The sequence below is a fragment of the Sceloporus occidentalis genome, unplaced genomic scaffold, assembly GCF_023333645.1.
Source record: "Sceloporus occidentalis isolate IW3139 unplaced genomic scaffold, rSceOcc1.0.p SCAF_132, whole genome shotgun sequence".
In the NCBI taxonomy this organism is placed as follows: Eukaryota; Metazoa; Chordata; class Lepidosauria; order Squamata; family Phrynosomatidae; genus Sceloporus; species Sceloporus occidentalis.
The window spans coordinates 2,480,759-2,552,847 of NW_028317112.1; positions in this window are offsets into that span (position 1 = coordinate 2,480,759).

A 72,089-nucleotide genomic window follows, 5' to 3' on the forward strand; every position below is an offset into this window, starting at 1 on the left:
GAGTGCTCAATTTGAATAGTTTCACCTTGTTAATTGATGCTTTTAGTTGAATCGGCATCATAAACACAGCTTCAGAACATTACGACAGCGTGTAGTCTGAGCATGGCCAACCATATTAACCCCCAACCAGTCCGACGGGTTTGCTTCTTCTAAAATGTTTGTCTGATTACAAAATCCAGCTTCTTCTGCTTTCGCACGGTCTCGAACTGGTTTGATTCAGTCGTAAACACTTGGAAGGCGAATAGAATTATTCAGAACGTGTGAGAAAATGCGACGGCTAAAAATACACTAAAAAACAAACACTGGAATACTACTATTACATTTATTACATGGGCATATAAAGTGAGGGTAACCCGCGGAACTTTACTATATCTTTACTACGTACATTCTCCGTTTTCTATCTGACGGCTCCAGCTCTCTCCGCCAAGGTACTTAGGGGTTACTACACCAAAGGAATACATGTCGTTGTGCGGCAACGCATGCGTTTTTCAAAAGCAGATGATGTCCCATCTTCTTGTTCAGGGGCGTCCAACCTGCGGCCCTCCAGCTGCTGCAGGACTACATCTCCCATACTCCTCAGCCAGCCCCTCAGCTGAAAGAGCATTATGGGAGATGTAGTCCTGCAGCAGCTGGAGGGCCGCAAGTTGGACACCCCTGTTTTTGTTGATCTAAGAAGTCATTTGCATAAACAATCTTTTTTCGTGATCAACTAGAGGATGGAATATACACAGAAATGGTTGTTGTTGATGTCTGTTATTCAATGCATTATAGCAATGGAACATTATGATAAAATTGTGTGGGTCTCTGTTGGACTTCTTCAGATGAAGACCACATAAATCCACAGAGGCTCTTAACATCTGCTTAAGCTTTGCCAGCAGCTCGGAGAATGCATTTGTGTTCAAGCAGCGAACTTAAATCTTCACCACACTTAGCGGCAGCCCAAAATCTGGTGACCTAGTACCTTTTGTTGGAGAAAATCCACCCCGTGTAGACCTGTAGGTCATACTCAAGTGCTTGCTCAATGTGTGTCCCATCACTGCAAGCAGGTCAAAATATTTTGAGGCTACTTACTGATGGCTACTTCTAGCAGGATAATACGCTGTGCTGCGAAGCTCACATCATCTCAGACTGGTTGATTAACATCTTGATAGCTAAGAAAATAGTTTTATTTGCTAATGACCTCTGCGTCTACAAATAGTTGCAAGTATTGAGTACCGAGCGTCTTAGCCCTTTTGGACAAACACATTTGTGTTAGTTTGTTCGTTGTATCAAATACCAGCCCCGTCCCTACTTTCCACAAAGTCTGATAGGGTTTAGTCTGAAATAACGAAATACATGGACGTAAAAAGCTTCTTAGAACTTTTTTTTTATATTTTATTGTGTTTAAATAATTTAAAAGGAAGTATAAAACGTCTGATCTGTTTTACCTTGGCTTAACGTGCTAATGTGGGATATTATAGTGCTATATAAATCAATACATAATAATTATAATGATAGTTTTTGGTTCATGCGTTTTCTTGGTGGATCTGTAGCTTTGACATAATATTGTTTTTTTCTCCCTAAAACAGCCTCAGGATTGAGATGGAGAGCTGAATACTCAACATTCCTGACCTTGCACTCGGAATCCTCACTCACAGCTTAGATTGTGAGCTTGCTTGGACATGAAGGCTTTTCTTACTTTGTTTATCTTGCGGTGAATGTTAAGGCTGTGGTCAGGTTGCTGAGAATCCACCTAATCTCCATGTAATAAACATTAAGTACCTTCCCGATCGTACCTTCTAGATTGTAAGCTCCTTTGAGCAGGGCCCTCCATACCTCTTGTCTCTCTCGAATTGTTATGTTATCTACTACTGTAATGTCCTGTTTTCCCATTGTACAGCGCCGCCGAATATGATGGCGCTGTGTGAAACAATAAATAAGAATAACTGGTCAAATCTCACATATGGTGTTGTGTATAGTACAGGAACAAAGATATTATAGAAAGAACACAAAGAATGGTGCATTCCAGGATAAAACAGTAAGCGAACTAAAATATCTTGAAACGCAAGACAAGTGGGATATCCTAGAAACCTCCATGTATGTGACATATCCAGTAACGAAGCAGGGTATGGCAAATGAAGGCAAGAGTTTGGCCATACTAGAGCGTCAGAAGCCTGGAAAGTATGTTTTTGATTGAGTAGACAGTGGATAAGTAGAGCCTCCTTCCAGCAGAAGTAGTAGAGGGTAATACAGATGGGTGATGTAAGCATGGCCAGAATTGGCATAAAGCCACCTTAACATGAGACAAGGACAAGGACCAGAAGAATGTTAGCGTTTCTGCAACAGGTGAAAAAATGGGATGAAGAGAAGGGCTTAATGGTCCTTATCTTCCAAATGGAGTCATACAGGTGTTCTGCACAACCAGGTGTGTAAACGTTTATTTGAATGTCCCCTCCTCCTCTAGCCATTGTTTTAAGCACAGAATGAATCCCTCTGGGTAGTTAAAGGATTATTTGCTGGATGTGTATTCAATGTCCTCTTCGTTGTATCATTCCGGGGGCTCCAAAAGCTACTGGGTGTCTTGTAAGTTACTTTGTGTATCCTGATAAATGTAACAGTGCAATGCAAGGACATGCAATTAAAACATTGAATGTCAAACAGAAGGTCAGATGCATTTCCCCAAACTTACTAAATAAATGACTCTAAATTCCTCCAAAATCTTGCTTCCCCCCCACACACACCTTTTGCTTTAGTCTGAAAATAGACCTCAGGGCTGTATTCACTAAACTGGGAGTTTTCAGGACAGGGGACGTTTCAGCTCCCTTGTATCGCTATTATGATGAGCGGACGGGTATGAGATTCTCCTGCAAGAACCTCCTTTTATAAAGTAAAAATAAAGCATTTCTGGAAAAAAATAACTATTTGCTGTGGAGGGCCAGGTCGGCCCCTGCTGCCGGAGAAGCTCACTGGGGTATAGTACATAGTGAGATCAGGGAGTTGGAAGTATCCAACTCTCATTATTTAGTGAATATATCATTTCGTCGAAAACCTATATATATATATACCTGGGAACTTTCAAAATCAGCTGACCCTGGGACTCTTGAAATATTAACCCTTTAATAGCCCATCTTGAAGATTCAATGTACTGGCTCACCAAATGTATTGCCGAAACAGCTCTAATACCGATCCTCATGGAAACCTTGACTCGTCATTGTTTAAAGATACACTTAATTGAGTCACCTGCGTTCAAGCAGGGATATCAACCATAACATTCTAGGAGCAAAAGCACAGATTGGGAGTCTTATATCTGATCACAGCGGTGTAGAATAGGAAGGAGTCAGCTTCACACTGTGTGACCCTGAGATTGGGGCAAAAACCCTGAGGCTCGGGGCCAAACCGTGAGAGTTCCCAGGTATCCCGATACAGCCGCACCTGCCGGCCAGAGGTCGCAGGACAGCAGAACTGCACCGGCCGCTATCCAAACAGCCCAGCCTGCGTTATCTATTTTAAAAGTAGATGGGAAACTTAAAAGCCCGAGTAGACAAACCAGATGTTATCTGTCTTAAAGGTTTCTTTTCGCTGTTCAACATTCAGCCTCATTCAGCATTCAACCTGTTCAGTTTTTGGGTGGGGATTACCTGCGAGAAACTGTTCTAACCAGATAAAAGACACCGATTGACACATTTTTGTAGCGGAGATAGGAAAAAGTTATCGTATACTTGCTTTGATTGCATCATCTTGACTTTATTGATCATCCTGGTTTGTACTGATTTTTTTTTTACATTAAGTAACTTTCCTCTGATTAAAAGAGTTTAAAAAATGTTATCAAAATTTACAGCGAATCATTTTTACGAGTAGCTTACAGTATATATATATTACCTTTATATATATATATATTGTAATGCTGTTTAATTAAAGAAACACAATAATTGCATGGATTTCATGAGTTTCTTGTTTTTCTTGTTTTAAGATGTTGACAATAACATTAAGAATGCAAGTATGTGAGCTCTTGGCCCCACTAATAAGGCTGGATATAGGTATGCCTGTGTTAGGGTGACCGCATCGGCCATGTTTTCCAGGACACATATAATTTTTACATATTGCTGACCAGTCTCGGGTTAAAATGCTGCCTGGAGTATGTGGGGTGTATATGGAAGGGAACCAATTAGTTATACATCCCCCATACTGCAGGGCAGCATTTATTTGGGCTGGTCGGCAATATGTAAAAATTATATGTGTCCTGGAAAACATGGCTGATGTGGTTACCCTAACCTGTGTACAGGACTGTATTTAAATAATTAAAATGAATAATATTATACAGGAGATAATTGCATTAAATATATGTCTCATTGTCTACTTCTGAATTCTAAACTTTTAGAGAGAATTTTTAGTTAACGGGCAGGGGCAATTTAATACGGTCACCATTAACCATTCTTCCGCGTCACACTTCCGTTGAAAATGGAGTGCAGGGATATGACATCATACCCCGACAGCCGTAAAAGGTTTAGCGGTGCGGAGGGTTCTGGGTTTGGCAGAGCCAAAGGTAAATAGACCAATGGCAAGAGATGCAATATGAGTACAAATATATAAATTAAAATTACTTTTTTTAAAGAAAAATATATGACTTTTTAAGGCCTTTTGTTTATATTTTAGTTTTTCAGGTAAATTATTTTTTTAAGTATCCTGAGCAACAGAATGGAGGTAAGGTTTGGGAAAGTCATGGCTGTATAATCAGTGCTTTATCCATGAAAGAGAATATATGGGTTTTTTTTTGTAAAAAGCCAATTATATATGTTTTAAGTCCAACAACACTATTTGGTAAAGAAGGTATAGGACTGTTACTTAACTCTGATCTTATAGAGTGGATCATAAGGTCTGTGAGTAAAACAGAGAAGTTTACATCCGTAGGACCATTATTTAAAAAAATACTATTGCGCCCTCTGCTGGAGACAACATGCAATGATTTTTACTTCTTAGTAAATTACAAAAAAAAATTCATAATTGCCAAAATTCAATAACAAGTTAAGCAGGGAACTTAATTAAAAGGAAAAAAAAAAGTGCAATTATAAAAAATACTTTTTCTGCCGGTGTCATACTAATGATTTTGTTTATAATTAGGCAAATCGCACATCTAGCAAAACCCAGCCTTTGTTTTCCTGTTTATTCTGAAACAGCCAGTGGGCATGTAAATATACGCAGTGACATAAAGTGGGTAGCACATGTCATGTGTGTCATGATATCCCACATGTAAAGTGCCTTGTTAACCCTTCCACTTCCCAGAATACAGGCATTTTGTATGGCAGCAAAACATAAGGAAAGTCCAGATACATCTATACACAGCGATTTAACTCTTCTCAGTGATAGATAGATAGATAGATAGATAGATAGATAGATAGATGATATGCATAGGGTTGGCATTTCCCCTAGTCCCTATGCCTACATCAAGCCACTTTATGTCACATTGCTTACACATAGTGCGAGTCTGCCCTCTCACCACTAGGTGGCGTTCATCCCAAGGATCAATTTGGTTTGGCGTGTAGTATCCAATAATTTGGTACATTACTTTTATTGATATAACGCCAACAGATTATGTAGCGCTGTTACAATCATTGGAATAATGTAATAGTATGAACGAATGTACACATATCTTGAGGTTTATTGCTGATTAGTTTGTATTCGCTTTTAAATCTTTAGAAGAACAGGATGGTGAAGTCAAGCACAGCCTGGAGATGTTGTTATTGGTCATGGCTGATGACAAGTGAATAAATAACTGATCCGTGCTAGTGATATAAGACTGATGGATTTAAGATGGAAAATCATAATGTGAGCTACATACGATGTAGTGTTTAGAATAATGATATGCCTGTTATTGATCTATACAGTAAATATACTTTCCAAGCTGTGCTCTGGTAGTCTGGTGCATATATGCCTAATTATTATAAATTGCTTTAGATACTGCAAATTAAAGGCAGGGTCACATCACAGGTGTGAAGGCCAACAAGACAAGAAATGTAAAAGGCTATAGTATGCGTGTCACAAAAAGAAACATTGTGTCACGGTCTGCCCAGGCTGCGGAGCTGCATATCTGTCTTGCTTCAGTTTCCCTGTTTTGCTTCGATCCATTCCTGGATTTCCTTTTGCTCTGTTCTGCTCTTCCATTCCTTGCTTCTGCTTCAGCTCTTTGCTTCAGCTCTGTTTCCTTCATAAGGTGCGCCCCACCTGTGTGTTCTGTTTGTCTCAGTCTGCAGTCTAAAGGTATGTCTCAGTGCTATGTGTTTGGTTTACATGTTTGGTTTACATGTTTGGTTTACATGTTTGGTTTACATGTTTGGTTGGTTTGTTTCGTACCACTGTCAGCAGGGATTAGCGTTAGGACCCACCGTCATTGGAGTACTTTGGCGTAGTGGTGGGCTAAGCATACTATGGCCATAAGATGTGACGGAATCTCCAATTGTTATCAAACAGTCTTAGGCTAGTTTCTGTATTCATGTTTGTCTGTCTCTTATGTACCTTTGCCCTTCTTCCTTGTATCATCTGAGGATTCTGGTTCCTCTCTCTTCTCCCTTGGTCCTAGTCAATATGGCCTATCCTTGCTTAAAGGAGAAACGTCAGAGGATTCCGGCTCCTCACTCCTTCCCCTGTGTTCCTTGCCTTGTTCCCTGTCCTTTGTTGTGCCCTGTATCATGTATATCTTGTCTAATAATGTTTATTCTTTGTCTGGTTCACTGTTGTGCCCTGTAACATGTATGTCTTGTCTGGTTATGTTTTGTGCCTGGTCTCCCTGTCCCTTGCTTGTTATGTTTCTGCTTACCCTTTGCTTAGCTTCCATACTCCCAGCCTGCAGCATCCTGCACGTGATTCCAGTGATATGTTTCATGCCTGCTCCAGGGTGCCTGCAGGATACCACTTCACTTTGTTCTGGACTACATCCGCTGCCATATCAGGGCGCTGGTGTTTGGCTGCACTACCCTAGGTGCTCAACTCCTGGGTGAGTGTGGTCGCCCTGCAACCAGGCCCTGTCCAAACTCCACTACTGCACTGTGACTCCTGCATGCAATCATCGGGCGCGCTGGGTCCTTTCAGTCATCTGTTTGGACCCAGTCCGTGACACATTGTGACCCAATTTCAGGCTTCCTGACGCGCGATTCATTACATCAGAGGTGTTCGGGTCAACTACATGTCCCCTCAACCTGGTCAGAATGTGACGCCTTGCCAAACTCTGCATGGCCAGCTATAGGACTTCAGAAAGACACCCATCCTGAAGCAGAAGGACTGATACACGGTATGCATGACTTATAAATGCCAACAAATAGAGACCCCTGACTTATCACTTATCACACTTTCATATACTCATGCTGACACATACACAAACTACTACACACAGTCACACTCTGCCGCCGCTCGCGCAGGTCTCCTTCTCTGTTGACTCTCTTACGGGACTTCCTAATGGCGCCCTATGAATCCATTCTGGTCAAACATCCCTAAAGCCCCCCTTGGTTAACAGCCCTCAAACGCTGTCAGATAGGGCCACTGTATTCAATCTAGGGAGTTAGAAAACCAAGCTCAGTTCCATAACACAGGTACTATATCTCCCACTAATTATCACGGTCCTTTTGGCTTTCAGGAGACTTCCCAAAGAACCCAACTGACTCCCAAGTGTCGAGGAGCCTTACTCAATTCAGTTGTGGAGTCCATCACACATTAGAGGCTGGGTTCATCTTGGAGATAAAATATGGTACATATGCAAATTATCTAATTTAGATAATTTAGTTAATTAAAATTCTGTTTTGTATATTTTTTCATGGCTTTGCTGTAAATCTAATTTTTTTTTTTTTTTTTTTTTTTTAAAAAAAAGCTTTTTTGATGAATTTATATATTAACATAATACCAAAAATTCCATTCCATTTTGCAAACGGTCAGCGGCTCGCTACCTCTTTAATAGATTAAATGTTCTCTCTGAGGAATACATAGCTTAATCTTCAAAGGAATTTTCAAAATACGCAAACAACATGAACGAAAAAATATTTCTTAAAGGCTACAAATACCTCGGAGGTAACCTTTCTAAAAAAGTTTGTTTAAATATCTTTGTCCTACAGCCATCCTACAGCCATAAATGGCACAATAACGTGTATATAAACATAACATTTTTCTTCTAAATACCTAAATGCTGACATAAATAGCATACATTTTTTTTGTTAAAAACCTACCTCCTAGTGATTTTTCCTACCATATCCCAAATATTGGAAGGTATGCTTATAGAAAAGGCAGGGACGATGTTTGAAACTGTCCTTCAAATGAACTGGCTGATTGCCCTAACGGTTATGCGTTCTCATTGTGCGCATGCATGCTCCCAGCACATTATGCTGAATAGGGCTTTTCCAACATAACTATTTTAGTATTTGTATGTTTAGAGCCCCAAATTCAACACTAAAAAGTCACCAAGGCAGTACCCTGAAGAATTAATGCATATTAATTAAAGTACATTAATTAAACCCGAAAAAGAAAAAAAGGAGAAGCTGCATCTCCAGCGCTGCAGAAGAATACCGTGCAATGTTTGGCCCTCTGATTGGCTACTTGAACTATAGCTCTCCCACTGACCGTGGTTGAGCCATGTAAATAAAAACAACTTTTTATTAACTCTCCAATAGCCGTTCATCAATTTGAGTATATAATGTATTTTTTTATGCTTTATTTCATTTGTATAAGGCAATAAAAGTAACAGCGAATCTGGATTTTGTTGAATGACAGCAGCAAAGAGCTCTTGAATACTGAAAACAATCACTTAAAAAGCGATGCTTCCTTTTCTGTATCATTAAGTCCATCCTAATCGAATTACCATGGTGATGCATTAGTTATAATGTATACGTAAGGGTATAGAGTTTTTTTTTTTTCCATTGTATTGATTTTCTTTATGAAGCTGATTTCGTTTCTACGTAGAATGAACACAGTTATAAAAATATTTCATAGGGATACCGCCATTACCGTGTCATAACAAAATTAATTATATAGCTTTTCTTTCTTACAGTGACTGGCGGGTTGTCAAAATTATCAGGATAATAGAAGTCTGAGTTAACATAGAATAATTTTTTATTTTATTTTAAACATGATCTTTTAAAATAGCGATTTGCCAAGTCGTAGTTTGTAAGCTTTTTGGTTCTGTAAATCCAAAGAGTTATGTGATGCACTACTTGTTATGTCCTGTTTACCCGTTATATAGAGCTTCAGAATATAACACTATATAATCTGATAAATAATAGTAATAACAATAATAACAATAATAGTAGTAGTTATATTAATAATAAATAACAATAGTAGTAATAATATTAATAATACATAATAATAACAATAATAGTAGTAATAATATTAAATAATAATAATAATAATAGTTTCTTTAATTACTTTTTTTATTGAGGGTGTTTTGTGCATTCAGCATTTTAAAACTATCTTTATTTAATCAAGATTCTCCTTTAAATTTTTTTGTGCACCCACACAAATTCTATATTGTTTTTTTTAAGGACAGATAGCGCATTCTTTTGATATCATTTTTAGATGAATAGTCCAACATTTAGTATGAATATATAATACATTAAAATAATAAAAAGAATGAAAAACACAATATTTTACCATGAAAATGATCCTCAAACTAGTTCTGTTATCCAAAATACCACAAATTATTTTAATGTAAGTGTCTTGAATTTGAAAAAAAAAAAACATGCATAGGTTATTTTCTTTTTAATGTTTTTTTGGACGTTACGGAACATCCCTGTTCCTTTTTCCAAACCTTGAAAACTTTCAATTTTATTTTGTGACTGCTATGTCTCTTTTGAGACTGTTTAGCAGCCCGCCAGCTTAAAATACTCCCCCACTTGCCAACAGCCCCGTCCAGTGTTCCACATTGGCTGCACATGCGCAGCGCCTGTTATACAGTGAAACCTGGCTGGCACATGTGGTCAGACCTTATATTAGGCGTGACATAATGCGATGACCACGCTTATTATGAACAGGGTGTGACATCATCAGGGAATTTGAAACACGGTCTGTTTGTTTTTTTACATTAATTATGTTTATTGGTGGAAAAAATAGTTGGGTGCAAGAAAAGAGGGGCCCGTTTCTTAATCCGGCCTTGAAAATATTGGTTACTGTAATCTGTTGGTTACAGATTGGTTTATTTTGTGGACTCAACTGTAAAGTTTAAAGTTTGGGAAAAGTGACAGATCCGTTTCAAGGGGGAGAAAAGAGACTCTCACAGAGAATAAGCAGACTCTCAGGATATATATATATATATATATATATATATATATATATATATATATATTGCATTCCCTGGCAGAAATAGTGATTTATTTTTTTTGCAATCTGGCCAGTAATGAAGATATTTTTCTTATGCAAAGTACAACTCAATAAACACAGAGAGAAAAAATAAATTATACTACTGCGCCAGTAGTCACAAAGAAAAGACCCTTATTACTTCTTGGTTAATTATTGGTTAATAACAAAGTGTTATTGAACTTGACTTACGCAAGCACTGAGTCACGCAAAAGATTAATACCGCAGGCATGTGTCAGAGATGTATTATCTGTAGAAAATTTGATCTTTTACGGTTATAGATTCGTTATTTTTCACCGGCCATGACAACGGTAAACAGGTTCATATATAGAATGAAGAAATGGAAGGGAAAACACATTTCTCGCAGCAGTATACTTTAATGATATGTCGTCCTAAGAGCGGAATCGCTGCCGCTTATAGCAGTTTCCGTATTATCAGGTGTCTGTCCCTTTAATAGCGGAGGCTCATGAAAAACACGCACTCCAAAGATGAATTGTTGTTCTGGGTTTCGTGACAAAAGGAAACAGCTTGATGTGGCAGGGGAGAATTGTGGGGGTCTAATTAGCTGGTACTAGGTAATCAGCAGCCGGTTATTTAATAAAGGATCGCTAATCAAAAGGGAGCTCATTGGCTTTCAATATAGAGGGTTTTTAATGCTAAACTGTAAAGATTTTGGGGTTTGCAGGCGTATTTGATATATTGTATGGAATGTTTGTGCTGGTTGCATTAAATCCCACCTTTTGTGTTTCCTCTTTTCACCTGTGGTTTTGCCTTGATGAACATCCTTTGGCTCTACAGTCCTTACTGTGGGTTTCGATAAAAAAACGTTTACTGAGACAGAATGGTGTCCTGTAAATACACGACGGAACTGAAAATTCTGTCCTCTTTCCAAAGAATGAAAACATTTGGTGTTGTTTCAGAAAGGTCACTCTGATTATTGCCAAGAAGTGGGACCAGCAAGGAACTGGGGATGAAAATTGGCCGTGGCCAGTGGCTTATATCGCGTGTATGAAGACAGCAGGCGCTTGGGCTCTTTCAGAACTCGGTTGTATGTGTCCAGATATCATAGCAAAAGATAATGGCATGCCAAGGGCACCGACCAAATGGGCATTTGCCTGAGTTAGACCACAAGAAAAGAAGACGTGCCCAATTAGGTCCCCTACAAATGGTTAAATGTATTCTGTGGTGTATTTTAACACACATACATAATAGCAATGTGCTAGGTCCTGGACTTCTTACCTAACAATAAGTCCTAGGTGGTCCTGACATCATCGTTTCCTAATGGGTAGGACTAACCTGACGAGCAGGGAAGAGTGACGAGATCGGCCAAATAGTTCTCATCTTTCTTCAAATTCAGTGCTTCTAAGTTGGACTTTCCTTCTAATGAGGATAGAAAGCGGCAGCCCTAAGTAGAAAAGGGGCAAATCCAGACTAGAGTGTGTGAACCCCCTCTAGAACGCAATGAGCATATGGATGCCAAATGTTTTGGTTGCTGGGGGACTGGGCAATGTCAAAGCCGTATAATAAATATATTTTGTTTCTGCCGTTCTTTACCCTCATTACAACTTAACATAACCTACCTTGCCTACTGCCCCTTGGGAATGCCATCAACCCCACAGCCTTTGAGACAAATACTGAGAGTTCCCCCGCTACAATTCAGGCACCGCAGATAAGCGCATGTCCTCAGAATACAGACTTCAATAAAAGAAAGATTCTGTTTGCAAGTCTCAGCAGAATTCTGAGATGTTGCCGTCACTGCGTTAACGCACTTTTATGGCTCAGAAGAGGCCTACCCTATATCATATATTACTGAATAATGCATTAAGATGTCATTGTCTATTCTCTCGCTAAGCTATACCAGACATTTGTGCTCTCATACAGTTTGTCACAACACATAGAATGCGTCACGCGCTTCATACTTTTGCTGGGATGCTTCGGTACTTTAAAAAAAACCAATGTTAATGGACAGCGGGCATAAAACCCTCATGTTCCAACTCATTCTTGCTTAACCTTTATAAATAATGAATTTCTTTTGTTTATGTTTGTGTTCTCCACTCATGTTTTGTTAATTTACAGTAGGAAATGTTTCTGTTTAATAGCTACTGTAACCCGTTCTCTACCAAAAAGCCACACGTTTATGGTTTTGCAGTTATATTATTTTTTAAATAATATATTTATCTAATATTTTGCTGGTTTTTATTCCTAATTTGCAAGACCATTAATTACAATAAGCAATAACTTATCTTATCCTGAATAATTCGATTAGCCTCTTTTATGACATCATTACAATCAACTGGCTTGGGTTCATAAATGTACCTTATTTGTATTTTCCAAGCTTCATAAACACATAAAAAGGGAAAAATACAGCTTTACTGACTCAAAAAAAAGTACCCAAGTTTTAATAGGCTCATTATCTCTCTGTAGCAGTGCAATGTTCTGAATATCTTACTGAGCTTGATAAGTGCAGCTAATGTGTTTTGGCAATGCTACATTATATCGTATCCCTAACATCAGAGGGAACTTGTGTTTGTCCTCTCGAAACACAGTTACTTTAGAATTTTCTCCTGGTTCATTTTAAAGCCACAAAAAAACTAAAACCCAACACTTTTCACAAAGTTTTTCAAGGAGGTGTTTAATGAGATCATTTAGAGATTTATCCCAACCATATATGAACTAATTAGCTTAAACTAGAGAAAAACATTTAAATTATACAGAGAGAAGCGTTTCTGCGCCTGTCTTTCTTCCCGGACCAATCTGTGAGGATCCTCATTGGTGCATTATCTCAAAAGGGTGGAGCCACGGGGCCACGCCTTATTGCAGAAGCGCTCCGGGAGGCCAGATTAACTGAGCGGATAGCAGGAGAAGCTGAGCAAGAAAGAAGAATGGATACAGAAGACAGAAGAAGCGAAAGAACAAGGAGAAGTAACATAAGAAGTGGAGATGCAGAAAAGGAGACGAGGAAGCAGAAGGTAGGGATATATTGAGACTATGAAGGTGAACGAGGGTGAGTTTGTTTTTTTTTTTTGTATCAGAATGGAAAAACAAAAGTTGTTGTCCAAAAGCAAATTAACCAAAAACAAAACAAAAAATTAGTCCAGATCAATTTCCTTCCGTGTGAAAAAGTCTATTGGTATGAACTGATTGTTTTCCCCCTTTGTTGTAAGCTTATAAATCAGGAATAATCAATGTATCCAGGTTCCTTTCTGGCAACCCCTCTTGGTCCTGTGTTGCATTAGACTTGGTAAAGAGCTAAAGTTACAATATTTGGGGGCGCCATAATTTGCGTGGAAGTGGATTAAAACATTTTAAGTGATTTTAATCATAGCAAGGGTGGGAGAAAAGAAGTGGAGGCTAATACATTGAGAGAATTTAAACATGCATGGGACAGTAAATTAACTCTCTTGAATCTAAGACAAGACCGACAAGTGATGAAATCTAAGTCTTTAAATTGGGAAAAATGGGTAGACCAGATCAGCTCTTATCTGCTGTCAAACTCTGTGTTTCTATGAGCAACAAACAGAAACTTATTGTTCTCAAAAGTTCCTCCATTATTCCAAATCTAGTACTTTACATACGTTTTCTCTAATTTGATACTGGTAAACAATGTATGTAATCATTTCTTATACCGTAACTTGGTGAAGCCTTTTCCATCTCCCTGAGCCCTAGCTTAATAGGCAAGGTCTTGATATCCATGTGTTCACTAGCACAATATAAATAGCTATCTCACAGCTTGTTCTAGATTTAATATTGCATCCCCTCCATTAATTCTTTCAGTGTCACAGCGTTCTGTTACACAAACCCTTGGGCTAACGTCTTTCGGTGTTCTTTGCATAATGATATTCTGCAGTTTATATTTGTTACTGAATCAAAATGGGTTGAACTTGAAATACACTACAGATGGCGTTCAAAAAATATACCAAGTGTCAGAATATGTGCTGTGCGGTTACCCATTTGCAACATGGATCTAATTAACAGAACAGGACGTGAAACAAATTACAAGATGAAATTGTTCTTTTTTTTCCTTATCTGTCTGTTCGTTACATTTATCGATATGAAGTGAAGGTGTGTAAATTCGAGTGAAGGTGATATTACCATGTAAGCTTTTTAAGTAGATCCTTAGGTTGATGAATGCGGCCCCCATGAGAGATGGAAGAGTAAGTAAGTAAGTGCAAGTAAGACAGAAGTTTATGATAAATGTAAAAATAATCTATATCCCCGTCAATTTTTTTTAGACTAATTAAGTTAACCATGATTGTTATAGGATTATACTGTAAGACATATTGGAAGGTTTCAAGACCTTCTATCACATTCTATTAATGTGAGTGTGTTACTAATTAAAGGATATTTTACATATTTTAATATCGCATTATATGTATTTGTCTTTTCCTTTTTTATATATATATATTATATATGGCTGAAGCCCTGAACTCATCATATCTGGTTGTTACATTTGTTATTCAGTTTATTCAGGTGTCAGGGTACCAGTGAATCAGGACGGAGGCAAAAAGGTACTGGTCAAAATGTTTATTAAAATAAAATAATAACAAGAATCCAAAACATAAGACAAGCGGGTGGTCGTAGAACAAGCCAAGGTCAGGAGCCAGAACGGGTAGTCACACGAGCCAAGGTCAGGAGTCCAGAAATCCACGTAGTCCAAAAGCAGGCAGGAGTCAGCACCAGAATGGGAGTCGGGCAGGCCGGGTCATACACAAGAATCAAACACTGGAAACACGCACTCACAGGTCCGGAACCACGAAAGGACAACCAGCAACTGAACTAGCTGGTTAAAATAGTCACAGCCTGCAGGAAGAGGAGGGGTTAACTTGGACACAAAAGTTGTAAGAGGAAGGTGGTGCAGCCTAACAAACAGAGAGCCATGAGGAGGAAAGGCAGTACAGGTAGGCCGAAACCCTGACACTAGGATGTATGTAAGCACTACTTTGATTGGCTCACTGTGAGCTCCATCGGCCTATCACAGCAGTCTGCCTCTCCAAGGACACACAGAGAGAGGTTGTATGTACGCACTGCTTTGATTGGCTCACTGTGAGCTTCATCAGCCTATCACAGCAGCCTGGCTCTCCCAGCACATAGTGAGATAGAGAGATGAACAGATGGGTTGTATGTAAGCACTGCTTTGATTGGCTCTCTGTGAGCTCTATTAGCCTATCACAGCAGCCTGCCTCTCACAGTAGATACATGTAGCTTTTTATTTTATTCTTGACAATAGTTTTTCCCTTTTCATTAGAAAAAATTATACTTTTGACTTGAATTATCGGCAAATAACCCATATTACTAAGAGAATTTATAATTATATGGTGAAATTAATGAAAAAAATCTTTCTACCTATCCTGGGGCATCCTCTGAAGCCAGGCGTATTTTTATAAATCACCATAATCTCCTTTCACTTGAACTTGACACATGAATTTCCATTGTTATTTAAGCCTGCCTTGCATTTTACTAATAAATTGGATGTATGGGACACCAAATCGGCTCCCGCTTCTATATTTTGCAATATAAAAGTAGTTTTTAGGGGAATAAAATTATTTAAATTGACTTTTCATGAACAGTATTTTACAGATGGTACGGGCATCACTTAAAGTTAGTAGAATTCAATCAGGGCATTAAATACATGGCATTGAAACCTGAATACCTGAATGGGATACTTTTCTCATATGAAAACATAGAAGAGATAGATTGAGCGACTGACACATACCAAAGAAAATTTACATTTTTTGTAGCTGCGGGATGATAATTTCCTATTTTACACAGTAAAAAAATATTACGCTTTCGGATTCAGGGTATTTTTGTCCTTCTTCATAAAGAAATATGGAAATGTGAGGAATGAATTCGAGGGACCTATTTTTATATCTGTATACATAACTTTATATACATCTTTATATGTTCATAACTCATAACCGTTTAGGCGAATGAATGAAAAGGAAATATCTCTACCTATCCTGCAGCATTCTCTGAAGCCATCTGAATTTTATAAATCATCATCATTTCCTTCCACTTGACTTTAAAAAGACACAGGAATTTCCATTGTTATTGTAGTCTGTCTTGGATTTTACTAATAAAACTGGAGATACGGTGCACCAAATCGGCTCCCGCTTCTAGGTATTGCAATATAAAAGTTCATCTGAGGTCAATGAAAAGTTTTCCATAAACAGTTCTTTACAGCATCCTTTAAAGTTAGATTTTTTTTTTAGTCAGGACATTAAGTGGATTTCAAATCTTGATACTTTTGTTGCATGAAAACTTAGAAGACATGGATTAAGTGGCAGGAATTTTTTCAAAGTAAATGGGTCTTTCTCATGTTTTTTTTTTTGAAATTTTTTTTTTCTAAACTATGGTAACTATGGGGGGTCACAGACCCAAAAACATAAAAAAAAATAAAAAATACTGCAGTCGCACATATCAATAAAAGGTTTTGAGAAAAAAATTCTAGAATTTGACCGTCACACCAAAAAAGCTAATCTATGAACTGCACATTACGAAAAGAAATATAGCTCGTAATCTCTTTTATTCATGTTAGGCTACAATTACGATTGCAGGCTTTGTCGCTATTATGTGCTTGCGTTACCTTTATAAATCTATAAGTCTGCGCTACAGAATCTGCTGGCGCTATATAAATAAATGTAATATTATGTGAACCAAATACAGTCTGTTCAAGAAAATTATACTTACGTTTAAATTGTACATACTGTACGTTATGAATCACGACAGAATGCCTCTCAAAACCTTCCGAGGGTAATCTGATTAAACGTAGATAGATAGTTTGTTTCTAGGAGGCTGTTCTCTGTCTCTCGTGTTCTCACATCAGTAATTGTTAATGATATAGTCATAAGATGTATCATTATACAGTCTTTGCTTCGTAATTATTTTTGTCAGTGTTTGTGACTCAACAAAGATAATTCATGCGCGGCGCGTACCCATTTTCAACCGATTTGTCTGTTTTCTATCAGTCGTATCTAGAGATTTGTTGGCGCTTGAGACAAGATCCGAGGTTGTACCCCCAGGCTCACGTCATATCTGCCTCCATTGCCGTCAGACATCTCTAGTGCGCTGCCCAACAGGCATGCATCGGCCCCTCATGCTCCATGAAAGTTGGGGCCCTGTTTTTTATTATTTTTATCCATATATAATAATAAATCAGTTGCAAACCCCAATAATAATGGCCATTTGCAGGTTTTGTAGTGTTCAATAAGCTGAAATGATTGTGAAAAAATATACGTCTTATTTACTGTATAATGATATCTTTTGGGGTTTGAAATTCCTTATTTCCCTGCACTACATTGGCAACATTGGTTTCTGTGGCAACAGATCATTATGTAAATCAACATGTTATGGATGTTATGTAATCCCCTCCCGATTTTATGTAATCCCCCCCTGACTTCCAGCCGTCTGTCTCCAAGAATGATGAACGTTGCAAGTTGCATGTATGGTGAGCAGTCTTATATACCGGCACCTGTAATATTTCAATATTTCTTGAGGGCTCTAAATATTTAATGATGGTATTTTTGTGATAATATGACACTCTTTTAGTGTTATGTCTTTTTGTGATTGTAAACATTTTTCTAAATTACTATATTTTGCTTGATTGTAAGATGACCGCCCCCCAACTTTGGATTTTGATGAAAGAAAATAATTAAAAGGCCTGAATATAAGATGACCCTATTGGAAAAAATTTAAAACCTCTCTTTTTGCTTTTATTGCTCTCACATTCTAATTTACGCTCTCAAGCTCTCTGTCATTGTCTCTCTACTTTCTCTGACCGCTTTCATGTCTACTTTTCTGCAGCTCTGCTTCTTCTCTTGCCTCTTCTTGTCCTTCTGTCTTCTTTCTTCGTCTGCTTCTCCTTGGTATCCAAGAGGCCAGAATATTGCAGACTCACCCATTACTCCAGAAGACACAGATGTTTCTCCGCCATTTTGCGGAAGTGCTCCAGGAAGCGGGCAAAGAAAGAAGACAGAAGAACAAGCAGAGGCAAGAGAAAAAGCAGAGCTGCGGGAAAGGAGACGGTCACGGAAGAGTCTGTAGGAGAAGGGAGACATTGAGAGACAGTGTGAGAGAGTATGAATGAAGGTGTGAGATCATGAAAGAGCACGAGAGAGTGAGAGAGCTTGAGTGAGGATGAGTGACAATCCTGTGCCGCGGTGCCTCAGATCTGAAGTCTGATTAAAAGGCAACCTCGATCATCAGGCAAGGACTTTTATTAGATGATTTTTCCTGGAGCAAATACGGTATAATTACATCTGTACTTCAAACTGAACTCTGGTATTTTATGTGCATATGTAGTCGACATACATTTTATATAGACCGCTATATTTTCAGTGTTTCAATTACCATGTTAATTTTACCTATGATATATGTGTCATTACATTATTACTATGTGACTCTTATGTTACCCATCTCAATAATGAGTATGCCGAGAGTGCCCATGACTAACATGTTTTATGATTTTAAGACGTCTATATAACATGCTCGAGTCCTTTAAATCTTATAAACTTCTGGATTATTAATCCAATGTTGGCTGTCTAAAACAGTAATACTCTCCATGAGATTCATTATTGTGTGTCAAGAACGACACAGATGAGTGTAGAAAAATAATTGTGTTATGTGAACAAGCGATCAATTTACAGTACAACTAAAGGGGGAGATTTAAAAATTTATACCTCCTAAAAATCACTATGCATTATCACATGCAAAGATGTGGGGTCAATGAGAGGGAAGAGGCAAATGGGCCAGGAGTGGAGTAGGACTGGTCCACCTTCTAGTCTGCCCATAAGAGAGTGGTCCCTGAGCAGGCCACGGATGAGCCTGCGACAATCTTGGAGTGAGACCTGCTATCTCCTCAACGCCAGGAGGTTCCCGGCAAACCATAAAGCGTCCTTTTAATTGAAGCAGCTGCGAAGAGTTAGTTTGTTGCTGCAAACATCTTCAAGACTTAGTACATAAGTTGAGTATGACGTTTGCTACTTGTGATTGTGAAGTGCATTCAATGAAGTAAGCAATCATATTCACTTCAATGCATAATAAGCTGAGTGTTCTCTTTAAATTAACATTCCCCCGCATTGCAAAATGTATGGAGGGATTCCGTACAATCCTCCATATACTATTTTTTTTTTTTAACGACAGTCTTACCAGTGCTGTCAAATCCAGATGTTTGCAGGGAGACCAAGTGTGAGTTAATAAAAGATGTGAATAATTTATATATCTCCAAATAGAGATTTCTACATTGAAGGACTGTTATACGGTGGAATAACAGCTCCGTATATACCCTACGGAATGCTGTTTATGATAGAGTATCTACATTATTAAATTATATTATTTATACTGTAAATAATCTGCAGAAATGACAAGATTGTGGATCAAAGAAAAAAAGCCTTCTGTTTTTTTCCCAATTCATAGCAATATATTTAATTCAGGGTAAAATGTAGTTTTTTTTATATATATACTGTATAGTTTTTCAAGCAAATTTTACTACCCACAAGGCTGCATTTTAGCTGGGAAGGCGGACAGTTTCCTGTAATATGGTCTTTTGACACATGCTCAGACGATCATCTGGTAACTATTTCATAATTTAAATAATACTCTCCTGAACCATTGTATGTCGAGGAAAACAAAGATGCGAAGTAAAAGCCAGATGGTTTAAGTGAAGTAATCAAGCTTCCGTCTTTCAAGGTTATGTTCCTGAAATGCTTTTGTTTGGGTTTTTTTAACTGGCATTTGGCAAAACTAGAAAACTGTTTATGGGAGTTCATTCCATCTCAGCCAGAATCCGAGAGTAAGTGATTACACTGCGGAGTCAAACTGTTACCGATAGAGAGCTGTTCGGTTGGGTAAAGCCTGTAAAGGAAAGGGAAAAAAGTCGGATTAGCTTTAAACAACCTGCACGGATACCTCTGTGAAATATTATTATGAAGTGCCTCCATATATATAAACATTTAGCAGGGATCAGACTTTTTCATACAGGCTAGCCTGCTGATCTCAAAATAGATCAGCAGGCACCTCCATTTTTTGGTCCAAACAGAACAGGTTACCATGGTACAACAAATAAATATATATATATATATATATATATATATATATACACATATAAACAGAGAGTATCACCATCAACTAGATCACAGGATGATAGGACTTGACGTCTTCTCAAAGACAAGTGTGCATATGAGGGAAAAAGAACATAGCGTAGCACTGATGATATAAAATATAACCAAATGTATTTAATATACTCTCACAAATGAAGTGTGCCCTGAGAACCAGCTCAAGTTCAAGACACGATCAGCCCTGCGGGTTACCAGTATGCTGCCACTCAAAAAGTGAAGACAGACGTTTCAGTTCCTCAAGATCTTCTCCTCAATGAGAAATAGGAGCCAAAAAGAACGCAGTGGCCTCCAAAGAACAGAATCGTGAACCAGTCGCCGGAACCGAGCGTCAATCGATTAAAATAACTTATAAAAACAGAGCTCTATGTGTTCTGTCCAATACACCGACTTCCTCTGGGGTTCCATGAATGACAAAACAAATAACATCACTATATATGTATTAATTACCTTTCTCCCATAGTCCAATCTCATCCCACTACTCTTGACAGAAACAGATGCCGCTAATTAAGTTCAGTTATGTTCTGTCTTAATGCCAGTCCCAGCAAAGTCTCATCTCACGAGTCTTCATCGGATTAGTTGCACAGAAACAAAAGATAGATTGTGGGCACTCAGGAACCAGACTTCAAAGACTTCACAAGTACACATCCATGCTCACACATACAAGTACACATCCATGGTCACACACACAAGTATACATCCATGCTCACACACACAAGTATACATCCATGGTCACATATACAAGTACACATCCATGCTCACACACACAAGTATACATCCATGGTCACATATACAAGTACACATCCATGCTCATACACCGCGGGGTGACGTGACCGCACTGATCCAGGTCGGAATGGCCCTTTCTAAACAATTTTAAATGGTACGAGGAGACAGGAAGAAGGGGACCTACAGGTGACCCCTGTAGTTACACCAGTGTATGGACTGTAACCCGGGCTGGTGCGAGGCCCCCACCTGGTTGAGGCCCCTGGCTTTATAAACTTAACTGTGATCATCAAATATAACATTTTCCTTGGCGTTTAAGGTACAGACACCTTCACCCTGACATACAGTTACATTTCAAGAAAAGGTGATGTAAGTTGAAATGATATAGGATATGTCTGATTTTTACATAGACATTAATTACATAAAAGTGTTATGTTCCTGGCGTGTTGCTTGTATCAATGTCAATGTCAATGAAAAGGTGATATGATGTATTTCTGGGTCTACCATGATGTAACTTGAGATCTTCTATTCAGGTATAAGTTGATATAAAATAAAGACCATATTTATACTGGAAAAATCTAAGCTGACACATTTACATGGTGGAATAGTTACATTATATCAGCGAAAAGGGCACTTGGCTGAATCATCAATGCTCCTGCTTGACTTATTTCATCTTTATTCCTATAATTTAATTTATGTCACATTGGGTGACAGTGTTTATCTTAAGTGATAGCTTCATGTGACAGTGAATTACAAAGAAAAGAATATTGTGGTGTGTAAGCGTGTGTAAGCGTGTGTTGGGGTTCTGTTTTAGAATGATATACTGTAATGTTGTATGGATTTTTTTTATGATTTCTTTTTTATATTATTTTATTGTAACAATAATATGTATTTGCTCGATTATAAGACGACCCCCCAAAATCAAAATATTAATTTAGGAAAAAAACAAAAAGCCTGAATATAAGACTACCCTATAGGAAAAACGTTTTACTAGTAAATATTAATTAATGTATTAATACTATTTTTTCATATTTAATAAAAGCTATGATTGAGAAAAATATAAATTTTTTATTTCCTTTTATTTGCCAACCTGCCCCCCCCAGTTATGCACATCTGCCCCCAGGCTTGCCACTCTGCCCCCAGAAATGCCTTATACCCCCCTATTTGCCACTCTGCCCCTTGATGTGCCTTTTAACCCTCTATATGCCACTCTGCCTCCAGAAATGTCTTCTACCCTCCTATATGCCACTGTGCCCCATGATATGCCTTTTAACCCCCTATATGCCCCTCTGCCCCATGATATGCCTTATACCCCTATATGCCACCCTGGCATATAGGGGGTTAAAAGGCATATCATGGGGCTGAGTGGCATATAGGGGGTTAAAATGCATATCATGGGGCTGAGTGGCATATAGAGGGTTAAAATGCATTTCTGGAGGTATATATATATATATAACTGCTAACAGCAATCACACTCCTATCAAGCCAAGGCAGCCAGTACATGCTGGAACCTGGGGATGATAGTAGTGTGATTACAGCCTCCCTATGCCATGCTACCACCACCACCACCACCACCCCCCTTACACATCCATGCTATATCACACACACTCATTCACAAACATTTAAATACTCATTCATTCCATTAATCACACATACTTCACACATTAATCACAAAAACCCTCCCCCACCCCCTTACCTGAACTGCAGATCTCCCACTCGCAGACTTCTGCAGGGGCCCGGCTGTGCGAGCAACTTCTCTGGCCCCGCCCCCAGAGGAAGGAGGGGGAGGCAGAGTTATGTGAGTACGTTGCTAGCTTCCTGTTCTCCTGCTGCTAGAACAGGCGCTGCTCGCGACCAAAGCACTAGTGATGGGAAGTTCGGATCATTAAAGTGAATCGGATCATTTCGATTCGTTCACTGAAATGATCCGATTCATGATCCGGATCTTCGGATCACTCAGTGTGCCTGCACGGAGTTACTGTTTTCCAGTAACTCCGTGCAGGCACACTAACGATTGGCCCCGCCCCTTTCATTATGAATCCTCCCCCCTGCCTCCAGTGATGTCAATAAAGGCAGAGAGTCGTTCAAAGATTCGGATCTTACAGGGATCCGAATCTTACAGTGATCCGGATCACTGTAAGATCCGGATCATTGTAAGATCCGGATGATTGTAAGATCCGGATCTTTGAACGACTCTCTGCCTTCATTGGGATTCGAATCAGTCAGAGAATATCACCATACTGTTATAAATAATACATTAATAATCACTGCCCCCAGGATTTACATTCCCCTTTACCTGCAACTGCACCTTAAGCTAACTTTATTAAATTAATTAAATTAACCCTCACCATTAAATTAACCCTAAACACCCCATCAACCATGACTGCCCCTAAAATTAACCCTTAACACCCCATCAACCATCACTGCCCCCTAAAATTAACCCTTAACACCCCATTAACCATAACTGCCCCCAAATTAACCCCAAACACCCCATTAAGCATAACTGCCCCCAAATTAACCCCAAACACCCCATTAAGCATAACTGCCCCCAAATTAACCCTAAACACCCCATTAAGCATAACTGCCCCCAAATTAACCCTAAAGACCCCATTAAGCATAACTGCCCCCAAATTAACCCTAAACACCCCATTAAGCATAACTGCCCCAAATTAACCCTAAACACCTCATTAAGCATAAATGCCCCTAAATTAACACTAAAGACCCCATTAAGCATAACTGCCCCCAAATTAACCCTAAACACCTCATTAAGCATAACTGCCCCTAAATTAACACTAAAGACCCCATTAAGCATAACTGCCCCCAAATTAACCCTAAACACCCCATTAAGCATAACTGCCCCTAAATTATCCCTAAACACCCCATTAAGCATAACTGCCCCTAAATTAACACTAAAGACCCCATCAACCATACCAATTTATTAGGTAATTTATCTGGAGTACATGCAATTAATTTAGGGGCAGTTATTGGAGTATTTAGGGTTAATTTCACGGGCCGTTATGGTTAATGGGGTCTTTAGGGTTAATTTCAGGGGCCGTTATGGTTAATGGGATCTTTACGGTTAATTTCAGGGGCAGTTATGGTTGATGGGGTATAAGGGTTAATTTTATGCTGATGACTGAGGGTTAATTTAATTAATTTAATAAAGTTAACTGTAGGTGCAGTTATAGGTAAAGGGGGCAAACTCAGGGGAATCTAAATCCTGGGGGCAGTGTGAACATTATTAATGTATTTATTTATAAAAGTATGGTATCAGTAATATTCTCTGAATGATTCGAATCTCTGTAAGATTCGGATCCTTGTATGATCCGGATCCCTGTAAGATTCGAATCATTCGACTCTTCGGATCATTCGACTCTTCGGATCATTCGACTCTTCGGATCATTCGACTCTTCGAACGACTCTCTGACTCTATGAGTCATCGTTCCTGTGTGAATGAATGAGCTGTAACCTGACCCCAGAGTCTGTGTCTGAGTGCTCTGCAGATGACTCACAGCTCTAGGATCAGGTTACAGCTGCATGATTCACAGACTGAACCGCTACAAATGAATCGTTCAGTCTAGTGAACCGATTCATCCGGATCACTAAAAAGAACCGGATCAAATGAACGATTCGTTCATGATCCGGACATCACTACAAAGCACCGGTAAGCAGCATGGCCCCAGCAGAATGAGGTCTGATTATAAGAGACCTCGATTATAAGACGAGGGGTATTTTTCAGAGCATTTGCTCTGGAAAAAATCTCATCTTATAATCGAGCAAATACGGTATTTTATGTATTTTTTTATTAAAGAATAGTCGTGTTATGATTCCATACCGGATCATTGAAAATGAGCAACATTAAGCTTGTTTTTTGGGGGCCTTAATGTGGCTTAACATACCAAAAAACCAACTTAAATAATAAATAATTTCCTCCAAACTTTCCACAATACAAGAGTCCATCTATTCAAATGTATCCAGAAAATGTCTGTACTGTTTTTCTTTTAGTACATTTTATTTTATATTTCTAATAAAAGAGGTATGAGGTTTCTGGGCACCTACTTTTTCCATTAGTTCATTTTCACTGCATTTAACATCCTTTTCTCAGGATGTGCGTGATTTTTCTTCACCATTAAGCCATTATCTCCCTTTATAAAGTTACCGCTGTAGAATCCCATTGATTGGAGAGAGAAGAAGGATTACATGTGCTTCTTTGGCCACACTTAGCCAGAGATCTTAGCATCATCTATGTAGAATGTTATCTTACTTTTAAATTAAATATTTACAAAATGATTACAGTAGCAGGAATACAAAATGCAGGTTGGTGGTGAAAAGGGAATGGCAGCAAATGGCATTTGCCCAATCGGTTGCTGGTCGACAGCGCCACGCACTCACCTGATCTGCCGCTCCAGTCTTACCTCCATTCATGATTCAATAAATATTGCTTTGATTTAGCATAATTACATAGATCTGACTGCTGGTCGAGTGGTTGAGGATCTGATCTATATGAAGGTAAAACCCGACTACTTCAAGTATTTGAACTAAAGAGTGGGGAAAAGTTCCAGTAGAGCACCATGTTTTAGACCACTATTCCAATGGCTTCCTTGTAATACTATAAAGACAACGACAAGGGACAGTCATTGACTACCCTCTAGAGGTAAAATGGAAAGGGCACAGGAAAAGAACGGTTGGGTGGGAATCAACCATGAGTTTGGTCATGAGATCACGTTAAGCTACCATAGTGCTCTTAAAAACATGGCTTGACTGCCCGGTGACAAATCAAACCGACCCTTAGTCACAAAGAGTGATCACTAAAGAATGATTTAGTGATCCTAACATCCCCTTTATGAATTCTAGTTGTGATCTAGGCTTATAAATACAAGCGAGAATAGACTTTGACGTTTGTATGTTTTCATGTAAAATGGGTCCATCCGAGCGTGTATGTTTTCGAGCAGCTGCGGTGCATGAATGAGATTTAGCTAATATTTTTTTAATCTCCGATGAAATATTAATATGCTTCTGATTCAACACAGCCAGCTGTGGCAATGCAGCGCGCTACGTGGAGGGTTAAATCCATAAATGTTACATGGAAACCCAAAGCAATGGATTTTAGTCAGCACTTCTATAAGAGTTAAACCTGATCAAAAAACATATTCATTCATGGGTTTAGTCACTTAATGGAACGACGGCTTTGATATTAGGGAAAATTTGTTTTGCAGCGTTGTTGAGCGTGAAATTTTCAGTAATTCTCTTTGGTGATAGAGAGATTACTCTGAAAGGCTTATATTATTTTGGATTATTCTTTATCTTAATGCTCTATGTCTTCTAGTACTCAGTACTTAAATGTGTTAAATGTGGTTGCATTGAAATTTCTCCAGTAAATTGGAATAAGATGGGATCGGCATATGGCTCCTGAATCTAAGACGAGACCAACGACTGATTAACCCCTTAACGTCCATTGCCGGGTCAGGCACGTCATGCAAAACGGTCACTTAACGACCTATGACGTGCCTGACACGTCATCAGACTTAAACAAGCTTGGAAAGTGATCAATGATCACTTTCTAAGCTTAAACGGTGTTGCTGTAATGCCTCGATGTCGAGGCATTCAGCAACACCGAGATCGGCATGATGGGCCATGTCTGGCCCCTCCCCGGGGCGTCAACAGCCGCCATACATTGTATGGCGGCGGACGCCCGTTTTAAAAGCGTTTAGGAGGCGATCAACGATCACCTCCTAAACTTCAATGGTGTCGCTGGAATGCCTCGATCAGGAGGCATCCAGCGACACCAAACACTTACCTCTTGATGGACTGTGACCGCTCCGGAGAGCGGTCACAGCCGCAGCTGCACGCAGTCTTCACCATCCGCAAGATGGCGGCGGCCCGGGAAAAAAAATAATAAAGTTGAAAAAGTTCGCTAGACGGTCTCCTGACCTTCTAGAGAACTCTGGCTCCACTTGCTGGTTGAATACAGGTACTGCATTCAACCATACAAGTCAATGGAGGCCAGCTTTCTAATCACTATGTGATTAGTAAAATATTAAAAAAAAAAATTAAAAAAAAAAAAAAAAAAAAAAAGAAAAAGCTTAAAAAAAACATGGTAACATTTAAAAATTATTATGCTTTAGAGGAACTATCCAGTTCCAGCAAAATGTAAAAAAAAAGTCCAAAAAGAGTAAAATAAATAAAATAAAAAAATAAAGTTTATTATTATGAGCAAGTGCTAAAATTAGCGCTGTATCTTCCCAAAAATCCTGACGTGGAAAAATTTAAATAAAAGCATTTCAAATACCCAAGGGGTGTCTAATTTAAAAAAATGAATGGTTTGATGAGGTAAATTGGAGTGGCCGGGCTCAAAGATAGGGCATAGGCACAGACTGACCGAAATGGGGGGGAAAAAAAAGCGCACTTCCAAAATGTGGCATTTTAACCTCAAACACCAGACAAACCCATACATGTGGGGTATGAATGAACTCGGGAGATGTTCCTGAACACATATTAGGGTGTTGTTTGATAGTGACATATACCTGGAGCTATACATTTATACCCAAAGTACAATTTGTGTGGAAAAAAAAAAAAAAAAATACTACCACAAAGTGTGGCAAAGGCTGGTGGTAGAATCTGATGCATGGAAAGGGTTAAATACTACCATTTTAAGTACCTTGGGTGTCTAGTTTTCAAAAATATATGGTTTTATGAGGTAAATTGTAGTGGCCAGGCTCAAAGATAGGGCATAGGCACAGACTGACCAAAATAGGGGGAAAAAAGCGCACTTCCCAAATGTGGCCTTTTAACCCCAAACAGCAGTCAAACCCATGCATGGGTGGTATCACTGTACTCGAGAGATGTTATTGAACACATATTAGGGTGTTGTTTGATAGTGACGTATACCTGGAGCTATAAATGTATACCCAAAGTACAATTTGTGTAAAAAAAAATACCAAAAAAATACTAACACAAAGTGTGGCAAAGGCTGGTGGTAGAATCTCATGCATGGAAAGGGTTAAAATACTAGCATTTGAAATACCTTGGGGTGTCTAGTTTTCAAAAATATATGATTTGATGGGGTAAATTGCATTGGCCGGCTTCAAAGATACCCGAAATGGCACATGGGGGGAAGAATTACCAGATTTGGAAAAAATGGTTTTGAAATAGCAAAACGCTACCTGTACTTAATGCTCCATAACGTGCAGAAAAAAGCAAAAAAACATAAAAACATTGGGTATTTCTAAACTCAGGACAAATAGTAGAATATATTTAGTAGGTTTTTTCATTAGCTTTTTTGGATGAGTAAAAGATTTTTGGGGTAAAAGTCAGAAAATTTGTTTTTTTTTTACATTTTTCATCATATTTTATTATTTTTTTTATGGGAAATTAGATAATATGATTAAAACAATGGTATCTGAAGAAAGCCCTTCTTGTCCTGAAAAAAACAACATATAATTTGTGTGGGTTCACTAAATGAGTGAAGAGAAAATTACATCTAAACACGAACACCGCAAAAGTATTAAAACAGCCTCGGTCCCAATGGTACAATAGGTAAAACACAGCCTGGTCCTTAAGGGGTTAAGGTCTGAGGAAAAGATAAAAGATGAAGAAGAAGCAGATGTGGTAGGCAGAAGCAGTGGTGGTTGCCACAGAGTGCATTTGGAGAGCGGAAGAGAATTCTCCTATATTACAGCAATGGGAGGGGGCATACAATATATTAAAATTATTTAACCCCTCTAAACCTAATGAGCAGCAGGAGTGACAAGTGGCTCCCAAGGCTACTTTAACCTCCCTTTAACAGCTTAGTATCTGTGCATTAGGATTTCTTTTATATTATTTAACCCCCATCCTCAAAAATATAACAAAAATATATACCCTCTGCTCCATGTACTTTAATCACCCCCATCCCACTACCCAGGGGTTGAGGGACTCAATATATTTTTCAATTTATTTATTGTAATGTAGCATGGGTGTAATTTTGCAAGTTTCAGTCGAGGACATGCAAGTTCACTTTGATCTTGCATGCCCTTGCCTGAAGATAGCAGAATTTAAGCTCTCTTGCAAGTGTTAGCATACGAGGGCATTTGAACTTGAGTCTCGTCGGTCAACCAGTCTGGTCAATTAAGTTAACCCTTAACTCAACTGACCACTTAGACTTCTTATAAACTAGAAACCCAATAGTAATCAAATATCTTTACAGTACAATGACGCAATCAATAACTGGTTTTATTTACAATATTATTTTATAATTTTCTCAGACACGGATACATTTTGCTGACTTTTCCAGAAGCATCTTGAATAAATTAATTAAACAGCAGAATCAGAGGAATCAAAGCCACTGAGGAGAAAACTGAAGTCGCAGAATGTAAACAGATTTTTAAAAAGTGTTTTATTTGTCTTCCTAACATCCATTTACAATAAAGCTCCGGCATGTAGGTGTGCGGATCCTGCAAATAGCCACAAATATGTGTGGGTTACTAAAATATTTAACGTGAGTGATATTCCTGTTGATTGGGAGAAACAAGCACTCTCTTGAGTCTTAACGGGCTTGTTAATTGTCGATTTAATCAGATCTGTAATTGGCTGAAATTATATTAATAAATTGCCTCTTTTGTAATAACGTGTTAAATGAGAAATATATTTAAAAATCCAATTAAGTGCTCGGTGTTACCCTTCGGTGAGCGTAAAAACAATTGGGCTTTTGCATTAATGTATTATTACGATCTTCAGTCATGCAATCACTTAGACCGGACTCTCCAGAATACAGTCTAGAAACTTTCCTCTTGAACCCATTTAGCCTATCTGGTCTAGACCTCAACCATCCTTGGTCTTGTCTTGGATTCAGGAGCCATATGCCTATGCCATGCTAACTATATTAGCCTCTACCACTGCTGATCGGAGGCTGTTCCATTTATCTACCACCTTCTCAGTACAGTAGAACTAAACATCTGACCTTTCAGTTTTAAATTATGACATGTTGTTCTAACATTTCTCCTCTAAAAATAAACCTCCCTCCTTTGTTAAATCCCTTCATGTATTTAAAGGTTTCTGTCACATTCCCTCTCTTTTCTTTCCTCCAAGCCGTACATTTCGAAATCCCTTTGCTCCCAATCGCTGGTCGCTAAGCTGGTTTTTATGCTTCATCTACACCTTTTTTTAGGGAGCAGGGAAGGCACTAGTAATTTTTTTTGTGTGGTGCTTGTATAGGCCTGGTAATGATGGCTAATAATTGGAAAACGTGACGCAAAATAAAATGTGAAACTCTAACAACCAGAATAACACAAGATCTTAGCAACGCTAACATCCAGATATACGGCTTATGAAGAACCGGCAAACACATTTTAGAGTATTTAAGAGAAAACAGCCGAAACATAGGGGGGAAACAATCCACACTCTGTCGGAATGGCAGGAGGACACCCAACTCATCCAGTAGGTTTCTTATGAAGTAGTGGAGTCAATACTTTGGCTAGAGGTAGAGGCTAATACCGCGAGGGTATTAAACATGCATGGGATAGACATATGGCTCTTGAATCTAAGACGAGACCAACGACTGATTAAGGTCTTAGTCGTTACTTCAGGAAAAATGGGCAGAGTAGATGGGCCTAATGATTGTTCTCTACGGTCAAACGCTATGTTTCCATGAGTCCTCAAAACTCAATTAAACACAATAATAATCACCGGTTCGCCAGCCAACTCAACCACGAACAACTGGGATAGAGTTGTGTAAGAAATCATTTTCATGCTTTTATTCTGAATGCAACCTGAGTGCTAGGGACATGTGTTTTTAATCACGTGACGTAACTGTTAGAAGGTTGGAATGCGGGAGTTTCATATGAATGGTCCAATAGAATTCCTAAAATTCACATATTGCCCATATAAAGTAAGAACTTATACCCTAAATCTTAATGTAAAGGGGTATAAAACCTCATGTTTCGAAGCGCAAGGTCTCTTTCTCCTCCATCTTTTCAAGAATACAGAGCCTACAGCACCTACAACCATCGTCTCACTACCCTCTGTATTCAATTAGTGCTGTATTTACTTTTCTCTAACAAATAAACCTATTTAAAAAGACTCAGAACCTGTGATCTTGATTGCTCTTTGGTCACGGAAACGTTTAGTTATTTAAGACAAACGATTTTCTACCAAGTGGAACGCAGCGACAACCCAACCGGCAAGAAGACTCACAATAAGCAACGATGGAAGCAACGATGGAAGGAAGGATCGCCGAAAAATGCAGGATTCATTAATGAGGCCGTTTAGAAAAAAAGAAACTAGATTTTTTTTATTTTTAGAACTAGGTGAAAAGGGCATATTTAATGGTCAGAGCAGACAGAAAGCTTGCGAGTGGAGGCATTCATTACGAAGATAAAGTAGGTAACATATACATTAGCAGCATCTGGGGAACGTGGAGCATTATATCATACAGAATAGAATTTTGCTTCTTTCTGCCAATTAACAAAAATCAATAAAGACTTTTGGGATAGCGTGAGCGCACACAGAGATGCCAGGGACGAGATGCAAGCTGCTTTATTATGCCTGTGGCAAAACAAAGCAATTACTGATTTATGCATTTATTTCTATTACAAGTGAATACAAACAATGTGTAAATAGCTATTTAGCATTTATTGTTTTTATTCACTATTTACTGTATATTGTGTTAAAAAAAAACCCACAATAATCAACCTTACTTTTAAAAGAGTATCCTATTATCCTGATATTAATATTCCTCTTCCTTTTGTATCTAGGACATTAAATGTTCGGCTGAAAACATATGTAGTGTAATTTAGTCTGAATATGTAAATAGGGTTGCATAGCAGATTTAAAAGCGGAAATGACTACTCTGAGGTCATTCTTTACTGTATATTTTTATTTTTTTTACAAAATTGCAACATAGCCTATTAAATGTAAAATGGGAAGATGAAAGTTTGTAAATCATAGTATGAAAAGTAGTATAAAAAGTTCAGCTAAAGTTAAAAAAGATGAGTGGGTTATTTTCATAAGAAATATACTCCAATTATCTTCTGGGGCAATTAATGCAAACGATATGCATTTCTAATTGTCTTCTATATGTGGTATTTTCTGGTACACTGGAAGGTCCTCCACCCTGCAGCTGGAACGTAGCTGCGATGGGGTCATCTTTGGACAAGGGCATTGATAAGCGGCAGATGGTAGGAAGCACCAGGAGTTGTTGGAACCAAACACCACTCCCTCCCCCCGGGTATACGTATATTGCCCCTAAACCATTACCCCCAGTAATCAGCTATGATACTTAAAACCTCTGGAGTAAATCCAGAAGGTCTCCAAATAACTCTTCTGGCATCTGCTTTTTGACCATACCTAGGAACTCTCCAGGTTTCACAGGAAAATGCTTTATTTATTCCCACCCAGCCCTTTACCATTTTGAATATAATGGGACTAGTCAAGGGTTACCATATCAGCAATTGTTTTCAGTAATTATTACATGCTGCTGACCACAGTGGCAGAACATATATCATGCCCACTAAGCATGTGTCTGGAGGCCATGCAGCACTACTGGATAATTTCCACCCGCACTGTGCAGTCTACTGAAGCCAGGCACTTAGCAGGGTTAAAACGGATGTAGGGGCGCATGTACATGCGGGAAAAAAATAAAAAACAATAGTGCATTTGTGCACCCACAACACATTTATATTATATTATTTATCTTACGTCATTGCACTATTGTTTTGGGTTTTTTTCCCACATGTACATGCGCCCCTACATCCGTTTTATCTATTGTTGAACACAAAGAGGAGTGTTTTTTTTGGGCTGCTGCAGTATTGTGGGAAGTATTCATTCATCACTTATTTATTTATGATACACTACCTGGTGTTTATTATTTACCTTTGGGTTTCCACTTAGCAGGGTTTACATATATGTGTGGTCTAGAGCATACGAATGTGCCTTGAGATGGTGGATATTAATTGTGTGGAGCAGTCTACCCTTAAGGGCAGTCCATAAAGGGGACTATGGGGCTGTGAGAAGGGTGATGCCAGAATCACGATACACTATAATGTCATATCTCTGCTTCAACTATAGATGTCGGAACCCAAAGGCGCCGAGTTCCTCTGTATCCTTTGTTGTCTAGTCCAGTGTTTTTCAAATTCCTCCCATGACTCCAATTCTAAAGAACCCATGGAATGCACAAGAGGTCTGTGTTCAATCGCTCTTGTGTGTTGGGTGGCATCATATGACATCACATTCTGTCCCCATTACTAAGAGCATCAGTGGCCCATGAGGGACCTTCTCTCCCATGCTACACCCCAAAAGTATCAGTAGAGCTGGAAACCGGGCTCTCCAGGTAAAAAAGCTGCTTGTCCAGGGCTCCATGGACACAAAACTTCCCAGTCCTTTAAAATCTACGACCGTCTACACTTTATGCACAGCCATATCCCCCTCCTGCCACCTATAAGCAAGCAGGACAGGGGCAGTTCCGGGCAGTCAGCACTGGGAAGTTCCCAGGTATGGGTATCACCAGTCCAGGCTTTCAAGGTGGTAAATCCATCTGACCTCCACTGGAAAATGTGACCCTGCTGGAACAAGCTTACAATAATAATCAAATGTATTTGGCTCATTCGGATTATTTTATGTACGGTAGACAAGGTTTTAGAATAACTTTAGGGACCCGAAGCTCATTAGCTCATTGCGTGTTTGTTTGTTTCAGAAACTACTAAATATTCATGTTAATGCTAATACACCAATATTAAGACGTAGACATGACTGTTCAAATAAATACATTTTCAGAGATAAACCAAAGAAATTTCCAAATACCTTATTTTTTTCCCCACAAATTACATATTGAAAAGTAAAAAGTAAAGTTTAAGGATTCCACAATCCAAAAAACCTTTAATGCTTCACCAAGAGTCCAGACATAATTTTGTGCGCTGTACGGGCGACCCGTAGGGTAAAATGCTCAGATTTTGTTAAGTAAATTCCACGACATTTTTATGCAACTTCTATGAATAACATTAGCACAGAATGTGGATGCTGTTATGCTCAGCGTGTCGAAGCAGAACCCTTGAACAGAGATCACTAGAAGACACCCTTGGAACCAAAGTGGAGTTTTTCACCCTCCAACTGGATATCCGTTAAAACTAGAACAAAACCTCTGTGACATCACTGGGGGGTCTCTTTAAGTATTTATTGTGTTTGTTACAATTTTTATTATTTTTAAATTATTTTTTTTTAGCATTTGTTCTTATAGAAGAACATTTTTGGCTATTTTCTCTGGTCTCGCTGCTACTGGACCAGTGTAATGTGGCTATTGATCTGACTTTTCTTGCCACTGATTGACTACTTGAAGCTGCCAATCAGTGGCAGGGAAGTACTTCCATTGAAAAGCGCATATGATGGCCATCACATGCGCTTTTCAATGGAAGTACTTCCCTGCCCCTGATTGGCAGCTTCAAGTAGCCAATCATTGGCAACAAAAGTCAGATCATGGCAGAAGACTTTGCAGTATGGCTTGGTATTCTTTATCAGATAGGTGCCTCATTTATTTTGTGTTTTTAAGCAATAAAACAGCCCTAGTGTTGGCTCTGTGGTCGCCATTAAAAAAGTGAAAGCCTATATCCCAGTTCGGGAATAATAGCCTTATAAATGACTTGAAATACATGGGGTAATAATTAGACTTGCGCATTCGTCTTCGGGCGAACATGAAAACGAGCACGAAGAGGCCGTTTTTTTGTTCGTTCCGAAGACACGCCGAAGAGAATACAGTGCCGGCAAAACGTAGGAGAAGACGAAGACTCACAACCACGAAGAATCGAAGATTCTTCGTGATCGTCTTCGTTTTTGCCGCGCAGCCGCCAAAATTTCAAACAGGAGTGAGCTGATCTCGTCTGTCCAATCAGCTCACTCTTGTGACGTCACGCTAAGGGTCTCGTCCAATGCCTGTGCTGCTGTTTTTTGAATTCTGAAGGCGCCTTTATAAGACCAGAGCTTGCCTGAGAGATCCATTCATTTTTCGCTGTGACTGCTTTGGCAACACTGCTGTGCTGCATCCGAGCGTTACAGAGAGAGATTGTTCTGTTCTGTGTGAGACTGGTAAGCCTTAGCCTGCCATTTCTCACAGTGTACTTCATCCTCACTTCAGTGCTACTTAATATAATTAATAATAATAATTTGATTAATTTAATTTTTTTTATTTAATTTGTCATCAACTGTAGTGTAAGTGCTGTTGAGTTGACAGTGCACCCAGTGCCTCAGTGGCACTGGGGTGCCCTTGCCCTGGGCTGGCACTAGTGCCTATTGCCTGTCCTGCTTAAATAAATTAAATAGAATTTATAAATAATAATTTAATAGAATCTATAATTTAATAGTTCATTATTATATATATATATATTTGTCAGTCATATATATATATATATATATATATTCTATAGTATACTAGTGTAGAGTGTACTGTAGACATTCATCTACTAGTGTCTAATTTAAAATCAGTAATATTAATTAATATAATTAATAATTGAATTCATTATAAAATTATATATATATTTGTCAGTTATAGTTAGTAATAGTATACTAGTGTAGAGTGTACTGTAGACATTCAAGACATCTACTAGTGTCTAATCTAAAATCAGTAATATCAATAATTCTATAATTCTTTCTTGTCTTAATAGTTAATTAAATTAGCTATAAATAAAAGTAATAATATTAAATAATTACTACTAGCGTATAGTTCAGCTAATCTTATTAGTACTGGTGCTGCAGCTCTATAGTTTGTGCTTTGTTTTAGCAACAGCAAGAGACCAAGTCAATTTTTCTTAATTAATCTTTCATTTTATTTCATTTGTTTTGCTCACCTCAGTCCATCAGTGAAGTGAACTTGTTGGGCTAGTGAGTGCAGCCGCATAAGTGCTGTGTTTTTTTTTTATCAGCAAGCAGTGACGTTAACTGTTTTGCAAAGATTTTCTCATTTATTTTACATTTTATTTCAATTTTATTAAAAGTACCCTTAGTGTTTTGCTCACCTCAGTCCATCAGTGAAGTGAACTTGTTGGGGTAGTGAGTGCAGCCAGCAGTGAAGCTAACTGTTTTGCTGTGACATTTTATTTTATTTCTAATTCTTTTCAAGAAAAATTGACTGTGACGAGCTGTACTAAGCAAAGCTTCAAGCTACTAGCTGTAGTACTAAAATAATTCTAATCTTCTTTAATCTTAATCTATAATATATTATAAATAATATATAACAATATAAATTCTAATTCATAATCTATAATATAAGTAATTCTAATTCTAAATTCTAATTCATAATCTATATTCTTCTATCTATAATACATAATATATAAGTAAATTATTTCTAATCTATTAATATTATATAACTTAATATTAATTAATAAATCATATACTGAATCTGATTTAACCTCACTTTAGCTTAGTGGGTTTGAGAGCGTCTGCCTAGAGGTAGACTTATAGTAAGGAAATATAGCTTTAGGCTAGCATAGTAGTAGGCTAAGCTCTTAGGCCCGTGTAAATTCAAATTAAAAATAAAATACTGCTAGTTATTAAATAGTTAATCTTGAGTTAATAATTTAAATAACTTTAGCACTTTGGCAGATTGCACACAGCACAGTGCAGTAGTGCATAGTTTTACTTTTTAAGCAGTAGCACTGAAGAGAACTTCCTCTAATTTTTTGTCTTTAATTCGTTTTTCCTTTTTTTTTATTTTTTTTTATTTTTTTTATAGTTTTTTAAACACTACACTACACTACACACACAACACAAAATTTGAAATGGATCCTCCTTTTGGGACTAAGGAGGGACAAGCTCCATCTACCACCGCCACCACCAGCACCACCACCAGCACCACCACCAGTTCTAAGATGCAGCCTTTGCGTCGGCCAAGTAGGCCAAGCTCTCGCTTATCATTTGGGGAAGCATTGCTTGAAGGATCATCAAGTAAAGGAAAGGCACCAAAAGCAGGCAGTAGTAGTGCGGCTAGGCCCACAAGCTCTATGGTTTTTTACGGAAAGCCTAAAGCACCAGAAGCACGTTCAAAGTTAAAGGGTAGCACAAGTAGTACCAGCCCAGTGACTAAAAAGAAGTGCCTTTTGCCCCAAGCAGCATCTTCCCCATCCACCAGCAGCATGCAAGGTACCAAGCAGAGCCAAATTAGCAGCAAGACTCAGAGGGGTCCCAAACCAAAGCGATCTCATTCCTTTGTAGGGAAAACCACCACCACCACCCCCACCTCTACCGCCTCTACCACCACTAGTGCTGCGCCTACTGTTCCCACTGGTACCGCCACGCCATGTCCTCCTAGTACCTCTAGCAAGCCACCAAGTCCTTACAACATTTTTGTAAAGACAGTTAGAGAGAGGGCTACACATAGTGGAACTCCACCTAGCGAGGTAGCAGAGGAGCCTGAGACTGAGAGGCCAAGTGCAGAGTCTATTCTTCCTGCTCGCACTACTACTAGTCACGAGTCTCACGACGATATCAGTCTTAGCTCCAGCCTAGCAGGAATTCCATTCGATCTGGCTAATGAAGAGCTAGACTATGAGCCAGAGGAAGTAGAGGAGATGAGTGGTCAGGAATCAGATTCCTCAGGGAGCAGTGTCCAAATGACTAGTGCACAATTTTCCCCTGAGCCTCCACCTTCTCCGCTACGATCATCACCACCACCACCACCACCAGCAGCAGCAGCAAAACCTAGCAAATCTAAAGCAATTAGCAGTCCCACTACGGCCAGTACTGTTACCACCAGTCCCACCACCACTAGTTCTGCCTCTGTTCATCCACCCCGAGCAGTAGGAGCAGCACCCAAGGCACACTCCAAGGCTATGCGCGCCCCAATTTGGGAGCACTTTGAAAATGTTGAAGAAGGGCGCTATGGAAAGTGCAAACATTGTGGGAAGCTAATAAGCAGAGGGAAAGTGTCTGGCCATTTTACCAGTGCTAGCATGAAGCATCACCTCAGCACTCAACACAACGCTGTGCTATTGGGGAAAGATGCAGAGGGAAAACTTAGTGCAGGCAGCATAGCTGGTGGCCGTGGAAAAACCCCAACAGCTTCTTCTTCTGAGCCAATAGCAGCAGCAGCAGCAGCAGCAACTAGTGCTGGCAGCCAGAGACCAAGGCAGGTTGGAGCACTGCATGTCCAGCCCACCCTGGAACAATTTGTGGCATTCCAATCCAAAAGGTCAATGCCCAAACAGCAGGCCAATAAAGTAACGCGACTGATTGGTCAGTTCATTGCTGTTGGAGGGGCATCCTTCTCTATGATCGAAGGGGAGCCTTTCAAACAATTGATGGCGGCTGTGGCTCCACAATATACAGTTCCGTCACGTTCCACTTTCAGCAGGAACATTGTCCCCTCATTGTATCGGTCCTGTGTTGCAGCAGTGAAAGAGGAGCTTTCCAAGGCTGCTGGTCAGTCTGTTCATTTCACTACAGATTTGTGGAGTGCACCTAGCGGCCAGCATGCCTTTCTTTCTTTGACAGCACACTGGTGGCAGCCCGGTGTGTCTAAGGAAGCTGCTGCAGCAGGCTACCGATCTTTCCTTCTCCATGCAGAAGTGATGGATGAAAAGCACACTTCCCAAAACATTCTGCATGCGATGAGGAAAATGTTTAGCCTTTGGGTGGGAGCAGAGGCGGGCACCAATGTTGAAGTTGGTTTTGTGGTAACTGACGGAGGTGCCAATATGGTGAAAGAGCTGCGAGATGGTCATATTGTTGGTGTGCGCTGTGCAGCCCACATCATCCATCTTGTAGTGAAGGCAGCAATGTCAGAAGGAACTAATGTGGCAGCAGTAGTTCTGTCCCGCTGCAGAAAGATCGCTGGGCACTTTCACCATAGTGTTAAGGCTAGCCAACTTTTGAGGGAAGAGCAAGAGAGGTCAGGTCTTCCCGTACACTGCCTACGTCAGGATGTCAGTACACGGTGGAACTCCACGTTAGACATGCTCGAGAGGATTTTGGAGCAGCAGAGGGCAATCCATAATCTTGCCTCAGAGCACAATATTGGGATTACCTCTCCATTGAATAGGGAGTATTGGACAGTGATCGCCCAGCTAGTGGCAGTCCTTAAACCATTCAGGGATGCCACAGAAAATTTAAGCTCAAACACTGCCAGTCTGGCCCAGGTAATCCCAGTGTTCTCCCATCTAGGCAGCAAGATGGATGTGTTCCTTGGAAACCGTGAGGCTGTTCAAGGTGGCACTCTACATCCTGACATAGCAGCCATAGTCAGGAAGCTGAAGGATCTGCTAAAAGTACACCTTCGCAAACGAATGGAAGAGAGTCCCGAAATGATGCTAGCGTGCCTTTGCGATCCAAGAATTAAGGGAAAGCTAGCTTTGAAATTTAATGTTCTCAGTAGCTACCGGGAGCAATTGGTCAACAAGGTGCGTGACTGGCAGCGTAAAATGGGAATGCTGTCCGAGGAGGGAGAGGTGCAGGAGGAGGAAGAGATGATGTGGTCTGCTACTCCTAGCAGCAGCATCAGCAGCAGTGCCACAAGCAGCACAACACAGCTGAGTGGAGCAGCTGCGTTTTGGGAAGAGGCACTTGGGAGTATAGTTGGACCATCTGACAGAGCTAGCAGCAGAAAGGAGAGTAGTGCTGCTGAAATGGTCAAACTTTACCTCTGTGAAGTTCCTTCTGCGCCTAATGTTGATCCTCTTAGCTACTGGGATGAAAAGAAGAGTGTGTGGCCTGCACTCTCATGGGTTGCGCAGCAGCTACTATCATGTCCGCCAACCACTGTTCAAAGTGAGCGCGTGTTTTCTATGACTGGAAACATACTGAGTCCACAGCGCTCACGCATGGCACCTCATCTGATGGAGCAGATTGCCTTCCTTAAATTCAATCTGCCCAAGTTGGGTTACCCAGCTCTTAGCTTGGAAAGTTAATTTTTTTTATCTGTAATGTTTAAGGTAGTTTCTCCCCCTGGTTGCACGTGTTTGCGGTGTGGCAACGTCTGCTACCTCCGCCGGTGTAGCCAATTTACGCTAGGGCCTAGTGTCTGAGTTCTGGAAGTCCGCTCCCAAACGCCATGGACTGACAGACTTTCATGCTTTGCCCTGGGGTGAAACAGGTGAGCGGGTCGTCAATTGCCCACTCATTCACCTTTTTCCTTTTCCAACGGTGCTGCTGGTGGTGGTGCCAGCATCTTTTGCCAGTTCGCTTCCTGGCTGAAATCATGCCTCAAATGTCCCTAATGGAGAGGGTAGTTTCTCCCCCTGGTTGCACTTGCTGCGGTGTGGCAATGCCTGCTACCTCCGCCGGTGTAGCCAATTTACGCTAGGGCCTAGTGTCTGAGTTCTGGAAGTCTGCTCCCAAACGCCAAGGACTGACAGTCTTTGGATGCTTTGCCCTGGGGTGAAACAGGTGAGCGGGTCGTCAATTGCCCACTCATTCGCCTTTTCCAATGCTGCTGCTGCTGCTGGTGGTGGTGCCAGCGTCTCTTCTCTGCCAGTTCGCTTCCTGGCTAGTGTCATGCCTTAAATGTCCCTAATGGAGAGGGTAGTTTCTCCCCCCCTGGTTGCACTTGCTGCGGTGTGGCAACGCCTGCTACCTCCGCCAATGTAGCCAGCTTACGCTAGGGCCTTGTGTCTGAGCTCTGGAAGTCTGCTGCCAAACGTCTAGGACTGACAGTGTTTGGATGCTTTGCTCTGGGGTGGAACAGGTGAGCGGGTCGCCAATTGCCCACTCATTCGCCTTACCCAATTCTGCTGCTGCTGCTGGTGGTGGTGCCAGCGTCTCTTCTCTGCCAGTTCGCTTCCTGGCTAGTGTCATGCCTTAAATGTCCCTAATGGTAAGGGCAGTTTCTCCCCCCTGGCTGCGTCTGTTTGCGGTGTGGCAACGCCTGCTACCTCCGCCGGAGTGGCCAGCTTACGCTAGGGCCTAGTGTCTGAGCTCTGGAAGTCTGCTGCCAAACGTCTAGGACTGACAGTGTTTGGGTGCTTTGCCCTGGGGTGAAACAGGTGAGTGGGTCGCCAATTGCCCACTCATTCGCCTTTCCCAATTCTGCTGCTGCTGCTGCTGGTGGTGGTGGTGCCAGCGTCTCTTCGATGCCAGTTCTCTTCCTGGCTAGTGTCATGCCTCAAATGTCCCTAATGGTAAGGGCAGTTTCTCCCCCCTGGCTGCCTCTGTCTGCGGTGTGGCAACGCCTGCTACCTCCGCCGGAGTGGCCAGCTTACGCTAGGGCCTTGTGTCTGAGCTCTGGAAGTCTGCTGCCAAACGTCTAGGACTGACAGTGTTTGGGTGCTTTGCCCTGGGGTGAAACAGGTGAGTGGGTCGCCAATTGCCCACTCATTCGCCTTTCCCAATTCTGCTGCTGCTGCTGGTGCCAGCGTCTCTTCGATGCCAGTTCGCTTCCTGGCTAGTGTCATGCCTCAAATGTCCCTAATGGTAAGGGCAGTTTCTCCCCCCTGGCTGCGTCTGTTTGCGGTGTGGCAACGCCTGCTACCTCCGCCGGAGTGGCCAGCTTACGCTAGGGCCTTGTGTCTGAGCTCTGGAAGTCCACTGCCAAACGTCTAGGACTGACAGTGTTTGGATGCTTTGCTCTGGGGTGAAACAGGTGAGTGGGTCGCCAATTGCCCACTCATTCGCCTTTCCCATTTCCTTTTCCATTTCCATTTCATTATTTTCCTTCTGATACACAACCAACCAAACATAACACACACAATAACACAAATAACACAGTGACATAACACATAACACACATAACACATATAACACAGTGACAAGTGACAACACACATAACACACATAACACATACACGTACAATGCAAAAATCACAAGGACCTTTCCTCTTGTTATTTGTCCTGGCCTTCATTTCTACACTCACTAGCATTAACGCTATAACTCACACTTCATACTATAACATTTTTCCATCCACATACCTGCCAACAGACCCAACTTTTTCAGGGACAGTCCTGCTTTTTTCCAGTCCTGTCCCATCTAATTTAGCTAAACTAGGTATGCAAATACACGTTGGTAGTTATAGCTCGGTAGGTAGCACTAGTATAAACATTAAATAAATATAATAAAGTACTAAATAATAAATCTAACTTTAAAATACATTTAAATAAACCCCTAATTTTTTTTTAAAACCCATTAAAATTAAATTATTATTTAGACATAATACATCTTTAACCAAAGCAGTGCACTGCTACTAATCTTAAACATAACCGTACATTAACCCTAAGCTATTTTTTAGTTCTTGTCCAACATTTTTCCATCCGCATACCTGCCAACACACCCAAGATTTTGGTGGACAGTCCTGCTTTTTTCCAGTCCTGTCCAGTAAAAGTTGGGTTGTTGCAAAGTATGCCATTGTAAATAGGTAGCAAATGTTAGGCATGTATTACAAGTGGTCCAAAATCAATTTAAAAATGTAAAATAATCCCTATTCTTTTATTAAACATCTATGGATGTGTGATTGTGTATGATAAACGGAGGCCAAGTTCCTTGGAGCATTTGTCTCTAGGTCATTTTGTGTACAGTACACCTCAGTACGTGTGTGCAACTCTATTGGTCGTTTCGGCAGGGGGCTGGCCTGCCATCAACGAATGAAGTGCGTTCTGCAATTCACTAGTTGATGCCAGACCAGCCCCCTGCCGAAACGACCAATAGAGTTGCACACACGTTCCTTCACGGCAGCTGCTGCTGCTCCGATGTGTTGTTAACCCCGTATTAACCCCTGCAAGGCAACCGGGAAGGAAACGAAGATTAAACGAGCACGAAGAATGTCCGCGAATATTCGCCCGAAGAGAAGACAGGAACGGGCGAATATTCGCGGAATACGAAGGTTTTTTCCCCCCCGAAGACGAGCACGAAGACGAACACGAAGAGCCCCCTGGTGCCCAAGTCTAGTAATAATACTCAGTACACAATACAGTAGAAAGGAACCTGGCTTTCAGTAAAATAAAGCTTATTTTATTTAATAAGAAACAGTTCATTTTTTTTAAGCAGCATGTAAGTGGAAGAATAGCATAAAACTGTTATTTCCGCTGAAAGCAAAAACACAACAGCATGTGAAAATAAGACTTCCGCCATTTCTTTTTCTCTGTTATACACCACATGGGGTACAACAACATTAATTCTGAATATTGAATTATTTGCAATACCTTCTTTATTGGGCTAATAAACGTTTTCGGAAAACAGGATCCGTGGGACCTCTAAGTGTTTTTCAAATACATGTAGCTGTTAAAGAAAAATAAGAAAAAAACAAGGTTTTTCTCAGTTCCTGTGATATCTGTTCATTCTGAACCCGCAGCTCCTCATAAGCCTAAGTCCATTGTTGGGTTAGTTAAAAAAAAAAAATGAAATTATAACCCAAATTTATTCTTTTAATAAAATGCATGTCAGACCCGTATGAAACAGAACCGTCACTTCCATGGATTGGATACTAAAACAGATTCTATTCTATAGGGAATGTCTACGCGGCAGATTGTTCTAATTCTGAAGGGTCCAGATACCAAATGCATAAATCTGCACCAATGTCTTATCGGAATGGCTTTGCCAACTTTAAGAATCCATCATTTTATTATTATTATTATTATTATTATTTTTATTATTATTATTATTCTCAATTCTTTATTTTATACATTTGTGTAAATAAGCAGCCAATGAATGGCGCATCATGTCAGATAACAGAAGGGGGGGAAGCTGCAGCTTCTACCTTAGTTAAGTCCTTTTTTTTTTAAAGTATCCATATTATACAAAAATACGCATTTTGTGAGGCTGACAAGGAAACTGTCCCTTTAAAATACCGTATTTGCTCGATTATAAGACGAGGTTTTTTTCAGAGCAAATGCTCTGAAAAATACCCCTCGTCTTCTAATCGGGGTCGTCTTCTAATCAGACCTCAAATAGAGTCTGATTAGGAGACTAAGATCCAGATCCCCCGCACCGCTGCAGGGGACCTGGATCCTCCTGTCTCACCCCCCCCCCCCCCCATCATACACACACTTACCGGTGCTTCCTGCTGTATTGCCGGGGCAGCGGGTTGACGTCTACGCGATCCGCGTAGACAACGTCCGCTGCAGCCGGAAGGAGGTGTGGCTAGCAGCGGGGGTTGTCTGCGTCCGTCGCGCAAACCTTCCCCGACTGTCAGAGATCAGAGTTCCCCGCACCGGTGCGGGGAACTCTGATCTCTGACAGCCGGGGAAAGTATACGCGACGGACGGATACAAACCCCCGCTGCCAACTCCACCTCCTTCCGGCTGCAGCAGAAGGCGACGTCAACCCGCTGCCCCGGCTGGAAGCACCGGTAAGAGAGGGCTGAGAGGGGAGGGGAGGGGAGAGTGTGTGTGTGTGTGTGTGTTAGTTAAATGGGGGTATAGGGTGTGTGTGTGTGTGTGTGTGTGTGTGTTAAATGGGGGCATAGGGCATTTCTGGAGTGGCGTTAAGGGGGCATTTAATAGAGCACTCTGCCTCCTGAAATGCCTTATACACCTATATGCCACTCTGCCCCATAATATGCATTTTAACCCCCTAAATGCCAGAGTGGCATATAGGGGTATAAGGCATTTCTGGAGGCAGAGTGCTCTATACAATGCCTTTTAACTCCCTTAATGCCACTCTGCCTCCTGAAATGCCTTATACCTCCCTATATGCCACTCTGCCCCATAATATGCATTTTAACCCCCTAAATGCCAGAATGGGATATAGGGGTATAAGGCATTTCTGGAGGCAGAGTGGCATATAGGGGTATAAGGCATTTCTGGAGGCAGAGTGGCACATAGGGGGTCAAAAGGCATACCATGGGGCACAGTGGCATATAGAGGGTTAAAAGGCATATCATGGGCCACAGTGCCATATTGGAGTGGCAAGCCTGGGGGCAGATGTGCGTAACTGGGGGACAGGTTGGAAAATACAAGAAATAAAAACAAAAAAAATATTTTTCTCAATCATAGCTTTTATTAAAAAAAATAGTTTACATGAATTAACATTTACTGGTAAAACTTTTTTCCTTTAGGGTCGTCTTATATTCAGGCTTTTTCTTTTTTTCCTAAGTTAATATTCAGATTTTGGGGGGTCGTCTTATAATCAGGGTCGTCTTATAATCGAGCAAATACGGTATATCAAATGTACAGAAAATTGTAAGGCTCGCTTTTGCAATCTTATAATCCACGTCTACTTTCTATTATCGATAGATCTATATATTTTTATATTTTTTTGTATATTAGCAAATTTACCAAATTAAGGCTACAGGAAGCAGGCATTTTTCAGATAAAAAATGTTATGTTCAGAAGAAGAGTATAACAGTTTGTCAACAAACTCACAGAATGCTGCGTCTGGTTAATTGAAGTAACGAACACCATGACGTGAAAGTCAATGGAAAAGTTTGACATTTCTCCAGTATCCGTCACTAATTCTTACAGAACAGGTCCACGGACACATTTACTTTAGGTCTCTGTAGGTTTGCCTTATTTTTAATTAGGTAGAAACGTATTAAAGCTGAATCCCATCGCCATCGTCAGTTTCGGTCTTAACAAACAAGCCTTTTATTAGTGTTGGTGGCTATCGTCTAACATTATTAATTAACAATAACGCACTCTAGTCTGTCCACTGGAAGGCTTTAACATTTCCAAAGCAGCCGGTACCTAAAGGTGAAATCCCATTACATACAAACAATTCCATGCCGGCCCTTTATTAGGTGAGGCCAAAAAAAAAAGTTTTTAGAGCCGTCCTATTGGCTGGTATTTGACGATGATGGCGGCATCAACTCTAACGTAAAGACTGACCCTTGTTGACTGAATCGTTCCATTGGTTGCTACGGCGATAAGACCACTTTTCAAACCTATAAGTGGAATGGCATTTTACATAAAACTCTCTAGGCTTTCAGACAGAAGGCTTGACCTGAAAATGTCAATTGGAGGAGCCAATCCACCATGAGTGACAGTGAAGCATGGCCACTCGTCCCATGGGTGATAAATATGTGTCAGGAGGAAGCTGGCTGGATTCATTGTATGGCTGTTCATTTATTATATATATATATATTATCTGGTTATACAAAAATGCCCTTTCTGAATTAATGTCACAGTGAACTCTGCCAGTTTGGACCCTGTTTATCGCTTATTGATCCAATTAAGAAGATGCCAGGAAAGTAACAAAAATCACGCCGATTTGCCTCGGGCTAGTAAGAGTTAATACGATGCGTTGTAATCAATTTTCAATTTCTAATTGGGCATTGTTCAGATCCGTGCCGCCGCCTTTTCTAGTTGATTGTGTGCCGTCTGCAAATTCCAGAGTACGCAAAGCAGACAACAATTCCTTTGACAAATGTCAGAAGGCGACGTTCCACGCAGATCCATTAAACGATCTTTTGTGTTATGATCACAATTTACCGAAAATTCTTAATCATCGGTTCTGAACGCTGAAGCATCAGCATATCAAAGGTCCTGCGTCACCATAAGAAATATATTTCAATACAAGCTTTCAGAACCAGAACCAGCATTAGGGACCTACAGCACGGCTCAGACCAGTGGCTTTTATGGTTGGGTATGTTGACTACAACTTGGAAATGGGATCTCTGGGGCGGTCGGGAAACAGGCGAGATTCCATGAGAAGGAAAGTGAAAGCAGGGGGCAAACAGGCGTTTACCTTGATTTTTAAGCTTTACATTAAGTTAGGGCTGTGAATTAAGTTTAAGTTATGTTTGGAAAGGCTTACGGTGTGGTTGCTACAGTGTCGGGGACCCCAGGTCTTATAGTGTCCTCAAATGTTTGCTTGTTGTATATAAGTTAGTACCGGTGACATTTGCGTCTATTGATTTCTGTATATGTTTCCATGTAAACATTTGTTACCTTATCACTAGCTTAAGACCAATTTGCCATAGATCCAGTGATCCAAAGGAATAAGCACCATTCCAAAACCACTATTACTATTTTTTTCCAATTATAGTATTTTATCATTATTATGGGATTTTATTTTGACAGAAAGCCAGCAGCTTGAGCCCTGCGTGGTTTACTGCCATACATGTCAATTGTCATGAGTTCACTCAAACGTTAATGTGGCATTCGGAATGTAACATTATAAACTGCTAGGTCAGCCTGTTAAAATCGATAAATGGAAAGGTTCTTAAAAAAAAAGTATAGTTAGGTTAAAATAATATTTGAATATTTATATTTATTTATGTATTTGAATTAAACAATTAAATAAATGTACTGATTATTTCTTTCCTTCTCTTTTTGCCTCTCGTCCTCTCTCTCTCCCTCTCTCTTTCTTTCTTTCTTTCTTTCTTTCTTATTTTTTTTTATTTTTTCTGCCTTCCTTCCTTCCTTCCTTTCTTTCCTTTTTCTTAATTTTATCTTTTCATTTTCTTTCTTTTTTTCTTTCTGTCCTTTTCTTTTTTCCTCTCTCTTTCTATCTTTCTTTTTCTTTAGTTCTTTTCTCTTTTTTATTTCCATTTAATTTCTATTCTTTTTGTTTTTTGTTTTTTAAGATGCACATATAGCCCACGCCCCCACCACCACTGCTGCATTACAGCTTTTGTTAAATCTGCCCTCTTTGCGAGCTTTACATGTACACTGTCGCACATGTTGGTAGCTCAGATCGCAGCATGGACAGGAATATGATCGATTTGACATTTAAAGTCTCATCGACTGAACTTATTAAGCGTTTCAGATAGCGAAAAATGGGGAAATACATCATTCACGATCCTGCCATTTCCCTCTTCTCCAGTAGGTGGCGCTGCGCACAATGTGAGCCGCAGGCTTCATTGCACATCTTAGAACGCACAGCATTCTGTTCTCTGCTCCCAGTGTGGTTACAATTCATTGCATCTGCGGATTTCATGACGTTTCCTTGCGTGGTTTTTAGCACTTTTCCCATTGCTTGTGTATTTTTTTTAACCTACGTTTTCCTTTTTTGTATGTTGCTTGTTCCCCTTTTGCTATACGTACTAAAGCATCAGCCTGTTGTGGACTCCAATGATGTCCATTTAGTAATTTTGGAAGGGGGTTGCTTGGATTAGAAATGGTTGTGCATCTGAATCAAGAACCAACGAGAGAATCCCATATTTGATCATTTTTATTATAATTAACCTTATTTATTTGCTAACCGTCATTCATACTCTTTGCAAGCTTTTGTCCATTGGATGAATGAACATTTCAAGAAGAGGAAGAGAATTTGAGGACCAGCAGATCCCTAGAAGGTAAGACCCAGATCTCTTCTTATACACTTGGCTTTATTACTCAGCTGAGCAAAATGTGATAAAGAAGTGAAGTGAAAATCAGAGGAGAGGGCATTGCATAACACCAGGGTATCTGTTCAACAGAAAATGTATTTATTTAACCAATATCCAAGCAATTAAACAAGAAAACACTCTACAGACTAATATGCTTCTACAAGAGAGAATTCACATTGACTCTGTGCTACCAGGACTGACATTATTCAGTACCCCAGTTATGTTTGCATATGATTCCATTAAAACCAGTTACCCATTCATTCCCTGTGCTTTAACCCCTGTTGACCACCCCAATCAGGCTCTTTGGGTTAAATAGTGCGATTAATTAAATTGACAACAGTTGCTTGTCACAGGAGCATTGTCCTACATAGATTATTAGATATACATTCATGTAACAGATACATTTCCTATCAGATGACTTGATTATGAAAAAGATATATATTAGAGTTCAAGCTCAGTGCATGATAATTACAAGTCCATTTATGAATCATCCTTTAAATCTTTATTGTGGCTGGTAAGTAAAATGCTATTATGTAACTTGGGAGGAGGCATGGGAGAAGTCAATCTCTGTCCCATGTTATGACTGCTAATGGCCAGCTAGTGGATCCACACAATTTATTTAATGATCATGTTTAAACCGCACACACCAAAGACTTGAACTTTTTCATTAAATAAGGAGGTAATGGATTTTCTTGACCTAAGTGAAAAGCACCCCCATAGATCATATATCCACGTTATCAGATATATAGATCCTTTTTTCATTCAGGGTGATCAATTCTTTAGTAGAAAAACAAAATTTCAACTTCGTTAATGGTTGTACTTATGATGGGGAGGCAAGTCCTTTATCACTATGGTGATATGGGAAAAAAATACTTTTTTCTTCAAATTATTTCTTTTCACAGATATTATTGTGACTAACGTGTGTCATTTTTTAATATATTGCAAAAAAAAAATACAAGTGTTTTGGAAGGCTTTATTGGCCAAATATAATGCTTATTTATTATATGCGGGTTAGATAAAGCACTTTAGAGGACAAGTGTTAAATGCAATGTTTTCAGCACCCTGGACAGTGCTTTAACTTCTCTTTAAGGCAGATATGGATCTGGCTGCTGAATGATTATCCCTGCATCTGCAGTCTAAACACCTTTGCATCAGTCCTCAGATACTAATTGTTTTCTCTTAATTGATTTGCCGAATGTGAACAAATTATCCTGCATTGGGCTAAACATGTTTACAAGCAAGGGGCCCTAGGTTTGTGCACAGAAGATGAATGCAAAGCATGTTTATCTATCTAAAACTGAAGAAGCGGTCATCGTGCAAAACTTAAAGTCGATTTTGAGACGGGTTTAAATTGTGTTTGGTTGGAATCTAGGCGGATCTTGTCCATAAGACATGGAGTCAACTAAACTTTTGTATTGAGACTCAATGGAATGTTGGGGAATCTTGTCCATTAAGACAAGGTGACAGCTTAACACTTGTATTGAGACGCAATAGAACATAGGTGAATGTTGGCCATTAAGCCATGGTGGTCATCTAAACCGTTGTATTAAGACCCAATGGTATGGAGGTAAATCTTGTCCATTAAGACATGGAGTAAACTAAACCCTTGTATTGAAACCCATTTGAATGGAGGTGAATCTTGTCCATTAAGACATGGGGTCAGATAAGCTCTTGTATTGCGACTCTAAAGAAATTGATAATCTATCCAATCAAATGGTACAACAGCAACATTTTGCATTATGTTGGGGAATGGTTAATACAATAACTGTTGAAAGTTACTGAAACCTTTGCAGATTTATTATTTTATTTGTTCCTCTAAAGTTTTATTCAGAAACTTTACAGAATTTTTTTTTCGGTTCTTTACCAACAATCTATCAGTGTCACATGACAATGAAGAGTTCCCCGCAAAAATGTAAATGAGGCAAGATTTTTTTTTCCCCAGTGGAAACTTTGGAGCATTCAACAGTACAGATAATGCTGTTTTTAATGGTAATTTTCATTTCAAAACTTTTAAATTGAGCAGCATAGATGGAACAGCACCTTTAAACATGAATAAAACACTCATATATGGTTTTCCATCTTCAGAGAAAACGGTATTTAATTTCCTGGACAGTGTAGGTCATGGAGAGAACCATCTTCTTCAAAATCCCTGGATAATGGATACTGGTAGATCCTTTTCTCAAAATGCGTGTCTAATAAATGAAACAATTTCTCAGGGCCCCCCTTGGCGTTAATGTTGTACTGCGGATAAGCTCCATCTGTGTTTATCTGTTAAATCTCAGCAAAATAAATTATTTACCGATCTACAGGACACCGACAGATTATGTTGGGGTACTGATTATGGTATTTTCAGGTAGTCTAACTTTAAAAAATATATATATATACCGGTATATACGTTTCTGTTATTATCTTGTAAATGCTGAATGTAAAGAGAAAATGTAATATAAAATATAAAAAATATAGATTTTTTTAAGTTAGTACAAAAAGTACAACCTATTTATCCTTTGAACACCCCATGGCACTCAATTGGTTAACTATATTTTATTTTATTAAGCAGCTGTAAAGGGCCCCCAGATCTCCCTGTCAGAGGATAGATGGGCCCTATGCAAGTCTGGACACTGGTATATTATAATATGACATCATTACAATGTAAATTAACATATGTTATGCTGAGCATTACTTATTATTATTATTATTATTATTATTATTATTATACTCCCCCATAAAGCCTATATTTAATTTCTGTAAGAAAATAATCTAGGAAAATGTAACCCATAACGAATATACATTTTAAGTATATTTTTTCAATATTATCACAAAACCCATCCATGAATTAAAATAAATATTTAGCGCTTAGGCAGAAAATGTATTACATTGAGCTAATAGAAAAGATTCAGATTCACTGTCAGTCTAATTTAGATCAATTTTATTTGACATTCTTGGACACAGTACAGTAAATTGTCAGGACAAGAGTATTAAAAGGATTACGGATGAATGCCATTATTTTAATCTTTAAAAGTAAGACTTTGATAAAGGTCCTTTTAGTGAAGGCATATTGGAAAGGTTGTTTTTTTTTACGTATACTTGTTATGGATTTCAGATCAATTATTATATGACTGTGAATTAATTCAATATAATACCCTAATGCCTCTATTTTATACCAGATCCAGTTTTTCCAAAATAGACAAATATTTGAATTAAAAGTGATTCTGGTGTACACTTAAGTCTTATTGCCATACTTTACCAAATATTAACCCTTTTTATAGCCCATCTTAAACATTCTATGTAGGGACCAGCCAGATGTGTTAACCTAATGGCTCATGGAAACCTTGACTTGTCGCTATTTAAAGATACACTTATTTGAGTCACCTGCATTCAAGCAGGGATATCAACTATAACACACTGGGAACAAAAGCACCAATGGGGAGTCTTCTATATGATCCTAGCGGTGTAGAATAAGAAGGATTCAGCTCCAGACTGTGTGACCCTAAGGATCTCCCCCTTCACCCCGAGATTGGGGCAAAAACCCTGAGGCTCAGGGCCAAATCCTGAGAGTTTCCATCTATGCTAATTAATGTAGCCAGCAGATCTTGCCATCTGCCTCATTCTTCCTCAACCTCCTAAAAGATTGTAAGCTCACAAGAGCAGGGCCCTCTTCTGTCCCAGTATGTGTCATGTTATTAATAATTTTAATTTCATAGTTAATTTCCACACAAAAAATCACATACTAGCCCTATGGAATCTGCTGGCGCGCTATAAATAACATGCAATATAATGTTATCTGCGGGGACATTCCATTGGTTGCTATGGCAATAAGATCACTTCTAATATAGATTTTGCATTGTGACCTACCATTCTATCCTCTTGTCTTGGGGGTATTTTAACGGCCTTAGAGAATGGCTTGTCTTTGAGCTTGTTGATTTAATGATTGCTTTTCCTTTTTTTAACTCGATTGGGCATAATTAATGTAATTTTGATTTTATTTTTAGCAATACTCTCCCCTCCTCACGCTTGTACACTTGTAAATCGGCTTACGTGAAGTGCTGCGTATTATTAATGCTGACAGGCAATTTCCACTTTGTTAATATTTTTCATTTCTTCCTCTGAATCTTTTATTAAGGGATAAGGACCCGGCTTTCTAAGCAGCGCTTCAATAGACTATAATTTCACATAGACCCCAGTGCTGAATAATAAGTATTTATCCTACATATTTTTGAGCCTGAGAGTTTAAGGTGAATACATTTTGCTTGTTAGTAACAGTAATATTTACATATCACACTGTTCAGCTCAGAATGGTGGGATCTACCAGAAAATATGTAGTTTATCTGCATACGAGTAGACAAGCTAATACCATCCCATTGCGACTTGCAGTAGAATACCTTTACTCTTCGCCAATAAGACGCCAGACACGAATATGTGGGCAAGGGCTTGGCCAAAGCGCTATTGAAAACATATCTACCGCCAGCAGGGGCGTAACTAGAAACCTCAGGGCCCCGGTGCGAGAATCTGTTAAGGGCCCCCCCACCCCCAACCCATCTATCCCTTTCTCACTATCTACCCTCTCCCTCCCTACCCCCCCTTCTCACGATCTCCCTCTCCCTCCCTAACCCCCCTTCTCACGATCTACCCTCTCCCTCCCTACCCTCCTTCTCACAATCTCCCCTCTCCCTCCCTACCCCCCTTCTCACAATCTACCCTCTCCCTCCCTACCCCCCTTCTCACAATCTCCCCTCTCCCTCCCTACCCCCCTTCTCACAATCTACCCTCTCCCTCCCTACCCCCCTTCTCACAATCTATCCTCTCCCTCCCTACCCCACCTTCTCACAATCTACCCTCTCCCTCCCTACCCCCCCTTCTCACGATCTACCCCCCTTTTCACGATCTACCCACTCCCCCCCTTTTCACGATCTACCCACTCCCCCCCTTTTCACGATCTACCAACTCCCCCCCCTTTTCACGATCTACCCACTCCCCCCTTTTCACGATCTACCCACTCCCCCCCCTTGTAGGTCACTTACCGTTAACTCCTGTGTTGGGAGCGTGAGGCGTTTGTCTGTGTATGACGTGTGTATGACGTCATATGCCGGCGCTCTACGTGAAGCGCTGGCACCCGAGACAAACGCCTCACGCTCCCAACACTGCACTCTGGGCAGCACTGAGGCAGACGGCGGCGACGGCGGCAGCAGAGGGGAGCAGAGGCATCCTGGATTTCTGTCAGTCAGGGGGGCCCAAGAGTTGCCGAGCGGTCGTTTTCAGCAACCGCTCGGCACCCCTTGGGCCCCCCTGACTGGCAGAACTCCAGGGCCCGGTCGCAGTCGCGACCCCTGCGACCCCGGTAGTTCCGCCACTGACCGCCAGCCCAACTTGAGGAGATCTGCCAGCTACACCCAACAAATACACCAAAACCTCCAATCTAATGCGGCTCATAAGCCCCTACCGGCTCGATTTCTCCCAATTACCGCAGTTGCAGATACCATATGGTGTTAGGCGCTGGCAAGGTGACCACAAACCGCAGCTGTGGTTAAACTCCATATTAATCCATATTCTTCACCGATATTAGCCACTGCCAGATGACGGCCAAGTTAGCACGTCGGACAGGTACACCCATCATATTCACCAAGAGCTTTAAACCAGTTGTATTGGCCACTACTGGCTTGGTGTCTCCCAATTTCCACTGCTGTCTTCTTAGCGATCCATTGTAGGTGGGAAGTTGTTAAAGTTCAAGATCTTCTCCCTCCCCGATCCTGCTTGATACAACGTTATAAACATGACCAATGAAGGAGAAGGACACAAAGAATGTCTGCATAGGCCAACAGTCATATCGCCCTTTCCCATTGGTCTATTTTCAGAAAAAAGTAATTTTGGCCATAAAATGACCAGGCTTTACCTACAGCTCATTTTACTTTGTAGATATAGACAAGCTAGCCTATGCATACATGTTCTGGGACCAAAATACCCAAAGGACGAGGTCACAGTTAGGTTGGAGAAATAAAAAAAGGACCCTGGCACTTTAAGGCCAGTGGCTGTTAAATTATGTATGCGTGGCTGGAACAGGAACATATCTGCACCGTCGTGATCCGGCCCACTAGACATTGGCTAGATTTACCAGATAACCAGTGTTGGCCTGAGCGGGTTTTAGTTGGCCTGGACTTGCACGCCTCTCCTTTTATGAGCTGGGTTAGGTCAGACAGGTTTAAGCCCACTCATGCTTACCCAGCTTTAGCCCTAGTGTGTGCCATGGGGCAATGATAAGCCAGGTTTTATCCGGCATCAGCTTTACAGGGTGCAGAGTTTGGATTCCTATTGTACCCCATGGCATGAATGTGGTCCAGAGAAGGAAAAATCCAGCAAAAGGACAGGGACATGCTTACAGAAGTTGCCTATATTTTTATATAAAACTCCCAATGTAAAGTGCTGTGTTGGCACTACATAGCTGTATAATTACATACTCTGATACCCTTGTAAGAATTTAGCCATATAGACTATTCATTGATAAAATCCAGGGGGATATAATTTGCATTGTGTTCTATTTACTGTAACATCAGAGATGTGGAACTATTCACGTGGAGCAGAGAAGAACATTCCCAAATATACACAGACGCAATGCAACATAATAAAATCAGCCAATTAAAATATCACACTGCTATGTTACCCCTGAGAGATTTGCCTATCTAAATATATTTTATCCAATCATATACATACAGTATATATATATTTATATATAGAGAGAGAGAGAGAGAGAGACACCTTGCTAGTACCGTGTTAGGTCCCTTTATGCCTTTAGAACTGTTTTTTTTCTCCGTGGCATACTTTATACAAGGTGCTGGAAACATATCTTAGCTTTAGGTCCATATGGACATGATGGCATCACGCAGTTCCACCACATCCCAAAGGTGCTCTATTGGATTGAGATCTGGTGACTGTGGAGGCCCTTGGAGTTTAGTGAACTCATTGTCATGTTCAAGAAACCAGTTTGAGATGATGTGAGTTTTGTGACGCGGTGCATTATCCTGCTGGGAGTAGCCATCAGAAGATGGGTACACTGCGGTCATAAAGGGATGGACATGGTCAGCAACATGCTGCTGCAGCCCATCTGCTTCAAGGCTCGACGTGTTGTGTGTTCAGAGATGGTATTCTGCATACCTTGGTTGTAACGAGGGGTTATTTGAGTTACTGTTGCCCTTCTGTCATCTCAAACCAGTCTGCCCATTCTCTTCTGACCTCTGACATCAACAAGGCATTTTCTTCACACAACTGCCGCTCACTGGATATTTTCTCTTTTTCGGGCCATTCTCTGTAATCCCCTAGAGATGGTTGTCTCTGAAAATCTCAGTAGATCAGCAGTTTCTGAAATACTCAGACCAGCCCGTCTGGCACCAACAACCACCATGCCATGTTCAAAGTCACTTAAATCCATTTTTTCTTCCCCATTCTGATGCTCGGTTTGAACTTCAGCAAGTTGTCTTGACTTGATGCCATGTGATTGGCTGATTAGCTATTTGTGTTAACAAGCAATTAAAAATGTGTCTAATAAAGTGGCCAGTGAGTGTATGTATACAGTATATATCTATAGTATATGTATTTCATGACCTCACCCATTAATATTAAAGTATTTTATTGCTGGTAAAAGGCAATTTCACTGCATGGAGCAATCAAATTGCATCGGAACATTTAAGATCTTAAGAAGACGGTATAACAATAACCATCTTATTAAAGTGTCTTTCATGTAAATAAATAGTTACGCTCAACATTTTTCATGTTGCTTTTATTAATAATTAAATTACACATTAATTTGGAGAGTCTAGAAACTTGAATCACTTAGATTCATGTTGGATACTCACTGTAAATTAAAAATTACTACGAGAAATAAAAAGTTAATTTTTTATTTCCTCAGCCGGACTCCAGTCTCCTGGGGGCCAAACATCTGTTAGTGGAGACGGTGGTGTGCCGGAGGCAAGAGGCAGTACAGATCTGTAGGGTCTGCCTTAATGAATATTGGACCCTAACCCCAGGGTGAATCTGCCCTGGAGGGTGCCCCCCCATAGAGGGGCTAAAGCCCACTGTGTGTTCCAATCAGAATGACTGTAATGTGGCCTGGTCAAAGGGCACAAAGACCAAATACCCACTTAGACCAAACATTAATTGCACTCTATGGGATATTAATTAAAAGAACCTTAACAATCTGTAACTGTGTTCTCTCTGTTGGAGGTTTAATCACACAAAACAAACACAGAAATGTTTAAGAAGTTTTTTTCAGTTTACATGGCAACGACCTATCAGTGCTGGCTTTCTTGTATCATGAAAATTGGGTTTCCCATCAAAAATTCAGAATGATGCAAAACTTTAGACAATAAAAAAATGATTTCTGGGAATCTCCAACTTGCGAGCGAATAAAGGATTTCATATAAAGGAGCTTTGTAAGAGAGGATGGTGTGGAGGCAGACGCTGGTTTCAAACACTTCAACCCCTACATCACCAATTTTTATCCTTTTAGATTTTGTATTGAGGTTAAGATGTTTGGACGTCTGTTGGGCAAAGGAGCAATGCGATTTTTGCCTGAGGTCGGTCTCTTCCTCGGTCCCTTTACCATCATGGGTATGCCTGCTCTTACATATAAAATGTGAATGCAAAAAACCAGAATGTTGCAGAATCTTGTAATACCTTTTTTATTGGACTAACAGTATTTAAAATAATAGACGAGCTTTCGGGAGTCCTCCCTTTATCAAGTCAAAAGCATTTCTGACCAAGCAAGTGAAAAACACAGTTTAAAACTGACCAGTACATGTTCTGATACAGGGTTAAAACAGGGGTTAAAACAACATGGTAGAGAATTTGCAGACAAAAAACTAAGAGGGTCGTAAATAGTAAATAGTGGCATATACTGCACAGATAAGGCTAGAGGGGGAGCAGGGGTGAGCATGTAGGAGAGAGAGAAGAAGAGAGAAAAAAAAAAAAAAAAAAAAGCACAGGTTATAGGAAGTTTTGATAGTGTGTTAAGAAGCTCAAATCCACATTAAGTCCTCTGTTTTTACAATCATAAAAATGTATCATTTTGGCTTCAAATGTCTTTCTTTCTTGGGTGTTTTTGAAATGACCTCTCAGTGTTTTGATTTTAAGGTCATGTATGGAGTGACCTGTTTGGGTGAAGTGGTGCCCAACTGGAGTGCAAAGGTTTTCTTCATCATGATGGTTGATGGAGTATCTGTGCAGATTCATCCTTTTATTGAGTTGCTGGCAGGTTTCACCGATGTAACACCCTATAGTACATTTGGTGCATTGAATCATGTATACAACATTTTGTGAAGTGCATGAGTACGATCCTTTAATATTGTATGTCTTGTTGTTGTGGGTGGCTGTGTTGCTGGTACAGATGTGTTGGCAAAGTTTGCATCTGGCTTTGTTGCATGGTTTGCTTCCATTATCTGTGTGTGTAGTTTCAGTATGTAGTTTGCTACTCACCAGCTTTTGTTTGAGATTAGCTGGTTGTCTGAAGGCCAAGATGGGGGGTTCAGGGAAAATTTCTTTTAACACCACATCCTCTGCTAGCATTGGCTGCAGATCCTTGATGATTTTTCGGATTTCTTCTAGGGCAGGATTGTATGTGGCTACTAGAGGTATGCGTGAGGATGTTTGTTTGTCTGTGTATTGCAACAGGTGTTCACGTGGTGTTTGTAGAGCAGAGTTAATTTTCTTATTGATGATCCTAGGTTTGTATCCCTTTTGTTTGAGTGTCTCAGACAGTGTTTTTAGATGCATGTCTCTGTCATCAGTGTTGGAGCAGATGCGGTGGTACCTGGTGGCTTGGCTATGGATGATGCCTTGCTTTGTGTGGGATGGATGGAAGCTGGATTTGTGCAGGTAGTTGGATCGGTCTGTGGGTTTTCTGTATAGGGATGTATGTAGTGTGTCCTTGTTTATTGTGACAGTTGTATCCAAGAAGTTTACACTTTCTGTGGAGAAGTCCATTTTGAGTTTGATAGATGGGTGAAATCTATTAAATGCGTTATGGAACTCTCTGAGGTTTTCTTTTCCGTCCGTCCAGACAATGAAAATATCATCAATGTAGCGATAATATTTGTAGGGTTTGTGAAGTTGTGTTTCCAAGAATCGTTGTTCCAGGTCAGCCATAAATAGATTGGCATATTGTGGTGCCATTCTCGTCCCCATGGCAGTGCCCATGGTTTGCAGATATATATTGTTGTTGAAACTGAAGTAGTTGTGTGTGAGGATGAATTCTATGAGTTTAGTAATGGTTTGAGGACTGTATTTCTGGTTATGAGTATGTTCTGAGAGGAACAGAGAGCAGGCCTCAATTCCATCTACGTGTGGGATGTTGGTGTATAGAGATTCCACATCCATGGTTACAAGTATAGAATTGGCAGGCAAGTTTGTAATTTGACTGAGTTTGTTAAGGAAGTCAGTGGTGTCTTGTATGAAGCTCCTAGTGTTTTTAACAAAGGGTTTTAAAATATTTTCCACTAAGCCTGAAATTGGTTCGGTTAGTGTGTCCATACCTGTTATTATAGGTCTGCCTGGGTTCCCTGGTTTGTGGATTTTCGGAAGCATGTAGAATGTCCCTATGTTGGGATTGGTGGGTATGAACGTTTCCAATCCTTTTTGCTGTTCCTCTGGGACAGATCTGATCAACTTCCTCAGTTTGGCAGTGTATTCCTTGGTGGGGTCTTTGATCAGTTTCTTATAGTATGTGCTGTCTGATAATTGTCTGTTTCCCTCTTCTATATAATCTTGGGTGTTCATAATAACGACTGCTCCTCCCTTGTCCGCTGGTTTGATTGTGATGGTTTGATTATTCCTTAAATCCTTGATTGCATCTCTTTCTATTGGTGAAAGATTAGCTCTGATTTTATTATGGTAAATGATGATTTATACCACATATAAAATGTGGTAACATATAAGATGTGGTAACTCTTTAATAAAACTAACACAGGAGGAGTTCTTGAAGATGCTTAGGATCTGGAGCCTTGGCCTTAGAGTTCCCTCTGGACAAACATTCAAGGAGCTAAGTGGTGCCATCTAGGTTTTGTATCTTTCTCTACCACCATACCTGGGAAGTTCTTAGCTTCTGGCTACCCGGAGCCTTCCCTTGCAGGACGTGGTCAGGCTGCCCGCTGACGACGGCGGACGCTCTCATCAAACCCGAGTTCCCAGGTATGTCTACCACCCTATGTAGACTTGTTGTCTTCATACTAAAGACCATCATGGACGTGGCCACCTTAAATGGTTGGGCTGACCTCATGGTTAAGAAGTTATTATTTACTTTCCTTGTCCAGTACCATTCTGTTTGAGATATTCCTGCCTGACTAAATAACTCATGCATTTCCTACATTCACAGACAAACCAAACAGTTTTTCCTCGGGGCTGAGCCGTCATTGTTCCAGTGACAAAAAAGAACACTATTCCCCAAGGAGGTTTTTTTTCTATCCTAAAGTCTCTCTATTGCTGGGGATATTTCCAGCTAAAAAGATAATGCATTATAGGCGTATAGAGAAAATCAGGAACACAAAGAGGTAACTGTATCACGAAGAGCGGAGAGTTGACTCCGTTTAACCTCTACGCCTTGCTGTAAGGCAGCTCTTACTTGGTTAAGTACGAGAAAGAATATATAGTACGTTTTCAAGCTCAGTAAGAAATTTCCTTAGAACAATTTAGCTCTATAGATTGCTGAATAACGATTTTACTGCAGGCCAGAGCTAATGATAGAACCATTGATAAGGCATAGGTCTGGTAGAGACCAATCTTTCATTTTTTTATTATTATTGAGCAAACATTTTATCCTTGGGGAATTTAAGATTACATTATATCTGCCACAGACAGAAGCAGGAAAATATATATATATATAACAAAATGCGAAAGAGGGACACTTTTTTTTTAAATCGCTCTCGCAGAACTCACCAATACAAGCATTTGCACTTTACAATGTCACGCTTGCGTCGCAACTTAAAACACGCTTCATTTTTGTCAGCACAGTCATGCACATTAAAAATAACCAACACATTGAATTGGATTCCCATGAGGCTCAGCCAGACATACTACTTCGATGATGCTGACTAAAGCTGCAGATGTTAGCTGCAGCTTTTAGCTGTGAATTAAAATTCCCATGATGCTCAGCGAGCCAGGTGTCCACCATAATGCTGGCTGAGTATCATTGGAAGAGTGGTCAACAGGACCCTTAGACACTGCCTTTACACACACACACCTGCCCATAAACACATATATACACATACACTGCCCTTACACACACCTGCCCTTTCACACACACATACACATACACTGCCCTTACACACATATACACTTACACATGCACTGCCTTTACACACACATATACAGTTACACTGCCCTTAAACACACCTGTCTTTACTCACACCTGGCTTACAAACACACACATACATACACATACACTGTACATCTCTTACCTCTTCCTCCATCCTTCTTTATCCACCCTTCTTCCTTCTTCCTCCATCCTATGGTGGAAGCGCAAGGTTTTTCACTTCAGACAGACGCCCAGGCTATTGATGCAGAGCGCGGGGGTACAACGTTATATCCCCACGATCAGCATTATTTGCCAGCGCTTAGTGATTAGGAAGCAGTAAAGCGAGGTCTGAAGTGACAGACCTCGCGCTCCCTAATGTTGAGCCGACTAGAGGGAGGTTGTTATCTCCCAACTAGTCCTGCAGGCTATCTCGCAGCTGCACCCGAGGTGCGTACCACTCTCGCCTCACCCTTCCTCCTGCAAAGAGGGACAGAGGTAGAGATAGGCGGGGGACATAATTTTGCTCATTTGTTCCATCCTTGCTCCTGAGATTTTAAGGTCTGTGTTTACCTACATTCCTCATCTAATCTTTTCAGCGTGTTTAGAAAACCATTATGGCGTAACATACGAATTAGTTACTGTATTTAAAGCAGATTGTATATGTGTATACATATTTACGTATGTGTTAGCATTTAGCTGCATTGTTAAAAATTTAGAAATATAGAGATAAATAATATGGCTAAGTATCTGGAGCCTAGTAGATTAGGCAAGAAAGAACATATGCATTCGCTTCAATGGTTGTATGGCGGCGTATTCATAAAGCAAGAGCCTAAGCTATCTTCAGTATTGGAGAACATGGGTTTATTGGACACAATATGTTACTGTGCATTTGTTCACGCTTGGGAAAGTGTCTGGGGATACATATGTAACATACTAAGGTATAACACACTAAACCTTGATTTGCATGTGAAGAGCATCTAATCTCACTATGCAGTATGAAGGGCGGACGCTGGGGTTGTTCTTCTGCGAGAAGAACCTAGTTGGTTCTGAAAATTGTATAATTATGTGACATACATGCAAATAAACCAATACTTTGCATCAATAATGAAGAGGTGGCCAGGTTCTGTCTCTATCCTTGGCGTACTCATCAATTTCTTCAACAACATGTCACTCCCACATTAAAGAAACACAGAAGTACGCGTGCAGATGTTTTTCAATTATTTTGTTTCTTTCTTTCTGTGTCTCTATCAAATACAAGAAGCTCATTAACCAAGATCTTTGAATCTGATCCAGCTCATTAGCCAGAGAGATTTAGGCTAACATAGACCTTGCTGAGAGTCTGATAAACTCTAAGGCTGAGCGTCTGCAATAAAAACACGGAACGCTTCTTTGTTCATTTCCAAGACAATGCAAGATATATTCATCTTAAAACATAGCGGGCGTAGGGTGCTCTCCACCATGTCTCTGCGCTTGCCGTGGGGTTCCCTGAAATAAGGACTTGATGAGCCATAACATTGTGACAACCAAGAGATATAAATTAGAGTTCCATTCTAGATCACATTATGTTTTGTATCTCTCTTTCTCTCTCTCTCTCTCTCTCTCTCTTCCCTCTCTGTATATATTTATATATATATTTATTTATTTTTTATTTTTTTATTATTATTATTATTTTATTTATTTATTTATTTTTATATATCCAAATGATCAATAAAGGTTTAATAAAAAGTCAATTTCCAGAAACTATGCTACAGAAACTATGTGTATTAATAGCAAATAAGTTCTATCACAAGCTACTGAAATAGTAACAAAAGCTATGTAATAATAATAGCAACTAAAATTGCACCCCAGCTGTAAAATATTGCTTTTAGTACACTGTTAAGACACATGAAACTAGGATACATTTTTAAGGTATATGCATTCACACTGAAAAGAAAAACTTTGTTTTAAGAATTTGAATTATGATAAACACAGGAACTTATCCCCTACTCTCTGCAAACTAAAATGTACATTACATATAAGCCTTGGAGATCTTGTAGATCTACAATCTGACCTCTGTCATGCCCTGGATGAGACTCATATGTACTATAGATAGCCAATCCCCCCCCTCCCAAACCCGAAATATTGAGTACAGTATAAGTTCTAGTATACATGGACAATGGTAGCCTTTTTCAATGTAATAAGTGCTCTCTTTGCCTCCGTTATAAAAGTCATTTTATCAGAGATCCCTACATGGCACAATATCACGTCATGGGTCCTGGAATGCGTAGGTTTCGCCTGGGGACTCCAGATGAAACGCCGTTTCTGCAGGTCCAGGTCACTAAGCCCTGCCTAGTATCAACATCAGTTCCCACAATCACTTGGCTTTTATATAGGGAGATATGGAGCGGTTTGCTTAAGAAAATGTGGTTTTCGGTTTCTGGGAACAGTACTATATAAGGAGTAAATCCTCGGCTGCGCTAAAAATATACTCTGGAAGCTCTGTGTGTAGGACGCATCTGACTGAGCTATTACAGACCCTAACCAACAGACATCGGCAATAAAGCATCGTAAATAAGGGACAGTGCTGGTTTTATAGAGAAATTGTTCATTATAGTGTTCTAATAATTCTCTCTTCAGTTACATTACCACGGATATCAAACAAGCACGAACACCCCGGTAAATTAGAAAATGATGGATAAATATTAAGCTGGTATATATGTTTAGCAGATTTCTGTGTCCTTAATTGAAAGTAGGTTGGTGGCTGCCATAGGAGTTACTAGTTGCACTTTTTCACCTACCTCCGTACAGCCATCCCCTCCAGATCCCACAAGATCTCCTTAGTATAACAGAGCTGGTTAATCTCTGCAGATGACCCAATGAGTTAGTGGCCCACGGGGGCACCCCAGCCCTATTGTCATGTTAAATGCATATTGGCGTGCATTTTGCATGGACTACAGTGCATTTTACTGCATGCAATTCCGTCCAGGCATTCTTGAGTTAATGGAGTGTCATTTAACCCCTCCCCCAGCTGCCTCTGCTGAAAGCGGGGAGCATACCTAGATATGCATCTCACACATGCTCAGTAGAACCTAGTAGAATGTTAGGTATGGCCACTGATGTGTTGCTAGCATACGTGTGACTGGCTGCTGTTTTAGTGACTTCAATGGGGGGGTGAACATATGTCGGTGGGGTACTTGTAGTAATTGGTAGCTCTTTACATGTGCTAGCCACGTGTTCCGAAAAAAATGGCTGAATGTTTGTAATTGGCTTCACGTTTAGCATTCTTGGACCCTAGAAAGCCTCACTGAAGCGCTGTTGACCTCTGGAAAAAATGGCTGAATGCGGTCATAGTAACTGGAAGAGACATGTTATAAGCACAAGAGTATAATATAACTGTAAATGGGTTATTCAAATACATTCATAATGGCTGAGTTGTTATACTTATACACCAACCAGCAGGCTGTATTGATGAATGGGATGTTTAACCCCTTAATGACAAAGCCCATACATGTAAGTGCTCAAAATGCATTGTTTTCAATGGGTTTAGGGACTGCCCATTGTCCTTAAGGGGTTAAAAATGACATGCTTGCTAAACATTACAACTTTATACTACCAAACACTTTTAAGAGGACTTTATACTGTGATTTTTATTATAGTGAAGTTCCGTTCTTGGGTTCCCTGCTTTCGGTGTGGTTCAGATGTACAATATATTGAGCGTGATATAGGAAAATATTACTTCTGACAAGCGAGATATCTTATTCCCTCTAACGCTCTCCCCTGAGTAATGTTATGGACAGGCCTTTGCATTTATTCATGAATACATCTTACCAGCTGCGATGACAGAAGTGCCGTCCCGTGTCTCAACCTGTGTTTCAACTCCGTGATAATTTGTACTTCACTAAGTTTTAAAATATTGATCGGAGGAAATTACAAAATGCATTGTGGGCCATTATCCTTTGAAACCAAGAAAAAAAGGTTTTAACAAAACCATATATTCGACTTATAAAATGGTGTAACTCAATAAAAAAGCATCTTCTCGGTATAAATCTTACATTTCCATGTTAATGCTGTAAAATGAGTTGATTTGCTAAAATCCAAGAATGCCTGATCTGTGAGAAAAAGAGAAAATTGTATTAACGAAATGTAACTTGAGCCCAACACAGCAGCTCAGAATGTTTGCGGGTATCACAGGGTTCTAAAAGCCGCAATATTGCGTAAAGAAACCACAGGGAATATTGTTACAAGCAGGCCCTGACCGGTCATTCTGCCGGCGGCCGCACACTATGTGAGTCATTCTGCCAGCCGCCAGCCACACATCCGACGGCCACTGGCCTTAAAGTGCCAGGGCCACCTCCTCAGCGCCAGTCTGGCGCTACTTTAGGGTGACCATGTCGGCCATGTTTTCCAGGACACACATAATTTTTACATATTGCTGACCAGACCACATACACTTATATAGACTTATGAATTAGTCAGTTATACATCCCCTTACTGCAAACATATAAAGTCACAACCCAAATAATATATATTCTTGCTTCCAAATATACAACACATTACCAGGTGTTCCTCTTTAAAAAAGCCAGCCCCTCTTTTGGACACAAATCTATCTTTTCCTCTTTATCGAGGAGCTCGGAATGTTTGCTGGGTATGAGAGTATCTCAAAGTTCTACAGCCCTAAAAGCCCCAATAATGTGTATCAAACCAGGAGGACATCTAAAATGTCCAAAGGGGCACTTAGAGGGTTTTAAGCGGTGTGGTTAGAGGGGCTCCTAGAGGGCGGGGCTTTACCAAGACAGTTTAATGTATACCTGTGACCGATAGATCGCAATTTCTGTAACCAAGTAAGATATTTAAGAAAATGAAGAATGTGTGTTATTTACACTATTGCATTTATAACCACATTTTCTGATGTTTATATACAACTGTTTGTATTGTTGTCTTATATTTTTTATATGTAATTAATTTAATTAAGCTGTTCCTGTTTAAAAAAAAAAACATTCTTATTTGTTGTCGCTCATCAAAGAAATTAAATTAAAATCATGAGAAAGTTCCTGGATGATTATCTTTAAAAGACATCTAAGGCTTTTAATTTTCAACATTCTTTAGATGTGACAGATTGTAAGTCTGCAAACCTGGCTGTGATTCTGTTGTTCACATGAATTCTATTGTTTTACCTTGTCCAAAACAGATAACAACATTTAATTAGTTGTAATGAGTTTTGCCATAGCCAAAGGACAATGTGAAAATGTTGCATATTTCTCGAAAGCAATTAAGACTTTTCCTGTCACCTTAAATTTGCAAGGAATTTGACGTAACATAATTACCATTCGGCCAATGTCAATGGTAAAAGTGAGGCAACCCCAAGGATAGGCAACTCTCATGGCTGCCTTCTTCATATTCTGGAGTGCTTGGTCAGGGTGGCTGCTCATGAGAGATGGTGGGACACAGAAAGGGGAAGAAGCCAGCCCTACAGAATGGGTTATACAAATATACAAAGGAAGAGAGGACTGAAAAGAATGTAGAGGAACATCTCCATCTTATCTGGCTCTGGACTGGTAGATGCTGAAGGGTGCTTCCTGGGGCCCGAAGAACCATCTCTTCCACTTGCTGGTCTGTACCAGCAACCAAACCCTGACACAGAGGAACTAAGAGGATCAGGGGATCTGGAGACCCTTCTGACCAAAGCAAATGAACTTATACGAAAATATTAATGATCATTCATCCCCATTAAGTGTAGGGATGTCTCTTTTACTACCTCTGATGAAGCCGAGCTGAGCCTTGGTGAAACGTGCGTCAACTTTTTAATTTTATTAGCTTTGTGATTATAGAGATCATAGCTTTATGATTAGGAGTCAGTGATTAGAAGCAGGGTTAGTCCCTAATATACTCGCTGGTCATGGAAGGAAGGGGAGATTTGCCGGAGACGAGACATACTATTAGCTATCCAGTCGAGCGATACATGGGGCTGTATACACCCTGGTGACCCAATGTTCAACATAGCTTTCAGGACTAGCGATTAGTATGAATGAGCTCTGATAGCATTTATTGACCCCCTGGGTTTTTTCGGGTGCTTTTTACTACCTGGATGGATTTAATTTTTTCATTTTAATTCTTAAATTTAGTTTTTTACGTCTCTCATTTTTTTCTAGTGTATTAACTGGGATTTCGTTCCCACGACTAGTCCCCTATTGTTGTTTCACAAATGGGTAAGGTGATATCTGTATGGGTGAGGATGTTGTATTGTAATTAATTGGTTTTAGGGCATTTACATGTAAAATAAGAGGCATGTGTAAAGAATAGTGGCACTTATCACCAAGTGGTGATTATACAGGCCAGTTTATAGAATTTGATGGCGGATATGAACCGTTTTGCCCATCTAGTTGGCCTGTTTTTCCTGCTGTAAAACCTCAGAGTCCTTGGTCTCGTTTTAGATTCAGCATAGCTTTATTCCTATCCCATGTATGTTTAAATGTCCTCATTGTTTTAGTCTCTACTTTGTCTGCTGGGAGGCTGTTCCACTTATCTACCACCCTCCCAGTAAAGTAGCATTTGCTTACATTACATCTAAGCATCGAACCCTCTAGTTGTAAGAGGAGATGACTGGGTATTACATTTTGCAAAATATGTTTCACCAGCTTCCGATAATTATGCATTAATACTTTCACATAGTGTTAATTCTTTACCCAGATTTAAAATTATACTTTTGTGGGCTACTGATGGCATATAAAGTGTTAAATGTAAAAAAATGGTGCACGTTAGTACTCACTGATACAAGAAACAGCGGCGAACTATTAACATCTGCTGAGAAATGTTACGGTCAGGCAAGTGAAAAAGTGCCTCGTAGCTGACGGCCCACGGAGAAACCGCAGTTACATGGAATGAAATGAATTATCGGTGTCAAGAACGCAGAACTGCCTATTTTTCCTCATTAATCACGAGGGTGCCGGTCATCTGCCGATGGATTTATGATGAAGAGCTGTGATGAACTAGATACATTATTATCATATATTTCATGTTACATTTTATTTCTTTTTTTTCTCTTTTTAATTTTAAATGTTTGGGAGTTTTTTACATATTGGTAACTTTTTACCTTTTGTTGTTATTATTGCGAAGGGAATATATAAAATATTTCCCATATAACTAACATGTAAAGAGTATGGGGTTAATAAAAACAGGGGAGAGCTGTTTATTGTGCCCCACTCCATCCTTTTAGATAGAATGTAAGGGTGTTTTAGTATGGTAGATGTTTTAGGGTGGTAGATAAGTGGAACAGTGTCGCATCAGAAGTGGTAGAGGGTAATACAGTGAGGAGACCTAAGACGAGACCAACGAATGATTAAGGTCTGAGTAGGAAAAACAGGCAGACTAGTCAAATTCTATATTTGTTGACGCCATCTACGATCACACTGGTGCAATGAGGCAGCTATGACATTCGTTAAAAGAATAGCTGTGCGTATCGAGGATCAGAGATATTTTCTAGATTGTAAGCTTGTTTAAGGGAGGTCCCCCTTACATTTTGTTTCTCTAAGTCCAAATTGTTACGTTTTTCACTCGTTATGTACAGCACTTTGGAATATGACAACACTATAAAAATCAATAAATAATAATAATCAATGAGCTACAAAGTGGCAACAAACACTAAACCAACTATGTCCTGGTTTCCAAACGGGATGATTTAAATATTGAGAGACATGGATTTAGTGATCTGATCTACTGACCAGTTTCATGAGAACTTTGATTTTCTCATTTGATTTCCACCATTAACCTCGAGTCCCAGATTCATAGAAGATACACTATATGGACAAAAGTATTGGGACACCTGACATCACATTCTAAATACATAGACAGTAATATGAAGTTGATCCCCCCCCCTTTGCAGCTATAACAGCTTACACCATAAAGACGTGGTTGGATGAGCTTGGGGCGGAAGAACTTGACCGGCCGCACACAGCCCTGACCTCAACCCCATCGATGAGGTGCCAGGTGTAGGAGCCGCATTAGGGGTAAGCGCTTTTGGAATAGGAAGGCAGTGGATTCCTGGCAAAGTCCCGCATTAACATGCCACAGTGTGACCCTAATTCTCTCGGGCTCTGTTATTGTAAATTGTAGACTGGAAAGAGTGATTTGTAAGTAAATATATGTGTCTGAGTAATAATATTCAGCTTTGTAGCTCATACCAAATATTTTATTTCCTTATAAAACTAGCTTTGTGGGTCTTGTCGGGAGAAGAATTGGTACCCTGCGAATGAAGCTTTTTCAATTTGGAGAAGAGGTGCTTTATAACGCACACTGTCAATATAACATAAAGCCTCTTCAATTCTATGCAACCAGAAATAAAAGATGATTATACAGCTGTTCTTCAAGCCATTTATTTGATTTGTGTACAGAGAACACCGGAGAATGAAATATAATCTACGAGATACAAATTGTATTTGCCAAAAAAAATAAAAAAGCCAATGGGTTTACTTTTGTTACCACAAGAGATCATCCTTTCTATTTAATATATATGGAGCAGAACGTCCAAGTGTAACCTCAACGCTAATAAAACCGCGTTACAATGTAATGAGAGATGAATTTATGGTTGGCACTTAAAGTAGACTTGGCATATAAAAAACTTGACATTAATGTAAGCTGTAAACTGTCTATATTGTGCTAATTCTGTTTAATATATCATACGGCTTTTTTTCCTCCTTCCGGTTTTCATTGGTGCAGAAGACATGACATTTCGATGGGTGCCCATATTGCCCGACAAATTGCCCTGCAGTGTGGTAGAAATCATCACACAACATATTAGGTGGTTCTTTTATTAATGTTCTGTTTATTAATGTTGAGTTTGTTCTTAGATGACTCTAAGTTATAATTTTAAGTCATCCGTTATTATTATGTCATCGTTATAAGTCACAATTCTTTATCACATAAAGTGTCAGATTAAGACAAAACAAGCCTCCTTACCTAGGCATCTGCCCAGTGCCTATGAAGTAAATATTATTATCTCTCCAGACAGTTAGTATTGTGAGAGCCCCAAGTTAGTATAACAAGTGCTCCCCCATACATCATTTTTGTAATACAGGAATAAAAATATGTGGGAAAATCCTTAAAAATAAGCAGAGGCTGGAGCTGGACGGGGCATATTTACCCCTTAAGGACATATAAGGGGGCATATTTACCCCCTAATAACCCTAACTATGAGAGTAGAAGCCCATTGCTTGCTTGCAAGTCCTTAGCTTTTGCCGCCCTCTCCCATTACAATAAGGTCCCAGGATACATTTCATGTTCCCAATCCAAGACATGGATTACATGGTCAGACTCCTGATTACTTGGAGTCCCCGTCTCCCTCCTTCTCATCTATCAGGTTGGGAAGTGGTAGGTTTTATGGATTATCCCCAATGGCATCAGACTGTAGGGTATGAGTACTGTAACCCAGTTGCACGGGCTCAGCCGTCAAACTCAGAGCACTGTTAAGTATGGAACATTGTATTTAACACACATGGCTTAGATGGCCATTAGCTGACCAATTGTGATGTATTGGTATTGTTATTAGTTGCGATAGATTATTATTATTATATGTTTCATTTATATAGCGCCAAAAGGGTATACAGCACTTCTTACAGTCCATACATTCAAAGGGTCTGAGAAAACTAGAACCGACGGACTAGGAGGAACCGATACTTTAAATAAAGAGGGCTCAGCTCGCAAGCTTACAATCTAGATCAAAGAGGATCGAAATGTTGCCTAATTTGCTCACCAGTGAAAAGCATGAAATGAAACGTTGAGCTTTTCATGTCCGAGACGCAGCTCTTCTGTTTTTTGTTTAGAGGAATATATTAGAAAACAATGCGTTAGCAGCAGGTGTTTGTGTGGCGTTCGCGCTGCATGTATAGTACTAGAATGGGATATCTGCCATTGTTATGCAAGCTTTAGCTTATCAGTATGCATGCTGATTTGGGATGTTTCTCGTGTAAATCACCCACCAGTTTTTGTTTGTGTCTACGGATCCTCTGAGTCACTTGTGTCTGCAAACTAAAAAATTGGGATTTCGGTCCAAGGTTACCAGCTGTCATGATTTTTGGCCAAAATGAGTGTTCGGCAGGAAGGAACCATCTATAAAATCTAATTAAAACTGACAAACTGCGTAACTGGAGAAGTATAAGTTCGGTGATTTTGTAAATAAAAAAAACCCCTAAATTGGAACACTATGTAGGCAATATAGCATAACACGTATGATATAATACATGTAGCATAGCATGGGAATCTGCCTGCTAACCTGAAGAAGACATTGTCGCTTAATGATACAATTCCCAAAACTAAACTAATTACCTTGAAACAATTATAGTATCAAGTTGCTCTTCTTTGATAAAATGTATTTCATATAGTGCTCATTCATTGTGTAGGTTTACATATAGGTTGTACTGACACAAGGTGGATTTTAACAGGGATGGTGGACATGTTTGGTGGACAGGTCTTGGGATGAGAAGATTACTCTGGTAGCTTTTATGGATGGGGCTTCTACGGCTACACTTGGGAGATCTGCCATCGTAACAAGCTATGGAAATGTTTAAGTGGAAATCACCTCTACTGAACCTCTTCTGGGCTTGAACCTCTTCTTGGGTTGAGTCCTGGACATCAACTATGTCTCCTGTCAGGTTTATTGTTCAATGCTCAAAGCGAGGTCCTTCACACCTCCTGATAAATACAATGGATTAAGAGGGGTTCTTTTGTTTTCGTGTACATAGTTAAAGGAGGGGCTGGTTGGGGGGCTCTACCAAGGCATTTTATTATAACTATTTATATAATTGAGTAAAGCACAATTTGCTTTATAAAACCATTTTCTACTGTTTCTATACACGTTATTGTGACGTTTAGGGCTGGAGATAAGCTCATATCCAGCAAACATTTTGAGCTCCTAGAAAAGAGGGACTAAAGGGGAGGAAAAAGAGGGATTTTGATCTCTTAAGTACAAACACTATACTAAGCTCCATGCTTGGCTGAGGGGCAGTTCTATACAGTTCTTTGCTTTGAGAAGATCATCATAATTCACCAATTTGCCCATGGGCATACACAGAAGAGGGTTAGAGGGGACACCCTGGCAGGGGCAATAACTTCACAGGGCCCTGCAGGATTCTCCTGCGACCATTGTGCTTCTGTCCTCTACTAAGTCTTCTTGGTGTGATATACAGTATTAATGCATGTATGTTATATAAGCGTGAAGGAGCTTGGGTTTTTTCTGCCCCATTTTATAGCACACATGAGCGGTCATTAGACTAATCTCATGTGGGTTTTGTGTTCTCAGTAGTAGTAACTTGAATGCTTCATCTTGGACAGGGCTATTATTTTTCACCTCTTGGAAAATGTTTGTGGACGTCTACACTGGCCCAATGGACTACATTATGTGGGTGCTGGTGTGATGTCATATGGGCCGCCACCATACCTTTCTGGTTGAAGCGCCGCTTCTCCGCGTCACTAAGGGGAAACCCTGGGTCATGGCACCAACTACTCCCTGCCCACTGCCCCCCAAAAATTATGCGTGTCCCACATCCTTCAAGTAGGGGTTCTG